The sequence below is a fragment of the Talpa europaea genome (genome assembly GCF_964194135.1).
Source record: "Talpa europaea genome assembly, chromosome: 7".
Lineage (NCBI taxonomy): Eukaryota > Metazoa > Chordata > Mammalia > Eulipotyphla > Talpidae > Talpa > Talpa europaea.
This window is the reverse complement of record NC_140074.1, coordinates 88,947,312-89,013,447: the sequence shown is the minus strand read 5'-3', so window position 1 is coordinate 89,013,447 and position 66,136 is coordinate 88,947,312. Positions and strand designations below refer to the sequence as shown.

Below are 66,136 nucleotides of genomic sequence, written 5' to 3'. Positions count from 1 at the left end.
TGATCCCCACATGAGTTCGATCCCTAGAGGCCAGGGAGCTACCCACATGGCGCAGCAGACCTCTCCTGACTCGCCCGCTGCTCCCCTCAGCAGTGTGTTTCAGTCAGTCTGCCTGTTCTGTTTCCCACTCTGTCTCTGGCGAATCCTCTCACCCCCCACACCTCTGGTCTACACCGCAGTTCTTGTATGCATAAATAAATAAATTTAAAAAAAAAAAAGTCAGAGGTTTTTAGTATATCCACAGGGCATGCAGCCATCACCACTACCTCTTCCCAGAACACTTTCATCACCCCAAATAGAAATGCTGGACCCATTAGTTGTCACTCCCCAATTCCACGGCTGCTGCCCCTCCAGTCTTGGCCACGGCTTGCCTTCTTCCTATGGCTTTGCCTGTTCTGGGACTTTCATGTGAATGGAGTCATATAGCATGTGGCCTTTCATGACTGGCTTCTTTCTTTCAGTTTATTTTCACGGTTGCTCGATGTTACAGCACGTAACCAAACTTCATTCCCTTTGGTGGCTGAAGAATACGCCAAGATAGAGCATAGCAAATATGGAAAAGTGGGCTTTAAGGAAAAATAATAATTTAATAGTCAAGACATAGTAACACCAATATGTTATTAAAAATCACTGCAGTAGATTTTTTTTTTTATCCACTAAAATAGAAACAAGAAGTTGATTGCCTGTGGGCAGGGGAAAAGAGGAAGAACAGAACAACTTAGATATTTTTCTAAACAAGCCTTGAAGGAAATGATCAGATTCTTGAAACTATATACATATATAACTAGTGGAGATTAAAACTAAAATAAGGGGGCACATAAGAAAAAAAGCATAGGAAGTAAAAAATGTAAAATAAGGAAGCAAAGTAAATCCAAGTATATCAGTAATCACCATACATTTAAATGTACTCAATTCACCTAAGAAAACTAAATCTTTCAAAATGATAAAATCTATAGTCTATTAACAGGAGACACACCCCAAGAGCAAACTATATAAAAAGAAATGTAACAGAGGGACGAAAATGTCCTTCCCAGGCAACTACCAAAAAAAAAGAGTGGGGGCAGGGAGGAAGAGTGGCATCAGACAAAATAGAAGTCAGGACAAAGGACTTTGGGTTAAGATGGATATTTGATTTTTTTTTTAATCACTCTTTTTTAAAAAGATTTATTTATTTATTTATACAAGCACTGGGTACAGTCAGAAGCATGGGAGGGTGAGAAATTCACCAGAGCCAGAGCGGGGAGCAGAACGACAAAGTGCACTGCTGAGGGGAGCAGCGGGCGGCAGGAGAGGTCTGCGCGCCATGTGGGACCCTCACCCGGTGGCCGGGGATCGAACCGGCGCTGCAGAGGCTGCGGGCAGCTTCGCAGCCCAGTGCTCAACCGCTGCGCCACCAGGGAGGTCCTAAGATGGATATTTTAATAAAATAAAATAAAAGTCAGAGACTTTCTGTCTCTGAATCTGACCCCTTCGTGAGCCTCCTGTGCGTGGACTCATAAAGATTTGTCTTCTTGTGACCAGCTTCCCTTAGCATGATGTCCTCAAGTTTTATCCATGTTATACCATACATAAGAATTCCTTTTAAAGGCTGAAATCGTCCATGGGAGGTATATGCCCCACTTCGTTTATCCATCCATCTATAGACACTAGGGTTGCCTTCACCCCTCGGTTATGCCCCTCTTGCTGCTGAGAACATAAATGTGAATGAATATGTCAATTAATAGCCAATCAACAAGCATTGACTGAACACTGACCATCTGCTAGGCTGTGCTCCAGGTCCAGGGAATACAGCCCGAACTCGACAGCACCCTGCCTTCAGGGAGTTTATGTAAATTCTAGGGGGTGATCACGTGAGGGCAGGTGCTGGTAGTGGCAGGAGGATGATGAGCTCAGCTCTGTGGCTCAGTGACTGGCAAGGTGGGAACTGCTTTATCCAGGGAGTCTGAAGTCTTACCCAAAGATGGTAAAACTCAGTTAAGACTTAGAGAAGCAGGAGGAGGGAGGGTGAGAGCTGTGTGGGGAAGAACATTCCAAGCAGAAATAAAATCCTGACTCTGGATCCAGTTGGGAGCATCAGGGAGCAGCAGTGAGACTTGAAAGTAGCAGAGAGATAGCAGAGGCTTGAAGACAGAGAGGGAGGGTGGCCTTGAGCACAAGGGTGCAGGGTACAGGAGCTTTAGAGGGTGTCAAGAAAGGGGAGGACACACATTTTGTCTGATGCCACACAAAGCCTGGCTTTTAATGGCGTCAGAGTGGAGGTGGGAATTTCAGTTAGGCGTGCACCTAACTCAGTCCTGAAATGGGGAACGCCAGAACTGGTAGAACTACAAGAAGTTGAGAAACCTATTAATCACAGTGGGGAGTTTTAACTTCTGGATGAAAGAGAGTCTCTCAGCCCCTCCCATGTTGCCCTATAGTTCCCACATTTTCCCAAGCCCTCTCCTCACCCCCTCTTCTTCCCTTTACCTCCCTTTCCTTCCCAGAGCCCTCAGGGTCTTCACAGTCCCTGCACATCAACCTGCTTCCTGGCGGCCCTGTCAAACCTCACATCTTCCTTGCCTTCCCGGCCTCTTCCAGTCTTTCCTGGTTCAGTTCTCGCCTTCTCTCTGCCCTGCCCCACTCGTCTCCTTGGTCTTCTTACTCCATCCTCTTTGGGACCATTTCCTCCCAATCCTCAAGTTCCTTCCACCCAGTTCCTCTCTAGCAACTCAAACCCCCAGGTGGCCCCCAGCAACTATTGCGCACAGCACCCTGAGTAACTCCCTAACCTTTCCAGACACTTGGGTTTTATACCCCCTCCCACCCCAGTTCCACCAGCTTCCTCCCATTTCCCACAGTCCCTCTGGCTCCCTCTGGTCTAGCCCAGCTAGAGACTCATTTCTAGTCCCCCATGTGGGACGGTGAGCGGAGTATTTCCCCACTTTCCACATGGGCCATTCCACCGAGACCTTCAGATGGCCTGATATGCGGAAAACACAAACAGGATTTATTGCCAACTCCAGCCATTCTAGACTCAGTGACAGAGGAAAGACAGGGTCCCCAGACCTCTTTCACTTCCCACCCCAGGCAGGATGAGAGCATGGTGACCACAGGGTGGGGGCAGGGCCCATCCTGGCAGCCAGGGAGCCCCTGTCCAGCCTGGGGAGGCTCCAGCAGCTGTCACTGCACAGATGCAGCCGGAGGAGGGTGGGCCTGCAGCAGCAGGTGGCCACAGAGAGAGAACCAGAGGATTCTGGTTTTGGAAGATGTGTAATTTATCAAGATGGCTGCCCTGACCACCCTCATTACCATCCCCCCATCCCTAATTCTCTCAGCATCTCTGGTCCCTTCCCAGGCCCCAGACCCTCTTGGCCCCACCCATCCTCCCAGCCCCTCCTCCAGCCTTCCATCACCCCAGACCCTCCTGGTCTCCCATCATGCTCCACTGGGGAGGAAGCTGGAGACAAGGAATGATGTCTCAAAATGTTCTATGTGTAAGACAGGAAGTGAACTCAATATTGCCAGGGTCTGGGGTGAAGGGGAGTTATTAGTTAATGGATTCCTTTTTGGAAAGATGAGAAAGCTCTAGAAATGGATGATGGGGGTGGTGGTGGTTAACACAATATGAATGTACTTAGTGCCACCAACTTGTATACTTTAAAATGTTGAAAACGTTATAGATATTTTAACATAAATATTTAATTTTTTTTCGGTATTTAAGAAAGAGTAGTTACTAGTCATTTCCAACCCCACCCACTCCTGTTTGGTCCTCTCCAGTTCCCCCCAAGTTGCTATTTTGCTCCATCTTTTCTGGAGTCTAGCTGTTATAGGGCAGCCCCGATATTAAACGGGTTCCTGGCTGTGGGTCCTCACCCACGCGCTTTAAAGAGACTTATGAATACTCTACTACAGACACACACAAAAGGGTTAATAAAAGGTTTATTTACAAGAGAAAAAGAAAATAAGGAAAAGGTACAACTCAGGGAGAAAATAGGGAAATAAAGTCTTTAATGCGTCCTACCCGATCCTACGACCTGGAAACCCAAAGTCACTCTCAGAGCTGACCGGACGCTGCAAGCTGGCCGAGAGCCCAAAATGGAGAGCCCCCAAAACCCACGTGTCTGCCTTTTGTATCCACCTGGCTGCTTAACCCCACCCTCAGGTCCCAGCCACCTTCCCTTTGGTGGTGATGGGATTTGGAGTTCCCAGTGTCTTTGGCTTTGACCTGGGGTGGGGGTGGAGTCCACAAAGCCTATATGGAATTTGCTTTGGGACATCCTTTTCCCCCTAACATTCCCTGTCCCAACAGAGCTGAGGCCTTTCCATCCTCCTGGTCCTCCCAGCCTCCTCAGCTCCCCAGCCCTCTATTTTCCTTCCATGACCACCAGTCCACCTGAGCCCTCCTACCTGCCCTCATCATTCCCTCTATCCTCAGTCCCCCTAGATCCCATCTCAGCCCCGGGGTTTGCAGGGGGTCGGGGGTGTCCCTTCAGGTGCTCTCTACTCCCACAACCCTCATATTCACAAACCTCCCCCAACAGACTCTCCCTGCCACTCCCCTACCCTGGTCCCACTTTATCACCCTAATTTGGTCAAAGTCACCTATGGGTTCCAGGAGCTCTTTTCCTCCCTGGGCTTGTGTAGGTTAGGAACTGTGACAGAGCCCGCCTGAGGCAGTCAACAAGGTGTAACAGGATAGGAGAATGGGTCTCATCTTGTCTCAGGATTGACTAAGACCCCAAGAGGGTAGGAGACAACAGAAGTGATGACTCTTGACATTCCTGAGTGGAACCTGCAAAGGGGCTGCTTGAAAACCAGTTTTGTGATCTTTAGTAACCCCCTCCTTACCCCCCCACCCCCTCCCACAGCATGATAGCTTGTGTCACCTATTCTATTCCAAATGGCACTGGAGATCTTTAGACAATGTAATAAAGCAAAGGGAGGGGGGGAGGGATGCATAAAGATTAGATAGAAAATGAAACTCTTTATTCACAAAACAGGATTGTCCACATAGAAAATCTCAAGCTATCTAACAACAGAAAAAACTTCTAGGCTAACAAATGAGTTTAGCAAGTTGTTAGGATACTAGGATCAAAGTCAATATGCAAAAAGCAATTGGATTTCTTGATATTAGTGAGAAAATGTAATGTGATTTTTTTTACACTGAGGGAATAAACAGAACACTGAAATTTTTTAAAATACCATTTATAGTAGTAGTTACAATAACAGAAAACTCAAAACGCTCATGAATCTATTTAACAAAATATATACCAAACTTGTACATGGAAAACTATAAAATATTTCTGAGATAAATTAAAGAAGCCCTAAATAATAAAGAAATACACCAGGTTCATGCATCCTAAGACTTAATAATGTTATCAATTCACCCCAAATGGAGCCAAACAGTATCATTATCCCAATCAAAATCCCTGGAGGCTTCCTTTCTTAAAGATTGACAAAATAACTCTAACATATTTCAAGAGAAGAAATTATCAAATTATCCAAATTTGAGACTTACTATAAAACTACAGGAATCGAGACAGTGTTTCTCAGGCCTCTCTGGTGACACAGGGGTTAAAGTGTCAGCACTATCAAGCTATCCAGACACTTTGGCAAGAGTTCGATCCCTGGCCAAGGAGGTGATCCACATGGCACAACAGACCTCTCCTGTTTCACCCGCTGCTCCCCTCAGCAGTGTATCTCAGCAGATCTGCCTGTTTTGCTCCCCACTCTGTCTCTGGTGAATCCTTTCACCCCGTACCACTGGCCTACATCCCAGCTCTTATATGCATGAATAAATAAAAATAAATCTTTAAAAATAAATAAAATCTTACAAAAAAGATTTTCTCAGTTTGGGAATGGCAGAGATGTTGATGGAATAGAAAAATGTGTCCAGAAAGAGGCTTATACACATAGAGTCCACTAACTGTCAATAAAAGCTGGAAAGTGAGAAAGATGGTCTTTTTTACAATGGTCTTTTTTTTTTTTCTTATTGGAAAAGTTTTATTTTTTTTTTCTTTTATAAATTTTATTGTTATATTCCCCATACAATTGCAGCCCCCCATTCTGACCCCAATCTCTCCCCTCCCGCCCCCGCCCCCCTAAAAGTGTCTCTGGTTCATAGTTTTTTGTTGATTTTGATTTTCACTTTCTTATAGTTATTCATTTTCCTGGTCCCTTATTTAAGTTTTCTAGATTCCTGCTATGAGTGAGACCACAATGGTCTTTTTTTTTTAAGGAATTTTTTTTAAAGATTTATTTATTTATGCACACAAGAACTGGGGTAAAGGCCAGAGGTACGGTGGGTGAGAATATTCACCAGAGACAGAGTGGGGAACAGAACAGGCAGATTGACTGAAACACACTGCTGCGGGGAGCAGCGGGCAAGTCAGGCGAGTTCTGCTGTGCCACATGGGTAGCTCCCTGGCCAAGGATCGAACTTGTGCTACAGTGGCTGCGGATAGCTTCATAGGTTGCATCTTAACCCCTTGCGCCACCAGGGAGGCCCTTTTCTACAATAATCTTAGAATGATATTTGCAAAAACAAAATGAATCTTGACCCCTGCTTCACATCATATCCTAGTATGAATTCAAAATACAGACCTAACTATAAGAGCTGAACGTCTAAAATTTCTAGAAAAAAATATAGGACAAAATCTTTGTGCCTGTATGTTAGGCAAAGATTTCTTAAATAAGAAAGGAAAGCAAAATGATAGATAGAACTTTATCAAAGATAAGAAGTATGGTTGCAAAAGATACTTTTGCAAAACACCTTGCGAAGTGATTCTCTCTATGTGATGTGACCAAAATATTAGTAGTAAAAGAATATCACTCCAGCTGGTTCCAATTGCAGAAACCACCAGAAAGAGTTTTTAAGTCGGGAATAGCCCCAACAGAAAGGGCTGCAGTCGTGGCGGGGGGGGGGGGGGGGGGGGAGGAAAGACGAGAAGAGGGACAAGAAAGGGCTTAATTCTGACTAGTACTGTGTGCACTGGCACAAAATCACTGCGGAGCCTCCCTGGTGGCGCAGCGGTTGAGCGCCCGGCTGTAAAGCTGCCTGCAGCCTCTGCAGCGCTGGTTAGATCTATCGCCGGCTTGCGCTGCAGAGGCCGCGGAGAGCTTCACAGTGCGGCGCTCAACCGCCTGCACCACCAGGGGAGGCCCCATAACTAACATTTTTTAAACTGATGGTATTAACTTGCCAAAAAATGTAGAGCCACTGGAAATGTCTTTCATTGCTCAGGGGAATGCAAAATAGTATAGCTACTTTATAAAGTTGTTTGATAGTTTTTTATTGAGTTGGCCATATACTTACCATATGATCTAGAAAGCCCACTCTCATACAGTTACTTGAAAGGAATGAAAACACGAGTCCATACAAAGACTTCTACACGAATATTTATAGCAAGCTACATTCATAATAATAAAAAACATAAACTCAATCTCCATCAGTGGGTAGACAGGTAAATTACAGAATATAAATGCAATAAATACACTTCAGCAATAAAAATTAAAACTAGTTGTAAAGCAACAACATGGATTTTCTCCAAGGTTTTAAGGTGAAAGAAGGCGTTTGCATGTGATTACATATTGTATGGTTCCCACTTAGGTAAATCCGCAAAACATGGTTCATTAGGTAAAGGCAAACGTGTAAGGGCTAGAAATCAGACTGTCAGATTCCCAAGGTCAGAGTAAAAGGTGAGGCAAAGGAGCACAAGGAAACTTTTTGGATGATGGAAATGTTCATCTTCATTGTGGTGTTGGCAAATAGCTGTATCCATCAAAATCGGTGTTTTGACTTTATATAAACTATGCCTCAATAAATCTGATTTTTTTAATCAAATGCATGACCCAATTGCTGGTCCACGGTGGTTTTGATCATAAAGACAGGTTGCTGCGACAGAGGCTGGTACTCTTAAAATCTATAGGGAGGAAATGGTGTATGACTGTTTCCGTGGACTGGATGTCAGCGTCGGAACAGCAAAGCCGTGTGGAAGCCTGTCCTAGAGCGCCATCTAGAGGGAAGATGAGACCTTAGCAGCAAGAAGTGGAAGCCGGAGCTGCCTGTGCACCTAGAAGGGGTCAGCAGTCGTGGTGTCCACACCAAGGGGCCTGTGGGTGATAGACCGTAAAGTCAGGAATAGACACAGTGCAGGTTTTCTGATCCCATGCAGACCGGGTAAAGGAGGAGTCAGAGTCCTCAGTGGTTTTTTGCAAGTCTTTTATTGGGATTTAGCGGGTACAAGGCAGGCAGGGGTGCTGGGGGGCCGGGAGGCTGGCAGTCCTCCCAGCCCCCAGCAAATCCTCACTCTATCTGGGCTCTCCCGTGATCTCGGCTTCTGCTTCTGCTTCTCAGCTTCTCTCTCGGCTTCTGCTGGCGTCCCCGTGACACCGCCCTTAAAAGCCCAGTCTCAGCCCAGGTGAATCCCACCTACCTATGCCCACACCCTATTCCAGGTGCCCGCCATCAGGCATGCATTCAGGACCGCAAGGATCCATCATCTATCCTGATGGCGGGAGGGCAGAAAAGCCTGACATTTTTCCTTACCCTACACAGACCCAGATAATGGTGTGAGCGAGGGGATTTGGGACGAACTTAGGAAAAAGGCCCCGTGAATGGGGAGTCAGCTTTACACACACCCCAAGCCCCAGTGGTTTTGTGCTAGTGCACACAGGACTAGTCAGAATCAAGACCTCCTCTTCTCTCCCTGCCACTGCAGCCCTGTCTGTTGGGGCTGTTCCTGACTTGCTCAGAACCCCTTTTTGGTGGTTTCTGCAATTGGAACCAGCTGGAGTATTTTCTTTTACTACTAATATTTTGGTCACATCACACAGAGAGAATCACTTTGCAAGGTAAAGCCAATTCCTTTATCCCCATTATACTGCATTGCCTCCAACCTGATAGTAATTAGAGTCAAATCCCAGCTCAGAGATAACCTGAAGAAAGGCTTGCCCCCCAACGCAAACATACACACACTCCAGAGGAATGATGAGCAGGGACAACCGACCTCTGGCTGCTCCCTGTCTCCTCACCACCCCCAGTTCATGTGCATCCGAGAGTGAGTTAGCATACTCATGAGGTCGAAGCAGTCCCCACACCCGGCTGCTCGGGACGGTCACCTGGGGGAGCTTTCAACATTGTCGTGATGATCGAGACTCATGTCCAGAGGAGAGGCCAGCATGTTGATATGATTTTAAAATCATTCAGTGACTCCAGTTGCAGAAACCACTGGGCTAGAGGGCTGGACATGGCAGTTGTGCTCAGCCTTGGCTGCACACAGGGAAAACCTGGACACTTGTTTAAGAAAATACTGATGACTCTGATTCAATTATTTTATTGGCCTGACGGGGTCCTGGGATGCTTTTAAGCTTGCCAGGTGATTCTAATGTGCAGCAAAAACTAAAAGAATGAATGAATGAGGAAATGAGAAAATGAATGGAAGATCGAATGAACCTAGTCCTGCTCTTCAGACCTAGAGCTACTCCAGTGGGGGGGAGGGTGTGTGTGTGTGTGTGTGTGTGTGTGTGTGTGTGTGTGTGTGTGTGTGAAGGGGCGGGGATGTTGCCGGGGTGGGAACTGCCCATAGCATTTTAACATTGCAGAGAGTGAGACCTATAGAACAGAGAAGGAACTCATGTTTTCGGAGCAAACCCTCATACCAGGCTCCGGCCTAAACGTTGTAAATGTATTTCCTTGTTGAATCCAAACAACAGCCCAGGGAGGGTAAATATTACTACTCTGAGTTTACAGAAGTGGAGTTGACACTCCCGAAGGTTAAATGACTTGCTGTGGCCACACGGTGAATTGGGGTAGAAACTGGAGGGGACCTAGATCTCTTGAAGGCAATGCCATGCCCACCCCCACTGACGTGACTGGATCCCCTGTCCCTGGAGCCACCTGGGCCTGACCATTCTCATCCCCAGAGCCTAGCTGGCATCTAACTGGAGCCCAGATCCTAGGCATCTCTGGGCGCGGGGGGTGTTGTGCAACCATCCCAGGCCACACAGGTTTATGGTTGATTTGGGTAAATGGAAAAGGATCTTGGAGCCTTCAGCATATCTGAGTTGCCTTTAGTGCTCAGCAGGGGACTGGATTCACAGGCAGACCAGTAGGCAGGGACGCAGGCAGGCAGCAACCAAGCTTCCCAGTGCCCATGCTCTCCCACCGTGATCTCTCACATGATCTCGGCCAGGGTGCCCATATCCATATGTGTGTGTGCCCTGTGCTCGCGCTCCCAATGCCTTATTGTGATAACACGTTATCACATGTGGGTAATGAAACCTGGGAGGAAAGAAAACTGCAGGTGGGAGTCGTAGAGGCTGGAAGCAGGGGAGGTGAAAAAGCCTGTGCTACTCCATATTCCTGGGGTTGGGAGGGCAGTGCTATCCAGGCCCAGGGCTATGGGAATAAGAAAGACCCCATACGGAAAGGTCCCTGGGGCCCAGTCAGTGGAGGTCTTGGTCCCAAAGAGCTTGTCAGCACCCAGCCCAAGAGCAGAGGAATGTTACTGGGCAGGGGTCAACGTATCGAGTCTGCAGGACAACAGGAGCCAGAGCAGGAGCTGAGGACAGCCCGGGAGCCGGGGGGGGGGGCGGGGGGGTGAGTAGGGGGTTGGGGGGGTACACAATTACAGCTCCCACTGCTTCCTCTTGGGAAGGGAGGAGTGTCCTTCATTCTGAGGGTGTAACCTTCCCACACGTGTTAATGGCAGTGAAGTCAAATTATTTCATGAAATGAGAGCAGATGGTAATTGTAATTTCCCCCCTCAACCCCATCACCCCTGGCAAAACAAAGGCCTTTTGCTGGTATCTCCATTTGGTTTGCTTTTCATTGGTCCAAGAAATCAGAAAACCTGGCAACCAAAAGTTTCCCAGGTGGGTGGAGGGAGGTAAAAACCAATCTGTAGTGGGCCGAGGAAGCAGAGACAGCAGGGGAACATGATTTCTGGTAGATCGGTGCCACTTGGGAGTTAGGAAAGCAGATTCCTGGGTCATAGGCTGTGCCTAGATGAGGTTTAAATAGGGGCACCCTAAACATTTCTTTGGGCTTTGGTCCTGGCTGCAGAGTCCCTGCCAGTTCTCCAGCAGTGACCCCAACATCCACCTTCTGTGCCCACAGCCCTTTCACAGACTCCTGGTCCCTAGCCCAGGCCTGCAAAGTCAGAACGCAGGGTGCATTTTCACAATCAGTCCAGCCAGTGACCAGTATTTGGTCAAGCCACAGAACGTGACTGGCATCCCTGAAGCCGTCCATGCTCCTCCAGCCACGACCTGATTTCTAAGGGCAGAGACTAGTTTTGCCTGGTCTTGGGCTTTATACAAATGGAAAGGTCACTGGACCCTCCTGTCTGGCTTCTTTCACTCATCATCGTGTCTGCAAGCTCTATCTAGATTCTCACCACTACTGTGGACTCCTCATCCTCCCCACTGCAGTGTCTTCCATTGTGTGACTGACCAGTCCACTGATTATGGGTGTGTGTGCAGTTTCCAACTTGGGACTGTTCTGATTAATGCTGCTAGGAACATTCTAGTACGTGTCTGTGAGGCATACACCTAGGAGAGGAATTCTGAGGACTCAGCCCTGTTTAAATGTCACTGAGAAGAATCCAAAAGAGGGGGGAAGCTACAGGACAGGAGTCGCTGAGAGAGACAGTGGGAGGCTTCCATGAAGAAGTGGGAGGCAAGGGTGGGAGAGGTTGGAGCCAGAAACGGGAAACGGTTCTTCTATTGCAACAGGTGGGAAGGAGCGTAGCATAGAAGGAGACCTTTACCTGTCTACGTGGAGTAGGAAGCAAGATCATCTGCTGAGATATGCGTTGAAGATTCAGGCCAGGGAGGTCAGGGAGGCCAGGGAGGCCAGGGAGATGGAGCAGGTTTGAGGTAGTCAAAGCAGAGAGTGGTCAGCAGAGAGGTGACAGAACAGACAAGACTGGAGTCTGTAACTTGCCTTGCAGCACGCCATGGGACTGCACAGAACAACTCCTCATGAATCCCAGCATCCTGGGAAAGGTTTCTAGGCTGCAGTTTCGGGAGCAGTCTGTGGCGCCACCTAGTGGGCAAGAGCCACATGCCAAGCCCAGGGAGTTCCCTTTGCACACCCAGCCACACACCCCAAAAATCTCCCAGACAGAAAAGCCCAGAAAGACCTCCAGAGTGACCTCAGGCTGAGCCTTGACCCTAGCTGAAGACCCCAACTGGAGACCACATCGGAATCTAATCACATGCTGAGCCCTGATCAAAGTCACAGTATAACTAGTCCTAATTCAAACACCAGTGTCCCCAGAGTGGGGCTCCAGGGGCTCATCTCTTGAAGGAAGGGGCATGGTGCATGCTGGGGTTTCAGATCTGTGGTGGTGACCCTAGGACTGGGCTCGTCCTTTGCACTCAGCCATGCCACCCAACGCCGTGAGAGCCCCTTGGGCCCTGTGCCCTAATAGGGCAGGCCCACGTGCAGCCTCCCTGGCCCGGTGCCCTGCCCAGACCTGTTCTAGATTCCACCACCACCCTTCCCCAAGGCTGCCTCCACTTCCCACCCACCCGGCTCTCTCAGGGCCTCCTGGGATTCAGCTGGGAAGGCTGGCTGGCAGGAGGGGTCATGGAACCCGCGGCGGAGCCCGTGCTCTACCAGAAACTGCAGCTCTGGGAACCAAACATGGAATATGAGGATGAGGAGGAGGAGGAGGAGGAGTTGTCAGAGCCTCTTGTTCCTGATCCCTGGAGGTCCCAGGATTCCTCTGGGTGAGTCAGGAAGGGTCTGGGCTGCTCAGGTCTGAGGCTGGCTAGTTGCTCTCTCTGGAGCCTTAGGGAGCCAGACGTCCCACTGTTTGGCTCAGCTCTGGGAACTTTCTGATTGATTGTGGGGAACATGGGACTGTGTCTCAGATCTGGCCTGTACCAGTCAACCCAAGGTCAGTGTGTCTGAAGGTACATTTGTACCAAATTGGCACTGAAGGTCTTTCTGTCAAAGGTTCCTGGGCCCGCCCCTTGGTACAAGAGGCACCTGCCGAGCAGGTTGGCTATTCCTGGCTGGGCTCTGCTCCTCAAGACTATCAAGCCCCCTCAGCCCTCCCTCCCAATTGAGTCAACCCTGCCTCTCCAAGCTCCTCTCCAGAGATTCCCTCCCTAGCTGTCCTTAGTTCCTCCAAGCTCTCTTCCATCTCCATGTCTCCAGTCATACCATGCACTCCACCAGAAGGCCCTTTCTCCTTGGTGGGCTTATATACTCCTCTTGCAAGACCACTCATTTTGAGAACTAGTCCCTGGATGCTCTTCAGGATTGTGGGTGTCCCCCTGTGTAAACCCTGGCTCAGGACGCCCCTCTCTGCAGGAACGAGGTTGGTGGCCTGCCGGGGTCCTGGGCCCGACTAGTTGCTGCCCTGCTGCTGCTGGCCGTTGGCTTCTCCCTGGCTGTGACCCAACTTCAAGGCAGGGGCGGCTCTCCAGGAACCTTGGGCTCTGTGGCTCCGCCACCCAGTGGGCACTCCCACAGCCCAGGTGTATACCACCACAGTGCCATCATCAGCCCTGCAGGTCAGTGATGGGAGTAGCTTGGAAGGAGGGGATAGGCCAGGGAACTAGTCCCAGTCCCCTCCCCAAGACGATCCCTTCCTCACTGCAGCCACGTGCTCCCACCTGGGCCGAGAGCTGCTTGCTGCAGGAGGCAACGTCGTGGACGCAGGAGTTGGAGCAGCCTTGTGTCTGGCAGTGGTGCATCCTCATGCCACAGGGCTAGGTCAGTGACCAGAAAGTGGATAGTGGGCCTGATCTCAAGGCTGGGGACCCCGGGTTTTGAAGCAATAGCCCCAACCCTAGGTTGTGTCCCTTAATCCCAGGTCCATGTGATCTGGACCCCAGGACTGGTTATTGACCCAGGTCTCCAGGCCTGGTCGGTAGCTCCAGTTCCCAGGCTAATAGTGACACTTCACCTAGTCTGCTGAATCCCCCTGACCCCAGTCAATGTCCCTGACTCCTGTGTAACCCCTTTTTCTCCCTCCCAGGTGCCATGTTCTGGGGTCTCTTCCACAATGGCTCCTCGGGCAATTCAACTGCCCTGACGTCAGGCCCCGTCCAGACCCTGACCCCCAGTCTGGGGCTTCCCTCAGCTCTGCCTGCCCTGCACTTGCTGCACACACGCTTCGGCCACCTGCCTTGGTCACGCCTGCTGGTGGGCCCCATCACGCTGGCTCAAGAGGGCTTCGTGGTGGATGCACCCCTGGCCAGAGCCCTGGCAGCCCAGGGCACAAGGGGCCTCTGTCCGCTTCTTTGCCAGGCTGATGGGACACCACTGGGTCACGGGGCCCGAGCCACCAACCCGAAGTTGGCAGCCGTGCTACACAGGGCAGCACTCACCCCCACTCCAGAACTTGCTGGGGATTCCCTACTGAGTCTACTGGCCAGAGATTTGAAGTTGGAAAGACCCTTGGTAGAGCCCATGCCCACACTGGAGCCAGCATTGCAGTTACCTGTGCCTCAGGGCATCCTGTACACCACCCCCAGCCCCTCAGCTGGCCCAGAATTGCTGGCACTGCTGGAGGCAGCCCTACACTCAGGAGGGCCCAGCCCGGACCCCTGCCTACCGCAAGCTACTGTGCCCCCTGGCAGCAGTGTCCTGGCCACTGTGGACAGCAGTGGCTCTGTGCTCCTTCTCACCTCCTCACTGAACAGCTCCTTTGGCTCTAGGCACCTGTCCCCAAGCACTGGGGTTCTGCTCAGCAACCTGGTAGCCAAGTCTGCAACTAGTGCCTGGGCCTGCCCCCTCATTCTACGTGACAGCCTGGATGACACTGAGGCTGATGTGATGGGGCTTGTGGCTTCAGGGAGCTCTGCAGTGGCCAGAGTCATGACTCACGCCTTTCTCAGCCACCTGGTTGCACCCCAAACTGAGGCCCAGCACCAGCACGAACAGCAACACCAGGCCCAACACCTGCAAGGAGCAACAGGAAACACCAGCATCTGTGGCCAGGGAACCCTGCTCCAAGTGTCAGCCCATGCAGAGCACGCCCATGTCTCCAGTATCCCCAAAGACTGCTGCTCCTTCCAGGGATTCTAATAGGGAAGGATGTCTGGCGGGGGATGGGGAGTCTCAAGCCTTGCAGGCAGGAGCAGAGTAGGCCCAGCAGTGTATCAAGAGTGCATGGATATCTGCTCACCAGTGGCTCAGGCTTCCAACCCCTAACCTGGTCAGTTACCTGGACTCTGGCTTTTTTTTTTTTTTTTTTTTCCAGCTGAAGGGACTGAGGATAAGGAGGAAAGAATTCCAGGGCCTGGGGGCAGCCCTTAGTTCAGCTGGAACTCTAGGATGACCAGGTAGAAGAAGGCTAAGCCCCTGCCTTGGCCCTGGGTCCCAAGTGGCAGGACAGGGAGGGTGTGAGGTATTGCTGGCAGCTCCCTCCTTCCCTTCAGGCTGATCTCCCTCTGCCCATCTCCCTCAAATGGGCTAGAATCAAAATAAAGATCAAGTCTTCTCGATGCCATTCCTGCTTCTTGGTTACTATTTTGTGAGCCTTTGCAGCTGGTGTCAGGGCTTCCCCCCAAGGGCATCATAGGAGGCCCAGAGACAGAGTCTGGCTGGTCTTTGTTCCCCTCCCCACCCCCCACTCACTCCACCTCCTTGGGATCCATACAGACATGATAAATCTTTTAATCATTCTCTAAAATAGACTGCAGAGCAAAAATGGGGTTGAAAGAGTGAGTAGGAGGTTCCCCAGGGGCTGGGGTACTCAGGGGCTGGAGCTGGGTGTGTGGAATTTAAGAGCCAGGGTTGGCCCGACTTTCCCCCTGCAGAGGGCAAGGTCACCAGGGATACAGCCCTCCAGGGGCCAGTTCTCAAGCCAAGAAGCAGGCCAGTTCCCTTGCCACCTAGCCTACCCCCACCCTGGCACCCCTGCAAAAGGTTATCTGATTGTAATAGAACTTTTGGCCCCACCTTTTACTATTGCAAAAAAAACTCTGATTTAATAGAACCCTTTATCCACTACCTCCACCATCCCTCAAAACACTCCCCCAGTCCAGTAGTACGACCTATCCAGTTATTTGAGCCCCAAACCTAGCAATCCCTCTTTTTCCTCTCCCCAGGTGCATCACCCCCATGTGCAAGTCAGAACAGTCTGACTTGTTCTAGCGTCACCTGTCCAATCCACCTTTATCTCTGACTGGTCTACCTGCTTCCACCTTTGCACTCCTGCAGTCCATTCTCCCCACAGCAGTCAGAAAATCCGGCCAAGGCTTTCCCCCGCATAAACCCTCTAATGACTTCCCATCACACTGAAAATAAAATCCTAACTTCAGACTCGCGCTAGGCAGAGCAGAAGCGCCCACGGCGCCCGCCCCCAGGCCCCGCCCCCAGCCCTCCCCCCCCCCCCCGCCCCGGTTGCCGAAACTGTGCGCTTGCGCCGCGACCTGACCTGGAAGAGGCCGGCCGCAGAGCCCACGTGTTCGTGGAGCATGGCGGAGATGGGGAGTCCGGACGCTTCGGAGCCCGCGTCTCCCCGAGCGGAGGCGAAAACCGGCGGCGGGCCTGCCGACCGGCACGGCCTGCTGAAACACAGCCGCGAGTTCTTGGACTTCTTCTGGGACATTGCGAAGCCACAGCAGGAGACGCGACTTGAGGCGACGGAGAAGCTGCTGGAGTATCTGCGCACCAAGCCGAAGGTAGGGTGGCGGGCCCCGAGGCGGGGGCCTCGTTGATCCCGGCAGCGATGTGGCGCCGGGCCCCAGGGGTTGGGCCTGGGAGCTTGTGATCGCTAACCTGAGTGCCCAGGTGAGTCCCGGCCAAAGAACAGGGGTAGGCGGGAGCCAGCCGATTCTTCTCCGTGTTAACTGGTGGGGTTGGGTGCGCTTGCTTCCGCAGGGATCCGAGATGAAGTACGCCCTGACGCGCCTGATCACTGGGCTGGGGGTCGGGCGAGAAACTGCCCGGCCCTGCTACAGTCTGGCCCTGGCACAGGTGAGGTGGTGGTTCGTGGAAAGGTCCCAACTCTACTGGTCATAATGTTGGGGGGTGAGGACAGATGTCTCAGCTGCAGGGGAAGAGACTGAGGACCTGGGAGGGGGAGGGCATGCTGACACCTGGGCCGATGGGGGCCCACCCCACAAGGAGGTAGAGAAAGTGTGTGGACAAGTCTTGTCAACAGAGAAGCCCAGACTGAGAGGTTGAGAAAGTTTTCTTTTTGGCAGTTGGGTTTATCAGCCTCTTACTGGGGATAGAGTAAGCTTTGGAGTAGGCTCCCTTGCTAAAAGGGAGGTTCAGTGCCTTCTCCCCTCAAGGAACACTCAGCTCATTGTAGGCCATGTCTAAAGAGCTTGGGCAACTCAAGGCAATAAAGATCTAGTTCTTTAGGATCAGCCTTGGGATAGCTCGGGCACAGTGTGGGACAGTGTCTGGGAATCCCAGTTGAGCAGTTAAGGGGTAAAAGAAGGTCCTTTCTGAAGCCCCCGTGGAGGTGAGGCAGGCAGCCAAGACTTCCATTTGAGCAGCAGAGATTTCCATCATCACCACTGCTCAGAGGCTGGTGAGTAGCTTCAGAGGAGCAGGAGCAGGAGCCCAAGGTTTCTTGGCAGAAGTTGAAAGGAGAAGGGGTGGCAAGGAGATTGAGTTGTGCCCCCTAAGCCCCTCTCTCCCTCCTTCCTCAACTCCTGGCAGCTGTTACAGTCTTTCGAAGATATCCCTCTAGGCAGCACCTTGGAGCAGATACAGGAGAAATACGATGTGCAGAAGGTGAAGAAGGTGAGCGTTGTGACCCCAGGGAGTTGAGGGCCAGGGAGGAACTATCCAGGGCCTTTCTCACCGGTGCCTGGTATCCTTTTCTAGGCGATGATAAGACCTGCTCTCTTTGCAAACCTGTTCGGGGTGCTAGCCCTCTTCCAGTCAGGCAGGCTGGTGAAGGTAAGAGCTTTTGGGGCTCACGGGGTTGGTGGACAGGCTTGGGAGAGGTAGGGGCATGGCTACTCTTTGTCTCTCTGTGGGTACCAGGACCAGGAGGCGCTGATGAAGTCAGTGAGACTGCTGCAAGCCCTGGCCCAGCACACCAACCACCTGCAGGAGCAACCCCAGAAGGCCCTGGTGGACATCCTCTCTGAGGTAGGGGCTTACCAGCAGCAGGATCTCAGGTTGTGCTACTCATTACGGAAACGGGGGGACGATGTAGCTTTAACACATGGACATGTTCTCATAGAACTATATAAGCCTACTTCGGAGATATCGTGCGTTGGCTTCCAGGCCACCACGATAAAACTAGTCAGGTGAACTCTTTTGGTTTGCCAGTACAGGTAGAAGATATGTTTGAGTGTTGCTGTAGTCTGTTAATGTAATGGCTTCTAATGCAATAGTAGTATGCCTTATGAAGGCCACTGTGTGTACCTTAAGTAAAAATATTGCTGAAAGTGCTAACCATCACTTTACTTTCAGCAGGTCATAATCTTACTACTGATAGAGAGTTTTATTAAAAATGCATTGTCTGGGGCCTCCCTGGTGGCGCAGCGGTTGAGCGCTGGGTTGCGAGGCTGCCTGCGGCCTCTGCAGCACCGGTTCAATCCCCGGCTGTTCCCCGGCCACCAGAGGAGGGTCCCACATGGCGCACAGACCTCTCCTGCCGCCCGCTGCTCCCCTCAGCAGTGTACTTCGGTCCTTCTGCCTGCTCTGCTCCCCGCTCTGGCTCCGGTGAATTCTCGCACCCTCCCGTGCTTCTGACTGTACCCAGTGCTTGTATAAACAAACAAACAAATAAATGAATGAATAAAAAAAAAGCACGCCTCTATAAAAAAAAAAAATGCATTGTCTGCGTGGCACAAGTGAAGGGCAGTAAAGTAATATGTACATCCAAAAGTATGTAACCTGCCATTTCTTAGTAACTACGTTAAAAAGGCAAAAGATGCATAACTTAGTAACTAATATCTAAAGTATTGTTGCAAAATGCAGTCAATATAAAATAAGTCATCAAATAGTTTATTTTCTTCGTATGTTAAATCTGTGAAGTCCAGTGTGTATTTTACATTTAGAGCCCGTCTCCATTCAGATTAGCCACATTTCAAGTGCCAAAAGCCTTGTGTGGCCAGTGCTGCCATATTGGACACGGCAGTTCTAGAAAAGTGCCTGGCACGTAGGAGGTATATTAAACACATTTGTTGTTATTTAGGGAAGAACAGTCCCTGTCAGGGCCATCACTGCTCTGCTTGGAGGTAGACTACCTAAGAGAAGGTGGGGTGACCCAGCCCAGGCCTCAGAAACGGAGGGCCTAAATTTGAATCCCAGCTCTTGGGACTCCTTGTATAAGAAATAACTAATCCTCTAGAAAACCCTGGAGAGGAATAATGAAAAGAGTAGTTCCTAGCCAGTTAGCATTGGTGGGGTGCTTGTTAAAAACCCAGCTTCCTGAGAGTTGGGGATTGAGTTTTTTAATAAATACCACCTAGCTACCTAGCAAGGTGGGTTTGACTGTCCTACCTCACACTGGCACTGCTGGGGGCTTATAGGAGACTGGGGGGTGAAACAGGGTCGAGAGGGAGAGACTAAGGATGCCTCAAGGGAGCTACCCTCCCTCACCTGTCTCCCCGCCCCCAGGTCCCAGAAGCCACATTGCAGAAGATCCTGCCAAATGTCCTTAAGGCCGACTTGGATTCGGTGCTTGGCTCCCCCGAGCATCTGGAGCTCTTCCTCTTGGCCAAGCGGAAAGTGCCCGCAAAGCTGGAAAAACTGATGGGCTCAGTCAACCTGTTCTCGCAGGAGAACATCCCCAGGTTGGAGAGAGGTGATGGGCTGGCTCTCCCTGGGACTATAGCACTGCATCTGGCCATCCAGAGACTGGCAGTGTAGCCCCGGGGTATCCCTGCGGCCCAGCCCAGCCCACTAGTCCTTGTCTGCTGGCTGGGTGCCCCACAAATCCCTTCCACCCTCCTCCATAGACTGGTGAATGTGCTGAAGATGGCTGCAACCTATGTGAAGAAGGAGCACAAGTTGCCCGCCTTGGCTCTGGACCTGCTCCGCCTGGCACTTCAGGAGGACAAGTTCCCACGGTTCTGGAAGGAAGTAGTGGAACAAGGGCTACTGAAGAAACAGCACTGGCCAACCAGGTACACTGGTGCTTGTCCTCTCTCAACCCCACCTCACCTGTTTGATACATGGAGATGGGCCTGTGGTTCCGAGGTCACCCACAAGAATGAGGGCTCTGACCAGGCTCTGTCCCAAACCCCTTAGCTTCATGTGTTTCCGCCTGCTGGGCGCCGCCATGCCCCTGCTGTCCAAGGAGCAGCTGCAGCTGGTGTTGCGGGGAGATGTCATCCGACTTTTTGGGGAGCACATGGTCACTAGTAAGGTGGGTACCACCAGGGCGAGGCAGCAGACTTGCTTCCTAAGAAAGGGAACAGGCCACCTCAGGGATCAGCCAACTTCTGGAAAAGAGGGTACTCTTTATTGCTGCCTGGGATGGGCAGGCACAGCTGCTGTAGGATGGGTGGGTGTCTGGGTTTACCTTACCTCTGGGTAAAGTGGCCTGCCTGAGTCTCCCCACCCCCTTTTATCTCCTCGGAAATGAGTTTGGCAAAGTCCACCTTTCTACCCTCAGGCCCCTCAGCAGAGGCATGTCCACCTGGCAGTGTGTGCAGACCTCCCTCCCCCACCCCAGCCAAGGGGTGTAGTTATTACCGCTGTTTTGAGCTCTGTCCCTGCCCCGCACACTAGGCTAAGTGCTAATCAGAGAAATGAAGCATGGTTAAAAGCACAGTTTGATACATGGAGATGGGCCTGAAATCCCGTTCCAGTGCTGGCTCCACCTGCAGGTCACTTCCCTTCCTGAGCCTGCTTCTCCTTGTCTGTGAGACAGGAGCAGTGCCTGCCCCGGAGTTGTGAAGATAATGTGGCATCCACTGGGCTCATAAAATAGCACCAATGTGCAGAAAAGGCTGCTGGGTCTGCTTTTCTCACCAGCTCATTTCATCCTTACACCTGGCTTCTGAGAGCCATCTTTCTCGTTCTAGATGAGGGATAGGCGGAAAGTATAGAGTAGCGGTCAGAAGTGTGGGCATAATATAAGTTGCCACACAAAAGCAGATAGCACGTGGCCTGGCATATGAGAGACTTAGGCTCTGAAGCCCAAGGTGGCCCAGTCTGGATTCTGAGCCACTACCCTGCCTGCCTGCAGCCCAGAAAAGAGCCTGACCTCATCCAGCTGGAGGTCAGCAGGCAAGGTTATCCAGAGACAGGGAGGCTGGAGAAAGCACTGATGCAGAATAGTACCATCGGGGCAGAGGGGGAGGACTACCTAGGTATAAGTTTAACCTGTTATGGGAGAGGCTGGTGGGGTTGTTGGACCCTTCTGGACTGATGACCCCAGTACCACACCCTCCTCTTGCAGTTGCCAAACCAGTCCAAGTTTGGTGCAGAGATGAATGAGTACGTGAGTGCCTTCCTGCAAGGCTGTCCCGATGACCCCGAGCGCCAGTTGGCCACAGTGGTGGCCTTTACGTCCGTCACCAACCAGGGCCTCCCTGTCATGCCCACCTACTGGCGGGTGGTGCAGTTCTTGAGTGCCCCTGCTCTCAGGGGCTATGCGACTTGGCTGCGGGACATGTTTCTCCGACCCGACTTGGACTCCTTGGTGGACTTCAGCACCAACAATCAGAAGAAGAATCAGGACGCTTCCCTCTACAGGTGATTGGACCTGGTGGAGCAGGCTCAGGACTTCAGTGGTTGGCTTTCTGGGCCCGCTGAGAGTAAGGCCCTGACCTCTCCCAGTTAAGTAGGGTGGGAGTGGAGGACTGGAGGGTGGGAGGAGCCTTAACCGTCAAAGAAGGACTGTTTCCTCATGCGTGGGTCCATACTAGTGAGAAGGGGTAAGGAGATCCTGGTTATCCTGTCTCCAGGATGGGGCAGAGGAGGATGTTTTTGCCTCCTTGAAATGACTTCTACCCCCCCAGCCCTACGCGAGCGGTATTCCGGCTACGGAAGTGGATCATCTTTCGCCTGGTCAGCATGGTGGACAATTTGCACTTGGAGAAGGAAGAGGCCTTGATTGAGGAGGTGGCCAGGTGCGAGCCATGCTAAAGCCCCAACTCCCTCCAGGTGGGACGGCATAAAAATTGAGCCTCTTGCCTGGCCCTACTTTGGGTCCTCCCTGAGCCAGAAGCTGCCAGGTCAGGTCATCTGTAGGGAGCAGAGAGGCCAGCCTTGCCACAGGCTGGGGCCACACATTTGCAGGGAGTCTTTGCTCAATGCCAGCCTCATCTGTGCCAGGTGCTCATTCAGCCCTTGTCGCAGGCCCAGCAGAGGGAGCCATGTTGGCGGTAGCAGTGGTGTGACTTAACCAAGGCCTCACAGCCACAAATCATTCCTGTTCCAAAGGAAGGACGGGATACTGATTCTCTCCCCAGTTTATACCAAGCTATATTCAGCCAGGAGTCCAGGCCTGACAAGTACAGTGTCCTTTACCTCTCCTGGCCAAAGTAATTCCCTCCTCCTGGCACCAAGCCCTCAGTGATACTATCCAAGGAGGGCCTGGATAAAGAGCTGGCATTGATGTGGCTATACTGGGTATTCTCCCTCCCACTCCAGGTTTTGCTTTTTCTACTCTTTCTTCGAAACAAAGAAGCCCGTGTCCCAGATCCCAGAGACCGAACATGAGTTCTCCTTCCCTTTGGAGAGCCAGACCCGGCAGGTGGTCAGCAATGCCTTCTTCAGGTGGGCATGGTACTTTGGGAGAGGTCTGAGGGTGGCCAAGCAGGTTGGGCAGTTGGCCTTGAGAGCTCTTAACTTCCTCCACTTCTAAAATGGGTAAAGCCACTAAGGCCCTGTGAGTTCTGGTGGCTGGGGGTAGCGGTGGCAGTGGTGATACACTAGGGGTGCACTAGGCTGCAGTCACTGGCCCAGCTGGTCATCCTCACCCCTACCCTCCATCCAGCCTGCTGCAGACCCTGAGCACACAGTTCAGGCAGACAGCAGACCAGACCCAGGACAGGCGGCCCTGGACACACCGCCTGGTACAGTTTGCAGACATGCTGTTGAACCACAGCCGCAATGTGACCGCCCTGACGCCCTTCACTAAGCCACAGCGCCAAGCCTGGGACCGGTGAGAGGGGGTTTCCAGGGAATGGGGGATACTCCAGGTTCTGATCTGGCAGCAGTGACCTCAGAACATGCCCATCTCACCACAGGATGCTACAGACTCTTAAGGAACTAGAGGCCCGCTCCTCAGAGGCCAAGGCCAAGGCCACTGCCTTCCAGCACCTACTACTCCTGGTGGGCATCCACCTCTTCAAGGTACAGCAGCCTGCAAGGGAGGGGATTATGGACCTGGGATCTAAGCATGAGAGGCTTCCCTCTGAGAGACTTGAGGGCCTGGGGATAGCCAAGGAAGGCTCTGGAGAGTTGGACTTGCCAGTTTCCTAAGCAAACTGGTCCCAGGTGGAATTCCAGCTGAAGGAACAGTCACTTCATCTACTGACTGGGCACCAGTTACATCCTAATTTGAGACCCATTGCAGCCTAACCCAGGCCATGGCATCTCTGAGTTTGACTCGGACCAAGGAGGCCGCAGGTCAGGGTGTGTCACAGGCCCCTGGGTAAAGGGGCAGAGACCTAGGGATAAAGACGGCCAGGACCTTGCCCTTCATTCTAGCATCCTCAGCTAAGCCTTGATGCTGCCCCCCGGCATCTCAATGGAAGACTCTCTACACATGTGCATTTGCCACCACGGATCATGCAGGATGTTCTCAAGAGTCTCTAGCACACTAGTCGCTGATTGGAGTCCAGGCTTAGCCCCAGCAGAATGGGTGCAAGCCAGATTAAATTTAATGGATTAAATTAAATAGAACCAGTGGTTTTCACTCCTTTCTCTGTAATATAGAGCCAAATGTGGAGGGGGTAATCTAAAAATTTAAATCCAGGGGCAGGGGCATGCTGGCTTCCGGTGAAGTGTCTTTGTCAGGCTCCCTCCTCTCTGGACACCCAGGAAGGAGTTGGGCTCCGGGTTCCCGGGGGGCTCTCATACCCTGATGCCGTATTAGGTAGGAAAGGTCATTAGCTCTCAGGGCTTTCCTGGGATCCAGCCAGGGGTCCTTCATTCTGGACTGTAAGGTGACTGACCATGGAGGGTGGAGTGTTCCAGGCCTTTGCTACCAGCCGTTCTTACGTGGCCAGCCCCTCTGATTTCTGCCCTGCTCTGCCCACAGTCCCCTGAGGAAAGCTGTGACCTCCTCAGTGACATCCAGACCTGCATCAAGAAGAGCCTGGGGGAGAACGCCCGCCAGACCCGCTCCAAGGCCACCAGTGGGTCGTCGCCCATGGGGGAGGTGTGGGTAGGACACACACCATCACAGCAGGACCCCAGGATGGGGTGGTGCTGCCTGTGCTGGGCTCAGCCCTCTCCTTGCTTGCAGATGCCCAGGAGCCACCATGGGTGGAGGTGATGGTGGAGATCCTGCTGGCCCTCCTGGCCCAGCCCAGCCACCTGATTCGCCAGGTGGCCCGGACCGTGTTCACCCACATTTGCTCCCAGCTGACTCCACGTGGCCTGCAGCTAATCCTAGATGTAAGTTTGGTGGCTGGGGAGGAATGAATCCTGAGGTGGTGGGTATTCTCAAGCCCCAGGGTACACTGGTCTGCCACATCAACCCCTTGGCCCCTTGCTGTCATCTGCAGAATGAGGGTGGGGGCAGCCTTCCTCAAACTCCACTGCTGTGCAAGCCTGTCTCAGGTGGGGCCAGAGCAGGAGGGAGCGTTCATCAGGTGACCAAGGAGGCACCAGCCCTCGTTCTTGGAGGGCATGGCCTGTGGCCAAGAGCAGGTGGGACACGAGGACCCATGGTTTGCGGAGGGCAAAGGGACCAAGCCAATAGATGAGTCAGCTGTCTGGGAATTTCCCACAGGTACTAAACCCTGAGAAGAGCCAGGGAGAGGACGAAGATGACAACGTGGTGGTCACAGATGACTCCAAGCAACTGCAGGATGTGGAGGTACTTGCCAGTAAGGGGCGGGGCAGGGTGGGCAGACCCATGGTTGGCGATGGGGAGCTGACACACCTGCCGCCCTCAGGACCAGAGCGAGGACAGCGAGGACGACAAGGACGAAAACTCGGAAAGTGGAAAGGAGAGTGACGAGGACAGTGACGAGGAGGACCTGGACGGGGACGTGGACCAGGGCTTCCGGGAGCAGCTGATGGCGGTGCTGCAGTCGGGAAAGGCGCTGGTGAGCAGGAGCCAAGGAAGGGCTCCCATACCTGTCTGCATGTGCCCGCGGGAGGCCTGGCGGCTCACTGGGCATCTGTCCCTCAGGGAGGAGTGGACAGTGAGGAGGAGGAGGAGGAGCTGGGCGATGAGGCTATGATGGCCCTGGACCAGAGCCTCTCCAGCCTCTTTGCCGAGCAGAAACTGCGCATCCAGGCCCGGAAGGATGAGAAGAACAAGCTGCAGAAAGAGAAGATGCTCCGGCGGGACTTCCAGATCAGGGTGAGCCTGGACACCAGCCATCCCACAGCCGCCTCCTGCCCTGCCGCCCCTCCCCTTCTGCAGGTGCTCACACCCTGACTGAGCCCACCCATCTCGGCTGCAGGTCCTGGACCTGATTGAGGTGCTAGTGAACAAGCAGCCGGAGAACCCCCTGGTCCTGGAACTAATCGAGCCTCTGCTGAACATTATCCGGCGCAGCATGCGCACCAGCAGCACCAAGCAGGAGCAGGACCTTCTGCACAAGACAGCCCGGATCTTCACGTGAGCGCGGGGCAGGGCCCCAGACTGACACTCCGAGGAGAGCCAGCCAGGCTTTGGGGATTCCCAGATAGAAAGGGCAGAAACCAGGTTCCCAAAGAGAGCCCACTTGGCTCTCCAGGCTCACTGCTCCACCCCAAGGTCACACGTCATGCCGTAATTCATGGTCCCTGACTCGTTGACCGCTTTCTAGCACTTAGTGCCAACTCCGTGCTAGGCCCATCCCCACTCTGATCACAGCAGAAACCAGATCAGTCATCTGGCAGTGAGGCTGTAGGGTTGTAGTGGGGGGTGGACAGAGGCAGCCAGGACACCTCAGTCTTGAGGTACCTGGGAGGGCCTCCCAACAGAGGCTCAGTGATGCTGGAGCTTCATCAGGTCTGGAGGCCATGAGCAAGGCAGGAGGGAGTGTTCAGATGGGACCCAGCTGGATATAAGGGAGGCCTTGTGAGCCCGACCCTAGCAATAGTGGGGAGACCAGAGAATTTTGCAGCAAGGGCATGGCTAGGGGTGTAGCAGGCACCTTCGGAAGATCATACAGGTGCCGATACAGCCCTGCCCACCAGAGGTGGTCTGGGGGACTCTAATGCTAGGGTAGGAGATGGTCTGGGGTCTCTAATGCTAGGTATACAGCATAAAGGGGAGCATGATGGATAGTGCACCCACAGCTCATCTCCCATATCAGCGCTAGGCCATGCTTTCTCCCCACCAGCAGTATTGAGTTTGTTGCATGTCTTTCCTTGTCCTCATCCTGCTCCTAGCCCTGCAGGACCACATGGGGTTCTGAGCAAATAACCCCTGATCTTGCTTTACAAAGGGCATGAAAGCCACTGTCCCATGAGAGACAGGAGTGGGCCAGGTGAAGGGACTTGGCCCATGGTTCAGTTAGTCGATTTCCTTTTCTGCTCCAGTGGTCTGTTTCCCCACCTATGAAGTGGGGCTTGGGACCCCTGCTCTCAGAGTTGACTCGGCTTGGCAGGGAATGGTTGGAAAGAACATGGAGACCAACTCTGCCCCTTACACTCCACAGGCACAACCTGTGCCGCTCCCGGCATTACTGCCACGACATGAGCAACCAGGACGTGCTGTACCCCCAGGTGGAGCGGCTGGTGCAGCAGGCCGGCCACCAGGCTGACTCCTCCATCTCCCTCTACTACTTCAATGCCTCGCTCTACCTGCTGCGGGTCTTGAAGGGCAGCACCATCCGCAAGACCCAGAAGAAGGAGAAAGCCGGCACTGACACCAGCTCCAAGCCCCCGGGTGGAGAGGTGAACAGGCTCAGCCTGGGAATCCAGTGCCCTTAGATAGGAGCAAGTCCCAGACAGGAGGCTGGGGCCATCCGCCCACTTCAAAGGGGGAATTGAGGTCATGACTTCCCCGGAACCCAACTTTCAGCCTCCAGGATGCACCCAGGTTCTGACCAATCCCAGGGACTCCTCTCTGACATTACACCTGCTCTCTCTCATCTTCCCAGACTGGCAGTGGCTTGGATTTGAGCCTCGTGACCCCAATCTACTCATCAGCACTGAGCTCCTTCCTGACCAAGCGCAACAGCCCTCTCACCATTCCCATGTTCCTCAGCCTATTCTCCCGGCACCCGGTAAGTGGGGGGCCAGCCCTACCCCCCTCAGGCCTCAGTTCAGCCCAGTCTCCCCCTCACAGCCATCATTCGCTCCCTAGATACTCTGTAAGAGCCTACTCCCCGTCGTGATCCAGCGTGTGACAGGTTCAGCCCAGCCCCGCAATCAGGTAAGGGACTTCCAGACCCCAGCCCAGGGATTGTCTGGGTTATCCACCTACCTCACTGCAGACTGGGGATCTGAGGCCCAGGAGTGCTGCTTTGTGAGGGTGCGGGTGTGTGGCCCACCCTGCTCCTCTCATCTTGACCATTGGCATATGCTCTTGTTCCCCCTGACCTGGCCAGCCCCTCCCGCACCATAGGCACAAAGCACCTGGAGAGGCGGGGAGACAGCCTCATGCCCAACAGCTGCCACTTCCTGTGTGGCCTGAGCCCCGCTGCTTAGAACTGGCCTCTGACCTGCAGAAATGCTGACAGGCAGGCTGGGGGTGTGTGGAGCAGGGGGAGGGGCGGCCAGGAGAAGACAGCATTGAGCTAACAAGGCCAGGAAATCTCTGAGGTGCCACATCTGTCCAGCTGGGAGCCCTAGCTGCCTCCCAGGCCCCGGTTCCTCCACCTGCTGATTGCTAAACCCAGAGCTTCTGCAGTGACAATGTGGGCAGGATGGGCCCAGAGCGCTGGGGTCCCCCTGTGGTTGCCTAAGCCTGAGCCCGTCTTGCGAGGCTCCTGGTGACCACATTTCTCTGCTCCAGGCCCAGGCCTGCCAGCTGCTCCAGAAGACCCTGCCCATGAAGGAGCTAAGAGTGTGTTTTGAAGACCCCAAGTGGGAGCAGCTGATTGGTCAGATCCTGGTGAAGGTCACTGAGGTAACAGCACAGACCTCCCCTTTCCACGCCCCCATCAGGAAAGGTTCTCTGGGAACGAGGAGTAAAGATTACTGGAATCCTGATCCTCGGGTGGGTTTGGGGTCACACCAGGAGACATTTCTTCTCTTGGGGTATTAGTCTGTCATGTGGGAAATGTAAAGGCTTGGGGCAGCACTTCCGAGGTGGCTCAGCCTGGCCTCTTCCTCCCCAGAACCTGCGGATGCTCGGGAATGCACAGAGCAAGTCGGAGCTCCAGAAGGAGCTGTCCTCCCTGGAGCTGCTCAACACTCTCCTCAAGACTGTTAATCACGAGGTGAGCCTGGGCCTTAGGAGCTCGTTGGGCAGGACTGGGGGTTCTGTGCAAGCAGAGGAACCAGGCTTACGGGGCAGGCGTGTGAGGGAGGTTCTGGATGCCAGGGCCAGAGATCTGGACTTTTTATTTGGTCATTGGAAAGCCGTGGGTGAAAGCTGTTGACTTGGGAGGAAAGAGTGCCATGCCTGTGCCAGCTGTGGAGAAGTGGGTGTTGGTGCTGTCTTCCAGTCAGACCGCAGAGAGGGAGCTGGGAGGGCTGGAGACCACGAGAGAGGGTATAGGAGACTCCAGGTGGGCAGTTATTAGGAAGGCACCCAGTTTTGGCTTCCTGGTCTAGGGCAAAGGGGTAGGGAGCCGTCCCTGGAGCAGGCGGGGCATGTAGGATATAAGAGGCTGGGGGACTCAGGTTGGGGCCAGGAGGCAGTAGTGGATGAGTCTGTGTCCCCAGTTTGGGAGTGTGTAGTGTAGATGCTGTTAAGAGGCCCGGGGGCAGGGCAAGCTTGCCAAGGGGGTGCTAGAGATAGGAGGGGGGCCTGGGCCCTGCAGAACAGCAAGCTGGCCATCAGAATGACAGGAAAAGGTCAGGACTGGGCGGTGTCCTGGAAGCCAGTGGCTTTCAAAAATACCCCTTTCAGTAAGGCAGAGTGTGAAATGGTAAAAAGGACTTCGACAAATTCTGGGGTCATCGAATGGTACCCTCAGGGCTGAGCAGACTGGACCACTGTGGGGAAGACTGGAAGGAAGGTGGGTGAGGAAGTGGCGATCAAGCCTTCTGGATGTGGGAAGCAGAAGGGGCATGACCCCTGGGGGCTCTTTCCTCCCAAGGTGAGAAGCACTGGTGAAGTACAGGCAAAAGGAGAGGCTGAGGGTCCAGAAGAGGGGGTGGGGCACTGGGGATCAAGAGCCTTCCTGCCCTTCTGCAGAAGCTGAGCACAGACCTGACTGCTATCCTGGGTGTGCTGCAGAGCCAGCAGGCAGCCCTGCAGCAGAAGGAGCGCTCCACCGGCTCTAGCCGCCTCTGCGACCTCTACTGGCAGGCCATGAAGACCCTGGGAGTGCAGTACGTCTGGGGAGGAGCTCACACACCTTGGCTGGCTGGCAGGGGTCCCTGCTGTACTCTGAGAGGAGCCCCAGTGGGGGGGAAGGGGCCTTGAACCACCGGGGTCCCGCAGGACAGTGGAGTAGCAGTCATTGCTGCCCTTGCTGGCCACTTCCTTACTTTTCTCACTCTCTCCCAGGCGCCCCAAGTCAGAGAAGAAAGATGCCAAGGAAGTCCCCAGTGTCACCCAAAGCCTTGTTAGCATGAAGCGGAAGAAAAAGGGATTCTTGCCAGAGACCAAGAAGCGTAAGAAACGAAAGTCAGAAGGTGCTGTGCAAGAGGAAGGGACCGTTGAAGGTGAGGGTGCCAAGCCTGCAGCCACTGGTGGGGACCAACCCCCCAGCACAGGCAAGAAGAGGAAGAGGAACAGGATGAAGGCCAAGGTCTCAGGCCAGCCCCAGGTGAATGGAACATCTGCTGCCAAGAGTCCAGCCCCAACCCCCACCACCTTGAACCCCAGCACCCCCGCCAAGACTCCAAAGCTGCAGAAGAAGAAACAGAAGCTATCCCTGGTGAATGGGGCCACTCCAGTGTCCCCCATAGAGCCTGCTGGCAAAAAGCAGCTTCAGAAGGATCTGCTGCCCCAAAAGGAGGTCTCTGGCAAGTCACCACAGTCCTCACTGCCACGGAAAAAAGCAAGATTGTCTTTGTCCAACAGGAGCCCCAGTCTCCTTCAGGTTGGGGCCAAGAAGAAAGTGCAGCTGAGGAAGGGGAAGAAGTCCTGAATGTGGGCCCTGCCCCTCAGCCCCTCCCCCATCAGCCCTAGAGAACCTATTTTTTCACCATGATTTTAATAAACGAGCCACTCTGCGCTGTACCTTCTGGCACTGGAGGGAGCAGGTCTGCTGCCAGCCTGCGGAAGGGCCTGCTGCATTGAGCAGTGCCTGAGCCCTTCTCTGTGTTCCCAGAGCAGAGACCCCTGGCCCGGGGCTGGGCCTCCCTGTGCTCTGGCTGGCCTGTTCTCAGCACAGAACCACTTAACCTGTATGGGGTGAGGGCCTCGGCTCCCAGGCAGTGTGGGCCAGGGCCCAGTGTCCGGCAGGTTGGTGCAGGTGGACGCAGGCCAGTGCAGAGCACACCACCCATGCTCATTCCTCACGACCCCGCCCCCAGACCACTTTGCTGCAGGAGCCATAAGGGCAAGATTTAAATAGGTTTATTTCATTTACAAGAGGAATATATTTGGCTTCTCTCTTAAGACTCTGAGATTCACAATCAGCAGCTCTAAAAAATAAAGGAGCAGTTTGGCTTCCGGAAGGAAGAGGAGGCAACACTTGGACCTGGTTCTTGTACAACAAGAAAACATTGCTGGGGCCCCAGTTGAGGCTGGGGTGGGAGTGGAGGCCACGAGGGTCTTAGGGGAGCCCACCCCTTTGTTAGGCCACCCAGGGTGCCCCAGCGCTTGTTGGGGAGTAGGCATTCCACTAGCTTACACGCCACTGAAGCCACGTCAGCCAGTAACTACGGCAGGGAGCACTGTCCAAGCTGGCTCTTAGGGTCCCCTACTGGCCACAGAGCCCCCAGACCAGAACCACCTTGATTCCAGCAAATGCAGAGAGGGTGTGTATGGAGCAGGGGATACGGTATGCTCCACCAAGGGCCCGGGAGGAGTTGGAAGCTGCACTCTGGTGTGGCAATGAGGACGGAGCGGTGTGGAAATGCGCGTGAGAGCAATAGCAGCCATTGTTGCGTGGAGGGAACTCTGGTGTGTTGGCCTCTCCCAGAGGGCCTCATCCTCCACCAGACTATTCCCCGGGACAGGAAGCTCAGTAGATGACTGCTTCCTCTGGCAGCCTGAGCCCTGGCTATAGCTCTGTGGATTCTGGGAATAGTCCCCTGGGCCCTGCCCCTGGAAAAGGCCCAGCCTAGGGGCAGCAGTGGCTTCCTGACTTCTTGGGGGGATGTCAGGGAGGAGATGGTGAGCAGAGGGGTTCCAAGGGCCCTGTAGATCTTAAGCCTGAGGGCACGGGTGGTATGTATATAGCTGCCACCAGGGCCTTCACCCCTGGTGATTCCAACTCCCTTTCTGTGGGGGTGGTCCCCACCTGGGAGACCTCCAGGCTGAGAGCCAGCCCAAGGCAGCGGAGACAAGTGTCTTCTGAGTGGTCGTCCAGGGACTGGGTTCCAAGCTCTGCCAGGTCGAGTCCAGCATCCCCAAGGTTGGAGACCCATCTGACAGGCTGTGGTGCCCACACACCAGCCTTTCAGGGATCCTCAGAACCTGAAGTGCCTCCCGGAGACCTGAGCCACCCCTTTTCTGTGCAGTCTGGGAGCTGTTGGGTCTTCAAAGCTGCAGATGATTTCTTGCCCAGCAACCTGCGCGGGCGAGTCCAACCCCCTGGCCACAAGGTCTGGGGAGGGCAGGGTCTGGCCCAGGACCGCATATGCCAGTGACAGGGCAGGGTCTCCTGATACGCCAACAGGGGACTGTCTTCTCCTTGGGCCCCAGGGGTTCTGCAGCCCAAACTCAGGGCTGGGAGTCTGTCCAACCACATGACTCCAGCGTCCACTGCCTTCCAGGTTGCTTGAGATCACAGCCTCTTGGAGCCACGGCCACTCAGCTGTCCCAGACCAGAGAGGGTGGGTGCCCAGCCGAGGGTCACACAGAAAGCTAAGGGACCGTCCAGGAGGGCCGGCCTGCCGGAGGGCACCTCCCAGATTAGGGAGGAGCAAGTGTTCTTCATTGTCCCTGCAGCACCTAGAGGGAGGGGGTCAGAGGTCAAAGATGGGGCTTTGGGAAGGGCATTTCAAAGTGCTCCATTTTCCTTGTTTGAAGTTCCAGGGGCATGAAATGGGTTTGGGTCTACTGGAGCCAGGGAGGGGTGGGGATGGTGACCTTGGGTCTGGTGCTGCCGGGAAGCAGCAGCCCCCAGAGATCAGGCTCAGAGGAAGGTCAAAGTAAGAGTCGAGCCCTGGCACCTCTTAGAATTTGGGAGGACAGAATCCAGGACAGAGCAGAGAGTTCCTGGCCAGTCCCAGCTCTGACCTGTGCCCTCAGCTCTTCAAAGGAAGAAGGCGGGAGCTGATTTACTGGAAGAGGGAGGCTGACCCCCTCCCACAGATCCATCAGTCAATTTGGGCAATGTTTCAGGAGGAAGACCAAACCCCAGGCTGGTGGGATGTGCTCAGGCAGGAAGGGACTCAGGAGGTGCTCCTGCTTCCAGAACATCCCTGAAGGCCCAACCAAGTACAGTCTAAAATGCTTCCTCTCTCACCCAACCCTGACCCTTCCCTCACAAAGAGCCCTGCCCTCGGCCCCCTGCCTGCACTCACCACCTTAGACTTTCACGGATGCTGGCGGCATCACCAGTTGATTCACCCTGGGGGAGAGACGGGCGGGGGTCAAGTTGGCGGATCAGCGGGGGCCGGGCCCGGGCACTGCTCTGGCACATCGCATCACGGGGGCCGGCTGACCGGAAGTGCTGGGCAGGGACCTCGTCAGTCCCAGGGGGAGGTGGGAGAGGCCAGGGGTGGGGAGAGGAGAGAGAGAGAGGAGTAAAGAGGAGAGGAGAAAGAAGTCAGAAAATAAGAAAAAGAAGGAGAGGGGTCCCAGCTCTGAAAACCAGCTAACTCCAGAGAAGAACCACAAAGAGCCTGAGCCACCGAGGACTCCCACCACCCCAGGCCAATGCTGGGTGTGAGCTGGAGGCAGCATCACAAGATAGGAAGGCTTGGGGAATGGGCCTGGACCCCAACAGTCAAGTGACCTCCCCACCCCAAGCAAACCACTTCACCCTCCAACCCCCCAGGCAGGGGGCCGTCACAGCCAGGACAGCAGGCCCACCCCACCCCCACTCACTGCTGCTCTGCCTTGGTGCGGTCGCTGAGGAAGAAGAGCGCAGTGGCGAGGAAGAACATGCCACCCAGGACCACCACGAAGGGGCACAGCATGAGCGCGTAGCCCAGACTCAGGAACTCCCAGAGCGGGGAGTCCTTGGTGCTCTGGCGGATCACGTCAGAGATCTGCAGGAATTGGGGGGTGGGCATCAGTGCAGGGCCACCTCCTGAAGCCCATCACCCACCAGCCCCTTCTGCCTCCCAGAGAACTCACAAAGCCGATGAGGTAGGGGCTTCCAGCGTCCCCAAGCAGATGGGAGGTGAAGCTCTGTAGGGCCACGGCAGTGGCCCGTCTCGTGGGGATGACCACATACTGCGGAAGAAGCTGCAGGTCAGAGCCAGAGCAGCCAGAGCCCCCACCTGACCTCATGCATGAAGCCTGCCTCCTCTCTCCCCCAACCCATGCACCCTGCCCTGTTATCTTAACCCCCAACTCTCTTAACCTGTCCCTCCTCCAGCCAGGCCTCTAACTTGTGAGACCAGTTTGCTTAGGCCTGTCAGAGAGCCAAGTGCAGTGATCATGGGGAAACTGAGGCCCAGAGGCATAAATTCCTGGAGTCAGGCAGTGCTGGGACCAGAACCCTGATTACTCAGCCTCTTGCCTTTCCGTCCCCCCAGGCTAGACCCAACTTGCTTCCCCTCCATGAGGAACTGGCAAGACAGAGGCTGACTTGGGATAGGGGGGTGATGAGGCAGGACCCTGCCCAGGAGCCTCCACTTCATCCAACAGCCAGGCCCAAATGCTCCTCCCCCATCAGACCCAGTAGGCCCTGTGTCCAAGTTCAGCAAGGAGCAGCAGTTTGCTCAGTGGGTACCCCTAGACAGGCCCCTGCCCCTGAGCTCCAGCTGCCTCATCTAGTCAAGTGCCAGCCTTTGTGGACGGTCTGCAAGAACAGCCAGTGCCTACTGGGCACCCCACTATGGAGTGGGAGGGAGACCTGGATGCAGCAGGATTGCATGGCCCCATTTACAGCAATAATTAGTCACTTGGCTGTGACAGTAAAATGGGACATGATTTCCCTGGGACCCAAACCCTGTTGGCAGCTGGGGCTGCCCCTGGGGGCAGAGGCGAGGGAGAGAGCCTGCCCTGCATCAATAGCAGCTGATACAGACTCACTCCCTCACTCAGACATGTGCTATGACCCCCACCCCAGCCCTGCCATGCACCTGCATGGACTGGTGTCGGGGTGGAGAGAGGGGGAGGAGGAGATGCAGAGAAGCTCCAGTCATGCAAGATAGGCTTCCTGGAGGAGCTGACAGAATCCCTCCCCCACCCCCAAAACACACGCACACACATGCGCACACACATATGCATGTACACACACATATGCACGCACACACAGGGACAACTGATCACCAGGCTTCCAGGGTTGATTCCCTCTCCTGCCCCCAGGCCTGCCCAAACCCTCTCCCCACCCTTGTTTTCTACATTCCCTTCTCCCAACCCTCTTCTGACCCTGACTTGCAGGACCCCCAGGACAGGACCAGGTGTCACCCATCTCCCGCTACCCCTTAACTACTTCAATTTACCAGGGCCACAGTCCCTCCCAGTTCCTCCCAGGCTGCACCCGTCCCTGCCCAGGGACATAAGAGACAGCTCTTTGTCCCTGGCTGGCTGGTCTGGAGTCCATTGTTGGCCCCGTGAAGACGGGCTCTGTCCACCCGGCCCAGCCGCAGGCACTCTCAGCATGCCTGGGACCCAGCCTGAGCTGGGAGGGGCAGGGTTCATGGAAGCTCAGATCCCGGGGGAGGAGCGCTGGCTGGCAGCTCCGCCTCAGTGCCAGCCTGGTACTGCCAGCCTCCCAGTCACAAACCTGAGCCTGCAGACGTCCCCTTCCCCACGCCACCCCCACATCCTGCCCACTCAACCCTCTGATATCAGGCCTGCCCCAAGCAGACCCCAACATCTCTGTTCCCTCCCTGCCTCCAGCTCACCTTCCCTACATGCCTTCCTTTCCTCCCACACCCAAGCCCTGCCAGCTCTCCCACCTCTTCACCCGTCCTCCCCAGCTGCCCCCCAAAATCAAGAGGCCTAGGACAGCACGAGGCAACCACAGCCTGCCTCACCATGAGGATATCCGCAGTGATGGCCCAGTTAGAAAACAGCAGCGTCTCCCCGACAAAGATACAGATCTGCCCAGGAGAGATCAGAGTGACCATCAGGGCCCTGCCACCCACTACCGGTCTGGGCTGTCCCCCGTACCCTGCCTGCTGGCGAGGAGTTCCCCCACCCCCACCCCAAGCGCTCCACCTGTCCCTGGGACCCTGCATCTCCCAGCAGTCAGGCTCACAAGGGATTTGTGGATTATCAACAAGTTTCAATCCTTGCCCACCCAGAGCCCTGAACAGGTCCTGGACAGAACAGGGGCAGGCAGAGAGAGGACTGGCACCTCCCCACGGGGCGGGAGGGTCCCACAAGTCAGGCTGCATCTGCAGTTCCAGGGCCCTGGCCTGGCTCCCACCACCACCCTTGCACGCCCCCCATTACACTCACATAGGCCCCCACAATGCTGGTCTTGGCGGCCACGAAGATGAGGCAGATGAATATGGCAGAGCCCAGCATGCCCACTGCACACACCAGGGGGTCTGCCCGCTGCGTCCGCAGGCGGCACCAGCGCGTGGCTCCTGCCCCCGTGACCACACCCAGAAAGCCCGTAAAGCAGGTGATGGCCCCGAAGATGAGGCTGTGGGGACAGAGGGCAGTGGGCGTGGGTTGGAGGGGGCCGTGGCTGGGAGAGAGGAGCTGGTGCTCCATCCAGCGCCCCACCACCCCGCCACCACAACCTGGCCCACCTGTCCTTGGCCCCACAGGGCGGGCTGCTGCATGTCTCTGCTGTCTTCTGCACAACTTGGGCACGGTGTAGGTAGAGCGGGATCCACATGGCCAGGGCCCCTGTGGCGAAGGACACAGCCGACGTGGCCAGGGAGGAGAAGACATAGCTGCGGCTGGGGAGAGGCAGGACAGTGACACTGAGTGGAGGGGTTTGTCCCAGACATCAGAGCCCAGGAGACTGCCTTCTCTCCATCACACCTTTTGAGGCCATTGAGGTGGCCTCAAATGCCTGCCCTTGTGGGCCCTGGAGTGAGGGTTCAGGCTGCAGGAGCAATAAACACTCACGCCCAGCAGACAGCAGGGCCTCGGGAGCTGCCCCACAGGAAGGTTCCCTCATCTCAGCACCTCTCCCTCCCAGCGGATCCACCCCTGCCGAGAGCACTCACTTTCGGATCAGGGCCTTCATGTCTCGGAGCCATGAGGTCCGTGCCTTGAGCTGCCCCCCGAGCTGGTCAGCATGGCCTCTCTTAGTGGTGGGGACCAGGACAAGGATGAGCGTTCCTGTGATCATGCCCAGGATTGGGGACACCTGGTGGGACAGGCAGCACCATGTTAGCCATCAGAACCCAATGGTCTTTGTTTCTGCTGCACCAGGAGGGCGCACAGCTCTGGGGTAGCATCTGCCCAGACTTCCTGACTGCCCTGCCAGCAAAGCCATTGGGGAAGAGGTCAGTGCAGGGTTTGGACTGTTGAGACCAGGGGCAGGATGGGAGGTGGCACTCAAGGAAGGGATGGATGATCAGACAGAAGGAGAAATGGATGGACGAGTGGCTGGATAAATGTATGGAGAGATAGACAGATGGTAAGAGGATGGATGGACGGATGGAAGACAGGTAGATGGGCAGACATGGATGACTGGGAGAGGAGAGAGAGTTTCTGGGGACAGGGAGTCAGATACCAGCCCTGCCCAGCACCCTGGGGCTGGGAAATTTCCCCAAGCCAGCTCCTCACCCTGGGGAGAGCACTGGGAAGGGACTGGCCCAGCATAAAGCGTCTAGTTAACGGATCAGGTAGGTTATCATTTAGGAGGAGTCCATGTTCCAGGAGAAGAGAGTCTCTGGGGCCTTTTCATTGCTCCCTGTATCCAGCCCAGTATAAGGAACAGAATCTCCAAAGCACTAGGCCTCTTTCCTGACGGGAGGGGCACGTTTTGGCAGACTGGATTCCAAGATTCCAGCCCCTCCACCAGCTCATGAGAACAGGGAAATCTGTCCCCCACCCCCACTAGAGCTGGGAGCCCACAGACTGGGGAGTTCCTCTCCATGTCCCCCTTTAGCCCCCATCAAGAAATTCCACGGAGGCTGCTTCCTTCCTGCTTTTGAGGAAAAAACACTTTGTCTTAAGTTTCCGCTCCTCCGCGAAACTGGGGATCTCTGTTTCCTCTGATTGCACTGTCCTGGGCCTTGGCAGGCTTGCCCCAAATCCTCCCTTGGGACAGGAAGTGGCCTCAGACCCCAAGGGCCCCACACAGAGGGCTTGTCTCAGCTTCACCCAGCACCGGGCCAGGGGTCGAAGCAGGAAGCGCCAACATGGACATGGAATTTCCTGGCATGGTGGGAGTGTCCTTCATCCTCTCAGACTAGGGGTCCCCCAGGGTGGTGAGCTGAATCTGGCTCCCTCCATAGCTGGGTCCCCAACACCTCAACATTGACTTATGTAGAAGAGCCCAGATCCTTGAGGTGGGAAGCTTAGCCTGGGCTGATTTGGGGATGTCCTTACCCGCAAGGCCCAGTGCCAGTCTCCAGCTGCCTGCTTCACGCTGGAGCCGGTGATGTAGCCCAGGCCACTGGCAAGAAGACAAGCACAGTCAGAGAGGGGGTGCTCAGCAGCCATCAGGCCGCCTGCCCACCCCCACTGCACAGCCTGAGGCTGGAGAGCAGCTTCAGAGGCTTCTCCAATGCTGGCCACCAGCAGGGTTAGGCCACAGAGGGGCCAAACCTCAGGGTGAGGGAGTGGTCAGAGGTCCAGGGTGACCTTAACCAGATCCTCAGCCAAACCCTGGTGTCCCAGGCTCTCACCTTCCCAGCGGGATGGCAAAGTAGAAGACAGACAGCATGAGCGTGCGGGTGTTCTTGGTGAAGAGATCACCGATGATGGTGGGTGCAATGGTGGAGTAGCTGGCCTCTCCGATGCCCACTAGCCCCCGAGACAGGACCAGCAGCCAGAAGTGCTGTGGGGGAGAGGGAGGAAATGCTGGGTGCTGTTAATTCTTGGCCCCCGCTTTGCCCCCCACCCCTGCAGAGCCCAGAGCCTGGAGTTTAACCCATGCCTCACCAATGACTACACACCTTCCTGGTGAAACTGGGCCTCAGTTTCCCCCTCTGTAGAGTGGGTGTGATTGAATCTGGTTAACCCAAGGCTGGGCTAGGTCTTTTACAGGTTGAGTTGGCTCAGAATGTCCTCATAAGCACAGAGTCCCCTTGCCCCCAATTGTGAGACCTCCTCTCTGGGTTCAGGACCCACCTTGGGGGCTTCTGGTCACTCCTCCAGTTGCTGACCCTCCCCCAGGCAGGGAAGCTGTGCTAGCCCTAGCAACACTGAGGAGCCAGTGTGAGTGGGGAGTGGGCAGGGCAGCACCGTGGGCTCAGTGACCCTTCCCCATACACACATCAAAGAGAAAAGCCCAGCTGAGCTGGTTAGGATGAGGCCATGCCAGCTGCTGATGGAAATGCCCCCTTTGATGTGGACCCGGTCCCTCTGTCCCCCCAGCTGCCCAGGGCCTGAGAACCCAGCCTGGTCATCGTTCCCCAGCCCCACCCTGACCACCCATCCGGCCAGCGTCGCCCACATCCAGTCCTCCTCCTGATCTCTCTGCTGCCCTTTCTCTGTCGGCCCGTCTCTTTCCCGGCCCTCTCCCTGCATCGCTGGCGCGGCCCATCCATCTCCATGCCTCTCTAACTAGTACACTCTCTCACTCTGTCGATCCCTGGGTCTTCCCCAGCCTCTGCTCTGCTTCTCTTCCTGGGAATCATCTGTCCTCAGCCTTTGTCTAGTTCTGATGGACTGTTTGTCTTTCTTGTGTTGATTTGGATCAACTTTTTGTGTATTGTGGGTATTGGTCATTTATTATACATGTCACAAAGATCCTCATCATTTTCTTTGTCTGCTTTGTTTATAGGGAGTGTCACCATACACACAGATTATTTTGTTTTGTTTAATTTGATGCTATCAAATCTGCTGATGTTTCTTTAATGGCTTCTACATTTTCTATCTGGCTCAAGAAAACCTCCTCCATCCCAAGATGATTAAAATATTCTTATCATTTATGTTGTTGCTTAGATTAGAGAGAGAGAGAGCACAAGAACGGGGTGGACTTTTGCAACCATTCCTCGATCCCAGAGCAGCTGATAACTGAAGTCCTCACTGACAGGGCATGCTGTTTCCTCACTCCTGCCCTAGAAACTTCTCTCCAGCATTTCCTGTGACTCTGTCTCTGCCTTTGCTTGCACGTACGAGTACCAAGGACACCACTTAGTGTCCCCTGCATGCTTGTGCAAAATGAACATTAAAAGGACCATTCCACTCATCAGATCCTGCAGCTTGCTACTTTCAATCTTATTTTTTGAAAACCCACTTATGCTAGTTAACATAGGTCCAGTTCATTCTTTTGCTATCCAGAATCTTAAAGTACAAATGCACCCCCATTTTATCCCAGGACTCCCTCCCCCATCATGGTCATTTAAATTGCTTTCCTTTTTGTCTATGATAAGACTGCAGTGAACATCCTTGCATGCATGTCTCCCTTCATGCTGAAGCTGGAGTTTCTCTCTTGGGTATATACCTCGAAAGCAGAAGACTGGGCTGTAGGGACGTACAGTTAGAATTTTACAAAATCCTGCCATTTTGCTCTCCAAAGAGGCTCTGCTAATTTACACTCCCACCAGCAGTTTTAATCACACTTGGTATTGTCAGCTTTTTTAATTGTTGTGAATGTGACGGGTGTGAAATGGTACCTCATTGTTCTAATTTGCATTTTCCTGGTTACTCCAGAGGCCAAGCATCATCTTTCTTACATTTATTGCCCATTTGGGTATCTGCTCCTAGAACTGCCCATCCCTACCCTTTGCCCATCTTTCTATTGGATTATTTGTCCTTATCGATTTACAGTTCTGGGTTTTTAGAGTTTACTTTTTTACTTTCACCTATCTGGAATTTATTTTGAGTTATGGTTTGAAATGCAAACCAGACTATTTTTGATTGAGATGGATAGTTAATTTTCCCAAAACCATTCATCTGAGATGCAACTTTCATCCTACATTCAATCTCATAGGAAGAAGGACACTGTTTTACTGATCTCTTAGTCTAGCCCTCTGCTGTTTTAGTTAGAAAAGTCATATTGTGATAACTGACAGGGTAAGTCCCTTCTCATTGTTATTTTTCACAATGTTCTTGGCTGTTCCTGGGCATTTTCTCGCCAAATTAACTTTAGAATCACATCGCTAAGGTCCACTAAAAACCCTCATGGGACTTGGATTGTGAGTGCAATGAATTTATAGATTAATTGGGGGTGATATGTCTGTTTCTCTCTCTGCCTCTGCTTATCTTCTCGCCCGAGCTCCCCTGTCACACACACATACTCAGAGCTAGACCCAGCCCTGGCATCATGGTTCTGGATTTACTGGTCAATTCCAGAGAGCCCCAGAAGTCAGATGACCAGGGGCCTGGCCAGGGACAGACAAGGCCCACAGGAGCGAGGCTTCTGGTCCAGTCCCCATTTTTTAACGTAACTCTCTACCTAACACTCGGGGCCTGCAGTTTTCCTGACTGTCCTCTGTGAAGCAAAGCTGTTCCCCCAAACTTGCAATTCTCTCTGCCCTCACCTCCAGCCTCCCTTCAATCACTGTAAATCAGAACGACCTTCAGACCTTTCCAGGGCACAGCACTATCCTCAGGAGCATACCCAGACCCTCCAACCTGGTTCCTGCCTTCTTCCTCAGCCCAGATGCTCCCCTCCCTGTTCATTCAACTCTCCACCATTTCTGCTTTCATGGAGTTGCTCCAGCTTCCCATGCTCTCTTCACCAAAAGGCCTGTTTTATCCTACCTGCCCAGCTCAAATGTCACCTCCTCCTTCCCTGGCCCCATGGATTTCAAGAAGCTGCTCTCTCTTCAGGGAGGACTCTAAGCACCCAGCACATCTTGAAGACCCTGAGAGTAGGGGCTCCTGTCTCATCTTCCACCCCCAGCCTCAGTGTTCCCAAGGACAGGACAGGGGGCTCCTCACTTCTCTCCTGGGCTGAAAGCTCCCTGAGGACATATGTTGCTCTTCCCTCTTCCCAAGGGTTGCTCGCACACCCCTCTTGACAGGAAACTCACTACCTGAAAAGTAGCTTATCTCCTCTTTGAAACAAAGTACAGAAATAACCATTTATTGACCATCTGCCATATCCCAGAGTCTGGGTTTCCGTTAGCTCAATTTTCTTTCTCAAGCTGAGTGATAAAATCCCATTTTAAAGATGAGGAAACCGAGGCTCCACAAGGTTGACTAGGTTTCTCTAGATCACAAAACTGAGGGGGCAACAGAGTTGGGGTACTCAACCAAGAACAGTGGGAACCCAGTAAGAAATATCTTCTTTATGTTGAGCTGATGTTTTCTTCCCTAGGACTGTGACCCAAGAAGCTAGCTGGCCATCAGACAAAGAGCAAACTGGGTGAGGATAGGAGAGGCCTGTGTGACCTGGGGGTCACACAGCAGGGCCGGAACTAGAACCAAGGGTCAGGGCTCCTGGGCCACACTTGCTCCCTCTGGCCCGTGCATCTTTTCCAAATCAGAGCAACTCAGAAAGAAGCAGGAGGCCATGCAGGCCTGCAAGTGTCCGGGCTCAGGCCAGCATGGGGAAGGCCCATCCTGCAGGGCTGTTTATAAAATTGTCCAAAGACACCCCCCTTCCTGCTGTACCCAAAGACACCATTTGGGGCTGGGACCCACAGTCACGACTAGGACGGATCAATCAGACTAACCACCCCCTGGAGGCACCGGGGCACATGGAAGGGACAGGCGGGGTGCTGGGTAGGGAGCCTGGGCGGCCTCACCTGCTGAGGGATGAAGGAGCTGGAGAACGTGACCGCTGACCAGAAGAAAATGCCGCAGCTCAGGATCACCTTTCTGTTGAAGCGGTCGCCCAGGTAGCCAAAGATGGGAGCAGCCACCATGAAGCTGCAGATGAAAACTGCACGGAAGAGGAGAGCTTGAGGGGGTCCCATGTCCCTGTGGCCGAGCCTGCTGGCCCATGAGCCTCAGCTGGAGGCAAGTGCCAGTGAAACGAAGCTCAGCCTGGGCCCTGGGCTTAGGACCAGCCAGAGAGTGGAACCCTGGCTCAGGCCTGGGCCAGCAGAGGCAGGAAAGGCCCTCAGATTAGGTGACTACACCTTTTTAATTCTTGTCCAGTTTGTCCAGTTTGGAAGTGAGCCCTTGGTACTTTTTAAAGGACTACAGGTGTACTTACTGAAAGCTTTCTACAGGCCAGGAGACATGCTAGGGGCTCACCACACAGCCTCTTGTGTGTTTTTCCAACCCCTACCCCACCTCCCGGATGGGGAGACAAAGTCAGAGGGAAGTAGCTTGTCCCTGGCCCCACCGGCAGGAAATGTCCCTGTGGGGACTGAAAGGTTTGGCGTGGTAAAGACAAGAAGAGACAGGCCAAGCTTTCTCAAAGGAGGGGAAAATTTATTGCACCCCGGGGCAAGCTTCATGGACCCAAGGTGGGGGTCAGTGAGGCCGCCCACGTTGCCAGGGGGAGGCAGGCTTTTATAGGTTGTGGAGAGGTCAGGTGGGAAACTGGGTTTGCATGGTGGGAAAAAGTTTGTAGGGCGGGGAGAGGCTTATTGTCTGAATTTTCTAGGCGGGCTTCTGCATTCCTGGTCCCAATGGGCTTCCTGGTGGGCTTTTGCATTCTGGCCTCCTGCATCGACCTTTCAGGGACTTGACCCCCTGTCTGTCTGACTCCAGGGCCAGAGTTCCTCTTACTCTGCCACTCTGCTGTCCTCACTTGAGAAGGAGATGCAGAGGGGAAAGGGCCTACCCAAGGACACGTAGTAAATCACAGCAGCACTGGGTCTGGTGCCCCAGGTCTCATACCTGCCCAGTCACACAGTTTCCCTCTTCCCAGGAAGCCTCAGAGGCTTACTTCCACCTGGAAGCACTGTCATTCTTTTGTCCATTCACCCATTCAACAAAACAGGCAAAACCGACTACCTTCTTGGACTTTTTCTCTAGTAAGGAGAAATAGCCAATAAAATAAAAAGTATAGCATGTCCGATGGTGACAAATGCTAAGGAGGCTAAAAGGTCAGAAACAGATAGAAAATCAGTGTGTGTGGGAGAGAGAAACACAGGTTACGAGCTGAAGTAGAAGCGTCAGGGAAGGTGACACTCCAGCAAATACCTGGAGAAGGCGAGAAAACAAATCAGGCAAATATTGAAGCAAGAACATCAAGTGCAAAGGCCCTGCGGCAGGAGTGTGCTCAGTATATCTGAGGAGCGGCAGAGGCCAGAGTGACTAGAACAGAGGGACAGAGGGGAGAGGCCAGATGAGGAAGGCCTTGGGGCCATGTGAAGACTGTGGCTTCTACAGGTGAGAAAGGATAACAGAGGATGCTGAGCAGAGGTGTGACATGACCTGGTTTTGTTCTTTCAGAATAGGAGAGTGGCAGAGTCTTAGCGGAGTCTGTGGAGACACCCCAGCCAGTGATGGGAGGGGCCTGGAAGGGCCCAGGTAGGATGAGGAGGCCCAGCAAAACAGGGCAGGCCCTAGGTCACAAGGCAAGGCAGCCCCATCCCCCGGGAACAGAGTCCCATAGCTGACTGGCAGATGGTCAGACAAAGGCCAGACGAGGTGACCAGTTGGCCAGCCTCTGACCACCAGGCTAAATGTGTACATGGGCTTGCTGCTTCTCACAGGCCTGAGTCCCTGTGGAAGCCAGGACTGGAAGAAGAGAAAGAGGGAGGGGAGGTAGAAGGTGAGAAAGTGAGAAAGTGAGCAAGGGAAGAGGGGGCTGGGCTGGAGGAAGGTGATTGTCTCTCTCATCCGTAGGACAGCCAGCGAGGATGGGCTTGGGGCGACTGTAACTGGGGCTTGGCAGAATCAGCACAAAGCTAGGCACCAGAGACATACTAGTGGGGCTCAAATCCAGCTCTCTTCCTTCCCAGCTGGGTGACCTTGGGCAGTTCACACCCTCTCTGTGGTAATAAGTGTTTAACAATAGCTCTCCCTAAGCGTAAGTGTTGTGTAGAGTGTGCCAGCTTCCATGTTGTAAAATTGGTGTAATTTATGTCCCTACTAGGATTTCAAGCTACCAACATAATGTCACCAGTCAGATTTACAATGATGGCATCGATAATATTCAGATTTACATTGTATATAGTATTACTATAATGCAGTTACAATAGATGTAAAAGCCTTAAGAACACTGATTATAGTAAAATGTAGCAGTTAGGGTATGATGAATTTTGAGCATATATTGCCATTGTTTTTAAACATACATTGTTCAATTATAAGTTTATATCATTTAGTTCTCAACAGTGGTTGTGTTTAACAACTAGCTCACACAATTCCTGAAAATTTAACAATTGACTCTCAGGAGCTGGTCTAAGCCAGTTCCAGTGCAACAACTTCCTCATCTGTAAAATGAAGATAAAAATAGCAACTCCCTGTGCGCTGAGGCTGGGTAAGATAATGTTGGTAAGGTGCTCCATGCCACACCCTGCCCACAATGGCCCATTCGAGGCTGGAGGCTCCAGCCTCGGTCAATACAGGCCCTTGTTTTGATTAGTCAAGGCAGAATTTATTTCCTCATAATTAGAAAAAGAATTGTTCCTGCGGAGCCTGCCTCCCAGAACCTAACTGGTATCCAATCAGGATACGGGCAGGAAAGAAATTTGGGTCTCCTCAGGGTCTACACACATTAGGGGGAAGAGAAAGAATTGTTCCCTCTGTGCCTGTCAGTCCTAGGTGGGGAGTAAGTAGAACAGGACTTGAAGTTGCCTGCTGTCCGACCATTATGGGGTGCCCAACTTAATGGGTTCAAATGCCAAGGAACTAGTAAAGAGGGCCAAGTTCTACCAGGAGAGGGAGGTTTTATGGAGGCAGAGATGTCAGAATTGGGCATTGAAGGATGCATAGGAGTTTACTATGATGATAATATTTGAAATCAAGATTATGTACTCAAATATAAATTGAAAATCTTATAAGCAATACTGTATACTGGTTAATGAGGCATAATTTTTTTTGTTAGTAATAACTGCTTATCATTTGTGGAGCACTTATTATAGGCAGGACCAGGGAAGCGCCCTGACATAAGCAGATTATCTCGTTTGATTCTCACTATTAACTTTATCTTTCAGAGGAGACAGTAGAGGCTAAAAGAAGTGACATCACAGTTAGTGTTGGCTGAGCCAGAATTTAAACCCCAATTTGTCTGACTCCAGAGTCCTTGCTCTAAATCACCCTGCAGACTCCCAGACAGGGAAGGGGAAAGGTCCCAACTGGTCAGAAAAAGTTCAGGGTGTGTCAGGGATAACAAGAAGCATCAGGCTACAAAAAGGAAGGCTCCTGAGGAAGCAGTGGGAGATGAAGCTGCGGGGGAGAGGGCCCCAAACACTACAACAGGTTAGACTTTTAGTTGGAGGGCAATAGGGAACAATGTTCTGTTCTCTTCCTGCAAGGGGGAGAGCTAGAAAGGCCCCTCTGAGTGGTGAGAGATGGGGGGACTTAAGGTGGGGAGCCAGGCCTTGGTCAGACCAGGGCCAAGCCAGTCCGTCCTGGTGGATTGGCCCTCCTCCCGCAGCAGAGCAAGAAGGCAACCTCTCCTGGTTCTTCCACCCCTAGCTTTCTGCAGCCCAGTGGGTGGCAGGGGCATCCAGGATCCTAAGTGAACTCCTGTTGAAGCAGGTGTGCCCTGTGCCCCAACTCCCACAGCCTGACCCCAGCATCTACCACGTACCCACTATGTCTGTCCATTTTACAACTCAGGGTACTGACAGGTGGAGCGATATGCCCAAGAAGACACAGTCAGGCAGGACACTGGAAGTGGTTACTCTGTAACAGAAGCACCGCCTGCCATGCAGTGCCTTCCCTTGGGGACAAAGGCATCCATGGTAAGGAACGAGTCCCCAGTCCACCTTTGAAGCTCTCTACTCTGCTGGGGATAGAAAAGAGAAAGGACCTCTCCAGGCCCTCGGGGATGTCACAAGTCGGGGGGAGGCCTGAACACAATCACTTAGGGCCAGGAGGAAATCTGTCGGTGGCAGAATGAATGTGTGACCCTTGTCCCAAGAAGGGGTGAGAGGCTGATGGGGCCAGGAGGCAACACAGCTGGAAATAAAGACCAGGCAGGCTGGAAGCTTCCCTGGCCCCTCCACCCACCATCCCGCAGTCTTTGTTTGTTGGAAGCGAGCTCTCTGGGCAGACTGGCTGCCCCACCCCTGATTTCAGTAGGAGTGGCTTTCCCAGCAGTTCCCACACGAGGACATCCTGTGGTCGGGAGTGGGGAAGCCCTCACTCAGCTCACACGCGCTGAGCCCACAGCCAGGGACAATGGAGTCGCAGGCAGGGAGCCAGGGCACAGGGACAGGGCCTGATGCAGGGTGGGAGGAGCCAGAAGCCTGGCTCCCAGGAGACCCTAGGCCTGAGCCTCACTCCTGCCTCTGTAAGACAGGTGAAGCCCCCTCCTCACAGGGCTGCCAGCAGATCATCAGGAAGAAAGGGCTGGACAAGATCCCCAAGGGGCGGTCCACCTCTATGGCGGCCCCCGGGCTCAGTGTGTTGGCTGAAGGCCTTCTCCCCTATGTATCCTGAGGGACCGGCACCGAAAAGCTCAAAATAACTCCCGATGTGGGTTCTGGGTCCCAGGACACTGTCCCCCTCTACCCACCCCCGTCATGGGGCTCCTGAGCCCAGAATGTGGTCCTAGAGCAGGAGTTGGCAAGGTCTGAGCTGGGGGAGCCCTGGGCTCCCCACATGGTGGCCTTGGAACCCACATACAGCCCCCACCTTGGCCTGGTTTGAACCAGGACTATTTTTACAAAGTCCAGATCTGACTGTTATTTGGAGAAGACTCACCATCCTCCACATCCGGTGTACAGGGAGGGTGCTCAGGCCGGCATGGTGTTGGAGGGCGGCAGGCACTGCCTGAGTATCCTTCCTACCCACTGGATATGGAGGGTGACCCAGGCCAGCCAAGACGGAGAGGAGGACCCAGGACAGACAGGCCCCCTTGGTGCTGAGAGCCCACTATGCTCAGAGCTCCTATAGGAAGAACAGGAACCGCTCCTCCCTTATACCCGGGGTAGGATGTAAGCCCTGGGCTGGTCCTTTAGATCTCAAGCGAAAAGAGGTTCTTGGGTCTCCCTTCTGACAGGATGGCCCTGGAGGGATGGACACGGGGCTGCCCAGTTTTGGGGCCTTCAAAACCCAAGTCTGTCAAAATGAAAGGATATTGCCAAGCCAGTCAAAGTGAGGAGGGGAGAGAGGGAGGCCAGAAGGAGACAGTCCCAAGCAGAGATACTGTCTGGTTTCAGTCTGAGCTGGCTCTTCCTCTGTGTAAACACTCCCCCCTCCCACTCCCCACCACCCACCCTGACACTCGTGACTCCACAAACCCCAGCCCCGAAAGGCGTCCCAATCTCCTCTGCCATTCATCCCCACACTCAGCTCCACTCTGATGCACACACCATACAGGGATCTGTCCTGTTCCAAAACCTTCTCTGGCTCCCACTACTGCCAGACAAAATCAGATGCCTTCACAATAGATCCTGCCTCCTATCCAGTCTCCTCTCTCTCCATTCTTCCCATACCCCAGGCAGAGTGGAGCCAGCCAGTGGCACAACCTTCATTTTTGCTCTCCCCTTTCCCTGAGCTGCATTTATGCTGATTACCTCCATCCTTCTTCTAATTTGCATATTTTCTCTTCAGCTGGGTCTAATCTAATTCACTTATGTACTTGTTACAGTTAATTTTTTTAATTCCTACATTTTTCACTTCTAGAATTTTGAAAAAAAGAATCTCTTTTTCTTTGTAAATAATGTGCTGTTCCTATCTTTAAAGTCTGCCCTTTCTTGCAATGCTCTGAAAATTAAGGATAGCTAAAGTCCTTTTAAGATGAGTCTATTATTTCCTATCCTTCTGCAGGAGCTGGTTTTGTTATTGCCTAGGCTAGATGACTCCCATTCACAAAGGTGGACATCCTTGTGAGCTCACTTTGAATTTGAGTTTGTCTTCAGCAGGAATTGCCTGTACCATAGACCCTGGATCAAAAAGGCGCAGAGTTAAAGTCTCAGTGCTATCAAGCCATCGCCAGCCACTGCAGTATGAGTTTGATCCCCTGGCCAGGGAGGTGACCCACATGGCGCAGCAGACCTCTCCTGACTCGCCCACTGCTCTCCTCAGCAGTGTATTTCAGTAGTTCCATCTGTTCTGTTCCCCATTCTGTCTCTGGTGAATCCTCTCACCCCCTGAACCTCTGATCTGCACCCCAGTTCTTATATGCATAAATAAATAAATAAATAAATATAAAGCTTTAAAAAAAATGGCTTCTCAGAGGATCCATTTTGGATTTGTCTCTGCTGGGGTCCCTGAAAACATAAATCCTACATGGGGAAGTGGCAGCCTGTACAAAGCAAGGGCCACACAAGGCTCTCTGGACAAAGCTAAGCCAGGAAGGAGAATTCTACCCATGAAAGGGAACTTCACCAGAAAAACTGCCCACCAGCATGGGGGCACACCTGATATCAGGGAGCTTGTCCTGGACGCTGGGTTGAGACTGAGTCACCCCAGTCAGTGTTGTCCAATCCTCAAAGCAAAGAAACCCTTGAGCCTAGAAACTGGGCCAGACTGGTGATGCTTTGATGAATCTGGGTGACTGCATATGGGCTTCGTTGTACTATCTCGCTCTACTTCTTCTGTGTGTCTAAATTTTTTTCATGATTAAAAAAAAAAGTTTACGTTAAAAATACTGTAACAAGCCTCTTTGAACTATACTAGTCCCCTCTGCATCACTTGGCTTCAATGTCAGCTCTCACTCCAGTTTTTGAGTTCAATTCTTTTGTTTCTCCACCTGGAAATTTCCCTGATAGCTTTAGCTTTCAGAAACAGCTATGCAATTTAAATGTATTCTTGGCATACTTTATCCAGCATGGAGGGTAAGGAGGATTTCTCACATCCATTTAATATGACAAACTGACTGGAAATCCTTTGCCCTGAACAAACTCTAACTCATATGTCAAAGCCCCACTCAAATGTCCCACCTTGAGGAACTCCTCCTCTACCACCAGACAGAGGCAGAGATGCCTACTTGCTATCATGCCCCTGAGCTCCCACTGTTCTCCCCATGCCTGTGTGGGGATTGGACACACTTCCTGTTCCCATCAATAGAGGGAATCTACCTGAACACAGGGGAATCCTAACATGGGGCCTGCCAAGCAGCAGGGCCAGTGGCAGTTGCCACTTCCGGTGTAGGTTATGGTGGCTCCTGACTTCCCAAAATAGCAAGACCCAAGAGCTATAATTCCACTATGGACTTCACGGAAACTGAGCTCTGGCCACTGCAGGTGCCTCGGGGGCCAGCTCTGAGCTGTCAGCAATCTGCAAGGGGGCTACTGAGAGTAGGCTTTTCTCAAGCCAGCCCTCATGTTATGGTCCCAAGGGGAAACAGGAGAGGCAGGCCCAGGCCTAACCCCAAGCTACCCCCCACTCTGTCTCCTGGCCCAGCAGCATAGGGTGCCCACAAATAAGCAGGCAACCTAGCTGTCAGCCCTGGCCCTTTGATCTGGGCAAGCACCAACACCTGGCTGGCGCCCTCCACCCAGCTCCGACCTTATCGGAGCTTGGAGATGAGACAGGTGCCTGGGGCTCAGGCCAATTAGGTGATTTGCCTGCTTGCCACTGAGTCACATCCTGGTCTAGCTCTACTGGCTTCTTGGCTCAGATGGCTGAGGGATGAGGACATTCTGAGGAGCCCTCCCTGCTGTGCCAAGAGTAGATTTTAGGATGAAGGCCATGGCATAAGGGCTAGAGGATCTCTAGGGTGCTGGAAACTCTTGCCAAGGCCCAGAGGCACCCACAGTGAGAACAGAGATGTCAGGCACACTGGGCCCTGGGATAAGGCTCACACATGTAGTGCAGCCTGTGCCCCCTCCCCAAGCCAAGAGGTCAGCACATGTAAGTCCTAATTCCAGATCTGTTACTCTCTCACCAGAGACCTGAAGCAAGTCATTTCCCCTCTCTTGACCTCTGTCCTTTCATCTGGAAAGTGAAACTGACAAAGGGAGCTCATAGGAGGAAGAACCAAACAAGATGATGCCTATGGGTGATTTGCCCACCTCCAGCCAAGAGCCACTAATCTGTAGGGGCTGCAGTGACTTCTCCCTTTCAGCCAAGAAGGCAGCCAGGGACCTACCCACAACACACTGTGACCCTCCAGCCCAGTACCTCCTCTCCCTCAGCTGCACTGGCCACCCTCAGTGGCGGGGAGGGGGAGGGGGGATGGGGGGTGAATGGAGGAGGTTGGGGCAGAGCGTTACAGTGAGGGGATGAGGCTCAGGATGGGAAGGGACCAGGGAGGGAAAGGGCTGGGCAGTTTGGCTCTATCGGCTCCCTCCCACTCTCCCTCTGGTTTGAACTCTCTTCCAGCCTGTAAGTGCAGAGCCCAGGAGGCTAAAGGGACTGTCCAAGGCCCCAGGGCAGGCTGACTTGATCTCACCCAGCAAGGGAGGCACAAGAAGAGGGGAGGAGTTACAGGAAAGCTTGGGCTCTTATCCCAAGGAGGAGGGGACACCTGCAGGGGCAGAGACCTGACCAACTTTTGGAGGTGGCGTGCCCTGTTCTTGCTTGGTGGGCCTCACTGATGAGGACTAAGCCCTGGAGTTATCATGTCCCCTCTTTGAGCCGCAGAAACCCCAAGTGGGCAATGAGGACAGGTGACCCCCTGGCTGAGTGGCTGTGGCTTCTGTGAGCACAGGGAGACGATGGAGACAGGCACTCTGTGTACTGGAATGCCACCTAGACAGGTCAGGCAGGTTCCTGGACAGTCAGCTCCACCCCTCCCACCCTCCCTCCCAGGAAAGCCTGAGCAGGGGAAGGGGTTCACACTCTGGAATGCAGACTTTGGGCTTTCCTGCTCACATCTGACAGGCTGGCAGTAAGATGGACTCCAAGGCCAAGGAAACTGACCACACACAAGGTTGGGGCCTCAGCTCTGGGATGCAACACTGGCTCTGAGTCTTCACTGAGGCCTCAGGGTCCTGCTGAGGGTATGACCAGCAGGGCCAGAGCGAGTGGGAGGCTCAGGGAGCCAGGAACTTGGGTCCCGAGGGGCCATGTATGAGCAGGGCAGGAACAAAGGAGACACGGAACCTTGAGGGAGAGGCAGCTAGGCTGGGATAACTGCTCTATGACCTGCCACACTGCCCCAGCCCAGTGAGGCTCCAGCCATTGCCCCCCATTGATCAGAAGGCCAGAGTCCCAGGGCCCAGGGAGTCAGACTCTCAGCCTCCTGTCTGGGTTGGGGAATGACTTCGGGGTTAACCGGGGGAGTTCTGTTTTGACATAAGAGGTGATTCCCAGGTTGAAGGCAATGGAAGGAATTGGGGGGCAGGCAGCATATAGAAAGGGAGTCACTAAGGCTCTGTTCACAGCACCTGTGCCCCTCACCAGCCTCTAGATGGACCCTGAAGCATTGGGGCCCCCAAGGCCCCCACAAGGTATATCTCCCACAGTCCTCCAGTCTGCCACTTGTTTTTGTTTTACAAGAAGGAGAAAAGAAGGAAAGACTTGGAGAAGTGGAGCCTTTTGTGAGTGGCAACAATAGGATTCGAATGCCAAGTTCATGCTCCTTCCTGAAAGTCAGGGCCAGAGAAGAGGCCCAGTGGGAGGGGTGAAGGTGGCAGGGGTTCTCACCTGACTGCAGCAAGCCGGCTCCTCGGTCCTTGACCCCGAAGTGCTGCTGGATGTCCAGAAGGACTCCTGGCAGGGGAGACAGAGGGTGCTTACTGACAAACTCTGGTGCCTGGGTACCCAAACCCCCCACCCCACCAGGTCACCCCCAATTCCAGCCATCTTTCCACCTTGCAGGACCCAGACTGGTTCCATCTACAGAACATCACCCTGCCCAGTCTAGCCAGGGCAGTGGGGACTTTGGAGCCACTGCTTCCTTCCATCCTGGGCCCCCTGATCCCTGAGGGGGGTCCCACCCCCTCACTTGGCCCTTGCAGGGGTCTGAGGTTCCTCTGTGGTTGTTCATTCAGATGGGGCAGCCAAGCCTCCTTCCTATGTGCCAGCCTAGGCCTCTGGCCCACGCGCGACCCAGTCCCATGCTGGGGGTTGAGGCCTACCCTCAGGGAGGCCAGAGATCACAAGCACAGCCACTGAAAGGCGTGGGGAAACTTCTGGCCAAAGAGAGGGCAGAGGGGGCTCAAGCCAACACTCATCTTCTCACCTCTCTGTGCACATAAGCACACTCACAAGCTCACCCTACTGTCCCTGTTATAGAGCAGCCCTGATATTGAACGGGTTCCTGGCTGTGGGTCCTCACCCGCGTGCTTAAAAGGGACTTATGAATACTCCACTACAGGCACACACAAAAGGTTAATAAAAGGTTTATTTACAAGGGAAAAGGAAATAAGGAAAATGTACAACTCAGGGAGAAAATAGGGAAATAAAGTCTTTAATGCGTCCTACCCGATCCGCCGACCTGGAAACCCAAAGTCACTCTCAGAGCTGGCCGGACGCTGCGAGCTGGCGGAGAGCCAAAAATGGGGGAACCCCAAAGCCCACGTGTCTGCCTTTTATATCCACCTGGCTGCTTAACCCCACCCTCAGGTCCCAGCCACCTTCCCTTTGGTGGTGATGGGATTTGGAGTTCCTAGTGTCTTTGGCTTTGGCCTGGGGTGGGAGTGGAGTCCACAAAGCCTGTATGGAATTAGCTTTAGGACATCCTTTTCCCCCTAACATCCCCAGGATTATAACCAGGACTCCCAGTTTTCTTATGCAGGAGCCAAGACTCCATGGAAGGTAAACAAAGCTCAAGGCCAACTTTTGTGGGGTGAAGAGCTCCTTTGAAGCTGGCCTGCCCTTCTTCCAAGTCCCAGCTGCCTCTGTCTCCTGTTAGGGCTTTGCATTTTGCAGGGTGGGGAATGGAGGTTGCAACCAGAGCAACTAGCTGTGAACAAATAGGCTATATGGGGGACCAGCAACCTCCTGGGCCCCTCTCACATCTCACAGCTCTCAACCAGGGCTTCTGAGGAAGCAGAACCCCAGCCCCACAGACCCCATGGCCTCCATCTCCCCTTATCTCTGAGGACAGCAGGAGGCGAGGTCACAGGTCAGAGCTCCTAACTACTGCACTGAGAAGGAATAGGGAAGAAAGGAGATAGAGATAAAGCCTGCATCACATAGAGGACAGAGGGACCTGGACCTTGCTTTCTGGGGATTTCCAGAGCTTTCCATGACGGTGATGATGACGTCAGCATTTAAAATGATGAACATTAGGCACTTTTCTGGTTTAACCCTCTATGAGGCTGGTATTTTTATTCCACCGGACAGATGAGGAAACTGAGGCACAGGAAGTCAAGCAAAATGCTCAGACACACAACAGGGAAATGGCCGAGAGTAGAATCTCCAAGAGCTGGTTGTGATCCTACCTAGCATGGGGCTGGGGCCAAGGAAGAGGGGGAAGGTGTCACTGTCCCTCAGCTGGCATGCTGAGCAATTTCCTGGGACACATGGTCAGATCCAGCTGGTGTCCTAGCAGCCTGACAACCAAGAGAAGCTGGCCTCCTCCTTGTTAATGCCCCAAGTGGATTTACCATAATTACCCATAATGAGGAGGCCATGTGAGGCCTAGTTAATGACTTAATAACCAAGGCAGGTTGTGGCCTTGCCTTGAAGGCAGAAGCAGGGGGCTGGTACAGGGCATGTAGATGGTGGGGCCAGCAAGTGGGACCTCCGAGTTGCCCCAATCTAGTGTCAGAGAGGTCCAGAGTTCCCTCTGGGCCTATGAGAGACTAGGCTGGACCCAACCTTGGGGGGTTACTCACATTCACCTCCCAGCCCCAAAACCCATTCCCCCCTCCTAAGCCAGGGCCTCTGTTCTCCCTGAGCTGTGGATCTGAAACACCCCTCTCTCACATAGTCACCATCACTCATGGCCTACCAGTGCTCAGAAGAGGACCAAGCACTGCAGGTTCAGCCCTGTCAACCCCACCCTCCAATCTCACTACTCAGGACACCACTCCATTCCATACGCCAGCAACCCAAAACCACTCAACCTCCCTCCCCCCAAATGTACACACTTCCTTTTTTGCCTTGGCACAATTTTGTTGGCTATGCTAATCCCTACCACTCTTTCAAGACTAGTTTGCATGCCTCTTCTTCTGGAAAGTCTTCCTTGATTTCTCCCCCTCCCACCACCCTTAATAAACTTGTCCCTTACTCTCCTCCCTCCTCCCCCTGTCCATTCTTATTTTAGTACTTGTCAAGCTAGGATTAGTTAGTTCTATAAGGCAGACACATAGAGACATGAATATGAGCCCCTTGGCTACTAGTGATTGGTTCCTGCTAAGTTCTAGATACTGAGACTCCACAGGTGGCATTTCTATCCTTGCCACCATAGCTGGTATTTATGATTATCACTCCCATTTTACATATGAGGAAACTGAGGTTCTGAGAAGTAAAGTACCTTGTCACATAGCACCTAAGGTGTCAAAGTTAAAATCTGAAGTCAGGTCTATTGCCAAGACCAAAGTTCTTCCACCACACGGCCTCTGTGTTTCATGCCTGTCCTCTGGCCCAGGGCCCAGCACACAGCTGACCCAGAGTGACTGTGGATGATAAGTAAGGACCTGCTGACGTCCCACCAGACCTTCAGCCCCTGAATGAGGGAACCATAGCATGTCACCCCCAAACCCAGAAAGTCACCGTGTAATATTGGTGGGAGAAATGATGGATGGAGTTGGAAGGTGAAACTCCCCACCCACCCACCCCGGTTTGTACTGCGGGGCCCATGCATAGCCTGGAGAGGGCATGGATCAGCATAAAGATGTCATGTGTCCACAGCAAATCAAAACACTCTCGCTTCCTCCTTGAGAAACACCCTAACCACCTGGCCCTCCCTACTATGACTTCAAGATCCAGTGCTGCCACTACCTCCAGGAAGCCTCTTCTGGCTTCCTCTGCCTCACAGAACTCCTAGTAAGAGGGAGGAACATTTCTCCATGTCCAGATGGGCATGCAGAGTCCCTGGGAAGTCTAGACCTCAAGTCACAAAAATAGTTGGATACCTCCACCCTGAGATCCCCTAGGGCCCAGTTTGGGGTGCAAAGCCTGAACTGCAATACAAGGGCAGAAACTTCCTGAGGAGCAGGGCCTCACGTGAGCCATAAGCCCCAAGTCAGGCCTGACCCAAGCCTTTCAGGGTTGTTTTCCTTCTCCGGGAATGGAAGGGCCATGACCGCAGGAGGGTGAGAGCCCACTGGCCACTGGCATGGGAAGCATGTGTCACAGCAGCTCGGCCGGTCGTCTCAGATTTTCCTCTGAGCTCCAGCCTAGCTTGAGCCCACACACCCCCTTCCTTCTTTACCACAGTCTTATTTTTAGCCTCCTTCCTGGAGGCTGAGGTTTGGTGGGTCACAGGACGGGCCTCACGCCCAGGAACAGCCTCCTGCAGCTCAGGCCAAGCCCATTCCACCAGCCCCAGCAGCCTTGGGTAGGCGAGGTCCCCCAGAGCCACAGCTTCCAATTTGGCTCTCTCCAGGCAGTCACTTCAAATCCACAGTGAGAATTACCCTCTGGTCACAGGGTTCTCATCCCTGGGCCGAAAGAATATTCTAGAACAGCAAGGCCAATGAATTTTCTAATTCATGGATCCCATTTATACCTCTCCCAAGCCCCCAAGGGTTTTGCCTCTGGTCCAAGGTCAGCTGTCGCCTGCTCTACCTAGACCATCCATCCCGCCTGCCTCCCAGAGATCTTGCCCAGGTCAGCCCCTGGCTTAGGCTTTTGTGTGCACCATCTCCTTTGCTTCTGTCATCTGCACATCTGCTCACAAACAGCTCTCATCCTGGTGGCAAAAACAACTCAACCTATGCCCTCTACCAGTCACTCCATCTCTCACCTTGTTTCACAGCTGAAGTTTTTAATAGAGTTCTCTCCCCTCTCAACCCAATGTCTTCACCTCCATCACTCCCCTGAAACCAATCACCTACTGGTGACTCAACACCACAGACTCTCTCATCCCTCAGTGTCTCAGTCATTCGAGTCCAATTCCACGGCCCCACCACCTGGTCCCCATTCCCTGTACAGGACCACGGCAGGCCAGAGCCTGGGAGTCAGCCCTCACCCCAGAAATGTACCCTGGCTCCCTGCCCCAGTCCTCCCAGCCCACCCAGCAGCCCCCCACAGCCTGACCTCTCAGGCACTTACTGCTCTCCTGCTAAATCCTGGGCTGGGGCTCCAGAGACCAGCTCTGTCTGGACTCACGGAGGTAACACCACAGCCCAGGGTTTGTCAGTTCTGCCTGGACCTCAGAATCACCCATGACTTCTTCCAAACCCATTGGCCCTGCTCAGTAATACCACCAAGAATAACAATAATAGCAAGTGACTGACTGTTGAGTGAGTGCTCACTACACAACACACACCGTTCTAAGAGCATTACCTGTAGGAGCTCATTGAGTATGCAGACCCAGGGACTCTTCGTGGCTGCCCATTGCCACCCAAACTGAGTCTAGACCTTTAACATTTGATGCCTGCCTCCATGATCCTGATCTACTCAATCGCCCTCTCTAGAGGTGAGATCTGGCGATCTATTACCACGTCACCCAGGTGACCAGTAACCTGCTGGTCTGAGGGCCCCAAGTCTCTAGCATCACAGTCTGCAGCCTTAATGACAGCCATGCTGTCTTCCTGGGGTGTCCATCTTCACCAGTGAAGATCCACCCCACCCAAGGCCCAGATTCAAGGACACAGAATGCCACCCCAACACCCTGCTCTGCAGCTTTTAATGAGGTACCTGTCATCTTGAGGGAATCCCCAGAGGTGGGTGGAATCTGGTCCCAGCTCCCCCAGCCAGCTGGGCGCAGAAACTCAGGCATCTGCCACCATTGCTGGCCCCTCAGTAGCCCCTGGAGGAGCAGGGTCCAGATCTCAGGACTCTTGGCTTCCTCCTCCCTCCTCCAGTCAAACCCACCTTGCTGATATCACAAGGTGTGAAAAGAAACCCACGCTGACCTTGGGAGCCCCCAGCTCAGACCAGGCTCCCATGCAAGGTTGAAATGATGGGATCCTGAGGTCTCTTCATGCCCGGTCTGCCAAGAGAGGCTACCTGGTGCTCAAGCTCAAGTATAATCACCACCTCCCCTCAGAGCAGCAGGCAATTAGCTGAATTCCCATAAGGATGGGCTCCAGAACCAGGCCATCTGGGTTCAAATCCTGGCTTTCTCCCCTTCCCACCTACGTGAACTTAGACAAGTTCTCTGTCCTCTCTGTGCCAGCTTTCTTTATTGTAACATGTCTTAATGTTAAGGTCTGCTTTATAAAACGGTTGTGAGGTTTATAGATTAATCCACATTAAGTGCTTAGCACAGTGTCTGGCACATAGTAGGAATTCAATAAATTTTATAAATGTTCTCTCTGATGATTAACTTGCCGGGCAGGACACAACCCGGGTCATGACCAGAGAACAAAGGGGAGATCCCCCCTCAGTGTTCTTTCCTCCAAAACAAGGACAGACTGCTGGAAAGACAAGGTGAGGGATCTGAAGGCTGGGGCTGAGCCTGCCATCAGGTGGGCCTTCTCAGAGGGTCACTGGTCCCCCAGTGGAGGCTCTCAGAGCTGAAAGTTTCACCCCTGCACCAATGTTTGGCCATAGCTCCCACCCCAGTAATTACAGGGGCCTGAGGGCCTGGCTCTGCTGGCCTGGCTCTGCATGGCTCAGGCTGGGAAACCACAGGTTAGCCCTGCCAGCACCCCCCATCAGCCTAAGGAGACCAGGCCAAGTAGCCCCTGAGTCAGGGACCTAGGTTCTCATGCACATATACTTCTACCTGCCCCTGAGCTTCCAGGACACAAGATCCTACCCCATCCCACCCCCAAGGCCAAGCTGGGTGACCGCCAGGGGTATCTGGCCCCTACTCAAAGCATCAGGTTACCCATGTGAGAAGTGGCCCAGAATCCTCATACATCCCTGCTGGGTCCATTCCTGAACCTCAATTGCATTTGCTCTACTTATGCCAACCTTCCTGCACCCACGTTACCCTACAAATCTGGGTCATTCATGTTGGTACAGTTTAGGGTTCATCTCTGCAGGGACCATGAGGATGAGGCCCCCCCAGTTTTATAGCCTCAGCCCCTCAGAGAGTCTCCTCTTAGACAACCTCAGTTCTGAACCTGTCCCCTTAGAAAGCACTATAGCTGGAGGCCTGCACACCCCTTCCTAACGAAGACCTACTGTGGACCCTGCCAGCCCTAGAGAGGAGACACCCCCAGTGCCCAGAGAGACCTCCCTCCTCCCCTCCAAGTCTCCATGCCCAGAGTGGGCGGGGACAGGCAGCCCAGCCTCTGTCCTGTGGTTCTAGTCTATCATTTGGGGCCAGCTTTCCTGGAACCAGACTTGGCCTTAGCAATTTGGGGGCTTTGCACAGCCCCCCCTTTCCAGTTCAGCCTTCCCAGCCCTATCCTGCCTCAGGAGCTCCCAAGACTATGGTGGTGGGAGGAGGAAGGACAAGGTGGCCACACCCTTATCATAACCCTCAGAGGGCTTGGCTTGTGTGGCTGCAGCCCAGGATCATGCAGGGGTGTGCGGGAGAGGGAGAGTGGGAGACCTTGCTCCTGCTGGGTATGGCACAGCTCAAGCCCGTGAACGACCTTCTCCCCATGTGCTGCTTCAGTTGGCAGAGACTAGTGACTGCTGCTCCCACTTCTCAGATGGAAAATTGAAATTTAGAAGGTCAGTGAGCGAGAGACTGCAGAACCAGGCAGGAACCAGGCTGAACAGCCAATAAGCATCCAGACCCAGCCTGTGGTCCCCACCTCAACCCAACAACCCCCCCAAAAGAAGTTGCAACTGCTTCCTCTAAATATCCACACCAGCCACCCTCACATGGGTGCTAGAAACTACGTGACAAAGTGACACCACCCCTCCCCAGGGGTGTCATTAGGCGGTGTCATTTTTACAGATGTTCTTGGCTTCCGGGCCATTTATTTGGCAAATCCATGCTTGACACAAGTGAAGGTACCATGGAGATCTCATGGAGCTACCAGGGAGGGTTGGAGGAGGGTGTGGGGGCAGATCCTGCAATGCCCCCATGTTGGCATAACTAGGGATGGAGGTAGAAGGCAGGACCCCACCCATCCCCTGTCTCCATGTAAATGCTTCTGCCCTTGGCCATATCTCCCTTAGGACTTCTTTCGTCAGCCTCCCAGCTAGCAGGAGAGGGCCAGGCTCAGAGCAGACCAGCATTTTATTCACGCCACTTCGCTGTGTAACCTGGGGCCGGTCCGCCTCAAGTCCCCTCCCTGCAGCAGTGGCAAGGCAGAGCCGGCACAGCAACCACCTGCACAGCAGCCACTCCGTACAGTATGGGGGTGAGGAGGCCCCACTCTCAGGGCTGTGAGCTAGGCAGCCAGGGACCACACTGACCACTTCCCCCATTTTCTTCCGAGACACAAGGCCTACAGCTTGCTGTGAGCCCTTGACAGGACAAAAGGACAGCACTAGCCACTGCAAAAGAAGCCCTGGCCTCTGAAACAGAAGTCCTTATTCAGGGTTGTCCAAACATATCCATCAAGCCCTTCAGTCTTGGAACTGAAGCTTTGGGGTAGGCTAGGGCTGGGTAAGCCAAGTCTGCCCCTTGGTCAGTGGACCAGGGCCAAGCCTGTGCCAGTCCCCCTGGCCAGAGATGACCAGGCTCAGTCCCTCGAGGTTGGAGGGAGACATCTCCCCACACAGGTAGGAGCTGTGATGGAGTTTCAACAGATGCAGTTGAAAACCAGCAATTAGGTGCCTGACTCAGCTCAGAGAGTTGGGGAAGAAGACTAGGGCACTACTGGGCCACCAGAGGAACCCCAGGTAAGCTGCTGCCACTCCTGGGGAACAGACCTGCTTATCTGGGAGGACAAACCCTGAAAAAGCAGAAGGGGGAGGCAACAGAAGTTCCTTAGACCAAGTGCCCCTCACTGTCCTTAAGATTAAGACCCTGAGCACAGAAAGAGACAAACTCATCTGTTGTGGATTCAGGGATCAGAGAGGTCAGAACCTGCTTGGGGTCACACAGAAGTCTGGCAAAGTCAGGAGCAGGAAGCTCAGTCCAAAAGATACTAGGTACCCCAGCCCCAGGAACCTGAGGATCAAGCCCATGTTTGAGTAGCTTCCTAGCTCTCATCCCCCTTCCTTCCTCAAGGTTTCAGGCCCCCATACTCAGGCAGAAACAAAAATCACCTCCTGTCTGGGGGCAGAATGCAGAGCCCCTCTCTCTGAGCTGCTCTGACGTAGCTGGTCTCACTCTGAGCCGAGGCGGCCCTGCAGCTGCCTGCTCCTTTGGCAAAACAGGAGACCAAGGCACAGGCTGGGGCAGGAACAGACCCTGGGCCCCAGACCAAAGTAGCGAGTTGCAAGTCACTTCCTCTGACAGTTCAACAGCACAGCAGAAGTACTGGCAGAACCAGCTGTAAAGGGGCCTAGGAGGAAGAGGCAGCAAGGAAATGGGCAGCTGGGGGTTAGTCATTAGGACACTGGCATTCCAGGCTGCCCAGCAGTTTACCTGGGTGCTGACCTGCCAGACAGGAGCTCTGGAATGCAGCCCTGGGACACCCCGCCTTGCAGACCTCAGGTAGTGCTGACGTGGCTATGACCAGGGCAGGGCCACCCAAGGGGACAGGGCCTCCCGAGGGGGCAGGGCAGGAGCGGTGTTGACTATCCTTATCCAAAAAGATAGCCACAGAGCTTAGGGCTTTACTTGGCTTCTATCCACCAGGTGACCCTGTAAAAGGTTCTGGGTCTCCATTTTCTTAACTGTTAGCTCTGGACAGGCTTAACTGGGCAGACAAAAAAAAAAGAGGGGAGAGCCCTGGCCTGGCAGCCTCCTCCTGCACAAGGCTCAGGTATTTGGGGAAGCCCCCAGTCCCTACCAGCTCTGTTTCCCAGGCTGTGTCCCAGTACTGTCTCTTCTCTGGGTTTGTGTTAGTGAGCGGTTGCCATGGATACCAGTCTCAGCTTCTTTGGCAGAAAAGGACTCCCCCAGGGCAAGGCTCAGCCTCTCCTCACCTGCCCCAGCCCCACCCAATTTCAAGTTCCCAATCTGCCACATGCTGGATCAAAAGAAAAGAAGTCTCAGGAAGGGAACAGGTGCCAGTGAAATTAGGGAAGGATCTCAGTTCTCAAATAGTCACTCACCAACCATGAACAGGGCCCCACCAGCTCCCTCCTGCTGGGCCTGGTTCCAGGAGCAGAAAACTGCCACCTACACACTCAGCTCTGCTTCCATTTTACAGACAGAAGAATAGGAGCCCAGGGGCAGAAGCAGTTCTTGTGCGGGGAAGCAGAGTGGGGAAAGTGGGGATCCAGGACCCAGGACCTGAGGGGCCGCTCCTCCTGATTGGCTGCCAGGCCTGCAGGGGCCATGGGAGCAAGAGCCATGTGCCCTAGGGAGCTCAAACTTCCTCGATGCTAAATTCAGCAGAGAGTCACCTGCCCAGCCTTCCCCAAGAGAACACTGTCCTAAGGGGTTCTGGTCCTGCCCCACCCTGCCATGTGACCTTGGATAAGTGCCGATCTCCGGGCATCAGTGTCCTCCCCACACCAGGTGCTGGAGGGAAGCATTCAGAGGTGGGTTCTGGGTTACCTTAATTTCATCTAACTGAAGCAACGCCCAGGTAGAAAAGCAAAAGCAAAAGCAGTTCCCTGGCTTTCCTCATCTGCTGCTGCAGCCTGCTGCCCTCAGGGGGTTCTCATGGGGAGGAGGAGAGCCATAATTAGCTGGATCACGGTGGCGCTGGGAATGCGAGGGCAGAGGGGAACCTACTGGAGTTCCCAGGATGGAGACGTGGTGGAGAAAGGAGGGGTACGCAAAGGTATCCTTAAAGGAACTGTCAAAAACAGAGAAGAATGGGAAGGGCATCGTGGCAGGGGCACAGCTTGAGCGGAGACATGGCCGGGAAGGGAGCGGATGTTTGGGAAGCTCTCCCAGGACTCTGGCCTTGTCCCAGGTGCTTAAGAGACAATCTCATTTACTCCACACAACCTAGGAGGCGGAGGGAAGGAAATGAGCACACAGGAGGGCCAGGCAAGGTCCCCAAGGTCACACAGGGGAGGAGATGAAGAGTCTGGACTGGCGCTCTGGCATCAAAGACTCCAGAACCGCACCGGCCACTGGCCGCTGTGGCCGTCGCACACCCGAAATGCTGCTAGTTCGAACCGACATGTGCTGTAAATGTAAAACAGACGTAGGGTTCAAATACTTAGTATGAAAAAGTAGGTAAGATACCCCATGAACAGCTTTTGCATGGATCACATGATGAAATATTTTGGATCCATTGAATTAAATATATTATTAATCTACTTTGTTAAGGTGGCTGCACGAACATATCCAATAAAAAATGTGGCTTGCATTATATTCCATTTGGATATTGGTGGTCTGTACCACGAGCACAGACCTGCACAAGGCCCATGTAAAGGGAGGCAGTGGAAACTACCCCACTCTTTGACATGAAGTCAGTGAGTGTTTCAGGGATCAAAGATGGTAGGGAGGTGGGGTGTGTGCACCCTCTCCTGTGTCCCAGCTGGGCCAGCTAGCAACAGGTGGACTCAGGCTGGGCAGGGCCATTCTTCTGCCCCCCTCCCACAAGACACACCAGCCCAGAGTAGTTGCTGTAAAGACAGTAAACTCCTGGGGGCAGGGTGGGGAGTGAGGGGAGCTTACCATAAAGAGAGAGGGAGTCAGGCTTATCCGGAGAGGAAATCTGTGTATGTTGTGTGTTGGGGGCAGGGTGGAGCATGAACTCCCCCGCCCCGACCCGGACAGGGAGGGATGCACAGCCCAGCGGGTGTTTGCACAGGGCTTTCCTGGCCTTCCTCCTGACTGCCCCACACCCCTCTTAGCCACTGCTTTCCTTCTCCCCCTACCAATTTGCCAGAAATTTCCTATCTTGTTCCTCCATTCTGACTCTGGGACCCAAGTAGGGGTAGTAGCAGATAAGCACCAGACCTCCCTAATCCTATCCTCAGACTCCAGCAGAGTCAGTTTCCCAGAGAATGTCAGAGGGGATGGTCTAGGGCCGGAAAAAACAAGTTGGAAAGCTTTACAATGCCAGAAGTGCACCACTCACTGCCCAGCTGAGAGGGTGGGAAACCTTTCCCAGGTGGAGGCTGGGAAACTAACGCCAGCTTTGCTGTGCACCCTCAGCCATCTTGGACAAGGGTGGTACAGCGGGCTTGGTTTCCTCACCTGTACAAAGAGGTCTATTTTGCACTGATTACAGTCCCTAGTGTTCTCTGACCTCTCCCACCTTTGGGTGGCGCTTAAGCTGGGCTGCAGGCAGCATGGCATGCAGGACAGGGCTGGTGTACTTCTGCATTGCTGGGTCCAAACCAAGAGTCTCTTAGGGACAATCCGACCCAGAAACTGGTGCTGCTTGTACCCACTTTCAGCTCCCTGCAGTGGAGGGACAGAGAGCCAAGAGGCTTTGAGAGCGCTCATGGGGGGAGGCGGAAGCCTCTGCTCTCCCATCAGAGTTCTTTTCTTGCACCTTGACAAAAAATCCCTTTCAGTGAAGGGGAAGATAGAGGTCTGGAGAAGGGGACCCCAGACTCTACTCTCTCCATCAGCACAAAGTACTCTTTAGAGTCTGTCCAAATTCCTTCCACTGTCCTTTCTTTCCCCTGTAGTTCCAGATGTTATGAAGCTGTGATTAGGCAGGTTCTGGGCCAGCCTGCCAGGTACACAGGCAGTGCTGTCCCTCCCACAGGGGGCCCCCACCTATGCCCACCAGGCCAGAGGCCTTTTTACAAGGTTGCACCAGGAACAGTTCACTGTAGGGAAAGTCCCTACTCACAGACACCCCCACACACCCACCCCCACTTGAGAACTGGGGTAGGGGAGATACCAGCCAGGAAACCAGAATTCGGTCTATCCCCAAAGGTCCCAGGAATCAACCACCTCACAAATGGGGAACGGAGCTAAACAGGAGCTGAGACTCGTGGCCCAAGGTCACACACCAGGCACATGAGGTGCAAATCGAAGAGTAGAACGCAGTTGTTGGGAAACCCAACCCTACTCCCAAGGCAGCTTCCCAGAGGTGCTCGCAGTGGATGAGGCAGCCCCTCTTGGGCCCAAGTGGTCTGTGCCCTACCCCCGGCCCTAAGCCTTAGAGCAAGAGGAGGCGTTCTCAGGCCTCTAGTCTTGGCCAGCTGCAAACCGCATCTTGGGTCCCCAGGCGCCGGCGACTGGCCCCGCCCCTCCCTCCGCTCCCCGCAGCCCAGAGCCTTTGTCAGCCACGCGCTCGCACGCTCACACACACCCGCGCTGTCCGCGCGCGCACATTTGGTCTCCCCTGGTGTACACCCGCAAGGGGCGCGCGCGCTCGCCGCACGCTCGCAGGGGAGTGGAGGGGTAGAGGAAGGGAGAGACTGACCCGCCGCGGAATGACGGACGGACGGACAGACTGCGTTGCCTGGGGGAAGTGGGGAGGGGCCCGGGAACCCTGGGCTGGGGCAGGAGGGGGCGCGGAAGCGAGAACGCGGAGACGCAGAGGAGACTCGGAGACGAGGACAACGGATGGGACGTCAAGGGCTGGCGAGGACGCGCGGGCTACTCCAGGGGTGGGGACTACCCGAACCCCTGACGCAGAAAGTGGGGTGGGGGTGTCCCTGGATGGGACCCGTGGATCTCACATCACTCCAGTAGTGCCTGAGCAGAGGACGCTTACGAACGCCTCTTAAGGCTTGGAGATAGGGGGTCTGCGCCCCAAGTCTCCCTGGGGTACCTGGTGCTCCGGCTGGGTGGGGCGCTCGCTCACCTGCTACGGTGTACCTGTCCAGGTAGTTGAGCACGTTGCCCAAGCTGAGGATGGCGGCGGCTGCCCCCCGCCCGCGGCCCAGGCTGGCGGGTTTGGGCTGCTGCGTGCCGGGGGCCTTGGCAGCCGCTGCGCAGTTGGGGGTGCTGGAGGTGCTGGGGGGTCCGGACGGGGCCCGCCTCACGCTGCCCGACAGCGTCTGCACCTCATCGTCGGCGGTCGCGACTCCAGGGGCGCCGGCTCCCCGCGCCCCGCAGCAGCCACCGCCGCCAGCCCCGAGCTGCGCCCCCCGGCGCCGGCGCCGCCGCTCTGCGTCCGCCTCCTCCTCCTCCGCGCCGCCCGCCGCCGCCGAGGCGCATTCCAGGCACATCATGCCGGCCGGGATCGGGGCGGCGGGGGGCGCGGGGGGCGCGGGGCCCAGCGTGGGCCCGCTCAGTGCGTGCGCGCGCCGCGAAGCCCCCGCTGCACCATGCCGGCCGGGCCCGCGGGCTGCTACACTTCAGAGCCGGCTGCAGCGCTGCCACCCTTCAGCCCGATGCGCCGCTCTCGCGGCCCCGAAGCCTCTGACAGCTGCGTCCCGGCCCGCCTCCCCACGCCGGCGCCCAATCAGCTCCACCCCTGGGCCACAGCCCCGCCCTGCACGTGCAGCCCGGGAGGGGGCGAGGGCGCGCGCACAGCCCCTCCTGCCCGACGGGGGCGCAGTCACGCCGGAGCCGCACTGCCAGCCGAGGCCAAACGCGACCTGGAGCGGGCTTGTGGGGAGCTTAGGAGCTAGGAGCGGGGTGCCGGAAGCAGTACTCCTCAGCACCTACTCAATGCCCGCCCGCCACCCTTCATACCTCGGGAACGGATTCTTAGCAGGCACTTTGGAGGAGAGAGAGCTGGGAGTACGAACTCAGGGCTTTTGGACATCCTGGAGAGAGGGTCTCAAGCTATCAAGCC

At 54.2% G+C, this 66,136-nt stretch overlaps 3 protein-coding genes across 4 annotated transcripts; 2 read left to right on the top strand and 1 right to left on the bottom strand.

Annotated features, from left to right (window-relative positions):
* Nucleotides 1-12,559: 12,559 nt before the first annotated feature.
* GGT6 (gamma-glutamyltransferase 6) lies at nucleotides 12,560-15,028 on the top strand (the record flags this gene model as incomplete). 2 transcript variants are annotated; one of them, XM_084236158.1, is made up of 4 exons in its annotated part: nucleotides 12,560-12,717; nucleotides 13,307-13,509; nucleotides 13,598-13,711; nucleotides 13,977-15,028. In XM_084236158.1, the coding sequence occupies 4 exons, from the start codon at nucleotides 12,575-12,577 to the stop codon at nucleotides 15,026-15,028; spliced, it is 1,512 nt and encodes a 503-aa protein (XP_084092284.1). The 2 variants fall into 2 exon arrangements, with proteins under 2 accessions (XP_084092284.1, XP_084092283.1); XM_084236157.1 differs by lacking the exon at nucleotides 13,598-13,711 and having other exon boundaries at nucleotides 12,575-12,717.
* A 1,394-nt stretch (nucleotides 15,029-16,422) lies between these two features.
* MYBBP1A (MYB binding protein 1a) lies at nucleotides 16,423-30,424 on the top strand (the record flags this gene model as incomplete). The annotated part of the gene is made up of 26 exons (XM_084238790.1): nucleotides 16,423-16,629; nucleotides 16,829-16,924; nucleotides 17,621-17,704; nucleotides 17,789-17,863; nucleotides 17,951-18,058; nucleotides 19,538-19,713; nucleotides 19,879-20,046; nucleotides 20,171-20,288; nucleotides 21,327-21,622; nucleotides 21,889-21,999; nucleotides 22,523-22,648; nucleotides 22,869-23,036; nucleotides 23,122-23,227; nucleotides 24,138-24,234; nucleotides 24,345-24,496; nucleotides 24,834-24,920; nucleotides 25,000-25,152; nucleotides 25,239-25,412; nucleotides 25,516-25,673; nucleotides 26,701-26,938; nucleotides 27,145-27,270; nucleotides 27,351-27,419; nucleotides 28,002-28,115; nucleotides 28,327-28,428; nucleotides 29,352-29,488; nucleotides 29,667-30,424. The coding sequence occupies 26 exons, from the start codon at nucleotides 16,423-16,425 to the stop codon at nucleotides 30,250-30,252; spliced, it is 4,032 nt and encodes a 1,343-aa protein (XP_084094916.1). The 3' UTR covers nucleotides 30,253-30,424.
* A 2,380-nt stretch (nucleotides 30,425-32,804) lies between these two features.
* Nucleotides 32,805-65,567, bottom strand: SPNS2 (SPNS lysolipid transporter 2, sphingosine-1-phosphate; the record flags this gene model as incomplete). Its single annotated transcript, XM_084239254.1, has 12 exons — nucleotides 32,805-32,847; nucleotides 33,327-33,490; nucleotides 33,579-33,677; nucleotides 35,432-35,497; nucleotides 35,859-36,048; nucleotides 36,158-36,310; nucleotides 36,584-36,726; nucleotides 37,917-37,983; nucleotides 38,216-38,367; nucleotides 42,230-42,366; nucleotides 52,089-52,154; nucleotides 65,198-65,567. 12 exons carry the CDS (start codon nucleotides 65,565-65,567, stop codon nucleotides 32,805-32,807), a joined length of 1,650 nt encoding a protein of 549 aa, XP_084095380.1.
* Nucleotides 65,568-66,136: the final 569 nt, after the last annotated feature.